The 71,813-nt window shown below is 39.8% G+C and overlaps 3 protein-coding genes across 3 annotated transcripts in view; 1 reads left to right on the top strand and 2 right to left on the bottom strand.

Moving 5' to 3' along the window:
- The window catches only part of LOC121673260 (calmodulin-1), an 11,754-nt gene extending 10,590 nt beyond the window's left edge, over positions 1-1,164 (bottom strand). Inside the window, exon 1 of the mRNA XM_042046421.1 lies at positions 953-1,164. Coding sequence (XP_041902355.1) covers positions 953-955 — 3 coding nt within the window. The 5' untranslated portion in view covers positions 956-1,164. The remainder of the gene's footprint in view (positions 1-952) is intronic.
- Positions 1,165-31,129: 29,965 nt separating this feature from the next.
- On the top strand, positions 31,130-59,938 carry LOC121673257 (nuclear exosome regulator NRDE2-like). Its single transcript, XM_042046419.1, has 14 exons — positions 31,130-31,288; positions 35,083-35,191; positions 37,265-37,477; positions 37,962-38,111; positions 40,510-40,972; positions 41,164-41,566; positions 45,167-45,300; positions 47,328-47,448; positions 49,455-49,630; positions 50,324-50,710; positions 51,870-52,798; positions 55,002-55,140; positions 58,565-58,636; positions 59,263-59,938. Exons 1-14 carry the CDS (start codon positions 31,210-31,212, stop codon positions 59,386-59,388), a joined length of 3,501 nt encoding a protein of 1,166 aa, XP_041902353.1. The 5' UTR covers positions 31,130-31,209; the 3' UTR covers positions 59,389-59,938.
- Positions 59,939-62,829: 2,891 nt separating this feature from the next.
- On the bottom strand, positions 62,830-71,535 carry LOC121673259 (26S proteasome regulatory subunit 4). Its single transcript, XM_042046420.1, has 11 exons — positions 71,464-71,535; positions 71,037-71,090; positions 70,100-70,196; positions 69,580-69,704; positions 68,911-69,096; positions 68,587-68,715; positions 67,589-67,685; positions 67,208-67,397; positions 66,012-66,163; positions 63,844-63,998; positions 62,830-63,128 (listed from the first exon to the last, which is right to left on the bottom strand). The coding sequence occupies exons 1-11, from the start codon at positions 71,464-71,466 to the stop codon at positions 62,994-62,996; spliced, it is 1,323 nt and encodes a 440-aa protein (XP_041902354.1). The 5' UTR covers positions 71,467-71,535; the 3' UTR covers positions 62,830-62,993.
- Positions 71,536-71,813: the final 278 nt, after the last annotated feature.

The raw sequence follows: 71,813 nt of genomic DNA, 5'->3' as shown, positions 1-71,813 counted from the left end.
GCCCTTCCCGGCCAGCAGCCACCCACTGCTGCAGTGCGTCCCCGTTTCCCCTCCCTCCCTCTCCAGCCGGCGGCCACACCACGTCCTCATCATTCAACAGCGAGGGCGCCCGGGCTCCGCGGCCAGCCTTTCCTCCCCATCGCCTTTCCTCCAGCGGGCGGCTGGGGCAGGAGCTTTTCCCCCACAGCCCGCGGGGAGAGGGAAGGCTGCGCCGCTCCCGCCCCGAGTCCCCCATGCAGGAGCTGGGCCGCTTCCAACCGAGCAACACGCACTGCACCCCGGTCCCCGCGGCCGGGGGGTGCGCGGGGGCCGGGAGGAAGAGGAGGAGACATGATGTAATGCAGACAGCGATGGGCTTCGCCGCCGCGGCTGCGTTTTTTTTTTGGGGGGGGGGGGGTTGGGGGGGACCGGGGGGGGCGCAGTAGCTGCAGCGCGGTGCCCTCCCCCGGCCGCCCCCCCGCTCCCTGCGCAGTGCAGCTGGTGCCGGAGCCGAGCGGGATCCTCGCCCGCAACCCCGCGCCCCGCCCCGCAGCGCGCCCTGCCCGGCGCTGGGGCCATGGCCCCGGGGAGACACGCCCGGCCCTTTCCGCAGGGGAGGGAAGGCGAGGCGGGGTGGGAGGGCGCGGGGCCGGGGCGCCCACACGGCAGGCCCAGGGAAAGGGGAAGGAAGCGGCGGAAGAGGAAGGGCCGCAGCACCGCGGCGATCCCGCGCAAGGCGGCGGGGGGTGGGGAGAGGGAGAGTCCGCAGCCACCAACCCGCTCACCCCGCGGGGACCCGGGCGGGAAGGGCCCCAGCGCGATTCCCCCTCCACCCCTGCTCCTCCCCGGAGACAGCCCGGCTCCACCAACCCGACCGTCCCCAGCTCCGCAGCGAGCGCCCTGCGCACCAGCCCCCGCGCCAGCCCAGGCACCCCGTGCCGCACCCGGCCGGTCGAGCGAGCGAGCCCCCTACCATGGCGCGGCGGCGGCGGGCCCGGCGGCGGCTGCACGAACTGCGCGACCACGAGCGGCGGCGGCGGCTGCTGCCTCCTCCCGGCGCGGCTCACAGAGTGCTCGGGCTGTGAGCCTGCGCCGCCCGCTATATACGTGGGGCTGTATCCCTCCGCCGGAGCGGGGCCCTTTTCCCTCCTCCCCGGCGCGGTATGTGCGAGGTGACTGCGAGGGGCGGCCCTGCCCCCTCGGCGGCCTGGCCCCTCCCCCGGCGGGGCCGCTCCCGCTCCCCGCAGCCCCTCGGCCGAGCGCTCCCAGAGGGGCGAGGGCAGCCCGGTCCCGGTAGTGGCTCTTCGCCGAGCACTGGTGCCGGCGCAGCCCGCGGGGAACTGCCTAACCGCCGGGTCCCCGCCGTTCTCCAGGCTGGAACCCCCGGAGCGAGGGCATCTCAGCCAAGCTGGTGCTCTTTTAATTTTCTAGACAGCATCCTCGCCAGCGGGGCGGGCCTGCGCTCCCCTGGGGAGCCCGGAGGGGCACCTGGAAGAGGACGATGGCGCGGGGACGGGGGGAAACGTTAATAAAGCACTTTTTTTCGGTGACAAGGCGTGTGCGACAGCGACTGTAAAACTACAACGTTGAAGCGAGCACAGCTGCCTTTTTATTAATCATAGGGCTTTTGTCAAGCACCAAAAATCCAGACGACGGCGAAATCCAATCCAGAATCGGATGGTCTGCAACTGAGGTGTCACTTCAGGCTCTTCAGAAGCCTGCAACTGAGAGGCAGCAAAAGCATGTCCTGATGTCAGAGGGTTTTCTTCATTTCTTCCCTGTCAGCTCTGAGGATTTTGTCCACACTGGTAATAACCCAAAAATATATTGTAGTATTCACATTGTACCTCCTTTAACAGGTATGGAAGCACAAACAAATATGGACCCACATTGGAATCTAGGATTTTGGTTCCATTCATGACAGGTTCCCTTAGATTTTTTTTTTTTTTTTTTTTTTTGTAGTTCAAGATATTTTTGGTTGAAGGTTTTAGTTTGGGCCTCTCTCTGGATTGGGAGGCTTGCAGTATTTCCAGTGTGGTCATAATTCTGATAAATCTGCTTGCAGTATAGCAGGAAATCTTTTGAAATTCATTTGTCTATTCTGTTTTTGAAAAATCATGCATACACTTTCAGTGTTTGCAATAAAGACAAAATCAGTTTGGTTCTGTTTAACAGTTTCAATAGCTCTGCTACTGAAGTTACAATTTATTTGCTTGCCTTTCTGGAACATAGTGATAGGTTGGCAAGCACAGCAGTTACCTGTTTGCAATGTAGAGGGATTTCTCAGCAAACAAAATAGCATATTTAACGTGTTATAGTTTGGTTCCCAAACCATTCTAACATTTGTTTAGCAACTACTGTATGAAATGGTGTCAGAAAACCAATTTGTAGCTGGCTAGTGTGCCAATGATAGGTTTACAGACAGCTTCCATTTTAGATGTGGAATGCCCAGCCTCCTATTTTTAATATACTTTTTTTTTCACTACCAAATAGTGATGCTGATTTTTTTTTATTATTATTTTTCTTTTTTCTTTTTTTTTTTCTGTAGAAGAACATGCAAATAATTGATCTTGCATTTTCAAACAAGACCAGCAATTTTAAGCTCTTGCTTCTCTAGCTTAATTTCTTTCTGGAAAGCATGGTGCAATGTTTGATTGGTGTGAGCTACAAGAGTATTTGCTTGGATAAGCGAATCTTGGAACTCTCTGAGACTCACAGGGATATGTAAAGAACAATTTTCATGTACAAATTGTTCAACTTATTGTGCTGGTCTTACACAGTTGAAGATCTCATTGTTAAACATTGAATTCTACATAATTATGGGGCTAATAAATGTGTACAATTATCTTGCAAAGAAAAGGTATTATTGGAAGAATAATCTTACCAACATTTAAATGTGACAGTTTAGAATGTGGGTGCTTTATTTCAGTCTCCTTAAAGTTAATTTTAAGCACACGTAATATGTTCTTCCATTGATCCAAACCTTCACTTGTTAAAAAGTGAAGGGATTAGATTTATCTGTTGATTTATCTGTTGAGGAGAGACTACAAGACAAGTAATTAAAATTTATGTATATTGTCTTACAAACTATCAGTATTACAGCATTTGGACATACGTGATGAAACTTGGAAATGTGAAGTAGAAAGCCACTCAGTCACATTCAATGAATGTTGCCTAAGATTAACAGGGCCTTTGAGTAGAAGGATTGCTGTGCATTTATTCCTATTTTTTTTTCTTTAGCCTTTTGTGTCTACTTTTCCTAACTTGAAGGTTCATGTTAATAATTCATTTATATTTAAAATGAAATTTGGAAATAAGGTTACTTTTAAAGTAGTTTGAAATATAGTTATCTTGCTTTATTTTAAAAAAATTTCAGGATGATCAAATAAGGTGCCACAGTTGGGTTCTGCAGTAGTTTCTGTTTAAATTGCATCATTCTGTATTTGAAAATATTTCACAGCTCATGTTCCGAAATACCATTCTGACTAAGGGGAATTTTTTCCCTAAATTGACATATGGCAATGATAAATGTACACAAAACAGAATACTAATCTTTTGATGCTTATTTAATGCAAATAAAAAATCGTCTAAACTGGCATCTCCCTGCTCCTTGTAAATCTGCTTTCACTCAATTGTACAGCTAGATCTTGATCAGTATTCTTTGTTCTCTTAAAATTTACATTTGGTTGTGGCCAGGCAAGAAATGCCCCTGTCATTCCAATGACATACAATGTCAAATGATTTGCCAGGATCTTCTACAGCCTCATTCAAAATCTCCTGAATCTCAGTGGGAGCTGGACTGGGCCATGGAATTACTCAGTGTTTGTGCCTGAGACCATAGAACTTGGCCATCCCATTGCTATAGAGCTTTTCTATGAACAGAGGGCTATGCAACAGCTATTAAGATGAATTTTGACTGTATAAATTTACTGTTCTAAATTACTTTACTCTCTAAGCGTGCTCTTGTTGACTTGTGTTTGAACTGTAACACTAAGAAAACACTATTTTATACATTTATTTGTAAAATAAATAAAATGGTTGCAGTGGAAGACTTGCAACCATTCTACCTAGTATACCTAGTATAACGTTCCTCAATTTCACCATGATGTGATAGTAAGATTACAGTCTTACAGTCGGTCTTTGTTTCGCCAGAGACTTAATACGTCCATTCCATGGGAACAGCCTAAGATATAAAGGAGGAATTCTGTTGAGAACCTGACAAAATAATAAACCTCACTACTTACATACAAGGTGTGCTTTTCAGCTCTGGCTTTGTTAACATAAGCACCGATGAACACGGCCTCACACGCATCACCTGTTTTCTTATATTATATATACATAAGTTAAACCCCCCCCGAAAAATAAATTAAAACATTTCACAGACATCTGTCCTGAGAGAATGGATGTGAGAACAGATGGACAGAAGTTGTCACATCATTTAATGCACAGCTGGGAGGCTGATATTATGGCAATAAGCATAGGTAACCAGTTTACAATAAGTTAGATGTACAAGAAGCCAAAATCAAGTATATATGTGCATGCAACATCTGTGCAACTGGAAAAATTAATGATTAGTTTTCATGGGTATAATATTGCCAGTGAGCTACCCAAACTAAATTTGTTGTACTGCTTTTCAAGTCAGGTGGAATTCTGTTGGTACATCAATTTTTTACACTGTCGACAAAATTACCTTCATATAAGAAATGTTTTTTGGGGAGACCATTTTCCATAACAATTAATGATTCTAAATGCCATTGGCAGCTGTGCAAACCTAAGCAAGTATCCTTATAAACTATAAGCATCACTAAGATTGCAAATAAGTGGGTGGAACTCCATTGAAATAAAAAGCTAGAACAGAATTGATTTTGACCACATTTATACAAGAGGTGAAAATAAAAGTTGCTTTCATCTGAACATTTAAAGTTCCACACCTGGAGCACTTTTTAATGGGTACATACATGTTCCTGTAAGTAACTGGGTTTTTTTCTGAAAGAAATTTTAAAAAATCCCCAAACTCCCCAATCTTTTATATGCTTGTGATTTTTTTTTTGCATTTGCCTCATTCCTACTGGTGTGCATCAATAATCACATACAATTATGGATTTTCACTGAGCATTTAGTGTTCAAAGGCCACCTATGTAATTGAATCATCAGTGATTGTTACCTACATTGAGTGTCTGTCGTCTTGTAAAGTTTTAGATGTTGATATGAAACTAATTAGTTAGAACTAAATTATTTACACATTGCAATTAAATTAGTGAATTCTTTTTCATGTACCTATGTAAAATGGCATCCTTGAGACCCAATAATTTGAAAGTTTCATGTTTTAAACTTAGCATAATTTGAGTTGGGAACCTTAAAAATCCTGTTGTAAAAAGACGTGGAAATATGGGAATTACAGACCTGCTTCCACACATAGTCTCACTCATATAGCTTGCAGGTTAAGCATCATAAAACAATTCTTTTAAACCAAAGTGCTTTTTCCTACTTTTTTTTTAACACTTGCAATGTCAAATAAATGAAAAAAGAAAAAAACTTTTCCGCATAGTCTTAAAACCCCCAACCTTTCTTCATTGTCCTATAAAGAGTTCTCTAGAGACATTGGAATATGTGAAAACAGGATTTTCCTTTTCAGTTTTTGCAATTGCCAGTTTCATAGAAAGGTAAACATTGGATGATTCATGATATAAACAAGTTACTCGCTCCATTTTTCTGTGTTTTGTTACCGTTAGTGTTTTTACAGATAAAAGGCAAATTGTATCCACTACTTTTCAAGAATCAAATGCAGAAGAGGAAAGGATATTTATGTATTATGTGTTTGCTGAGTATTTCATATTTTTCCATCACATTGTCAAGCATACCTAGGTCTTGCTTCTTCGCTGATAGACACACGTATAAGAACTATATTCCCTTACAATGAGTCCAGGTAATGCATCTGTCAAAGGAAAGTAATGTATTTTTACCATAAATATATTTTAAAATATTCTGTATAGCATGATACTTATAGGAATGGTTATTCTAATGATAGATGAAGAACTCTGTTTCTAATTTAAGTAGATGCACTCCTCAAAATTTTAAGTGCTATAATGTAACAAACCATTTTTGTCAGATTCACCTTATTAGGAATGTCTTGAGTTTGCATTTTATTTCTTAAGAATATGCTGGAAAAATGAGAGGGTCAAAAACTGGTTTACTTTATATGTTCAAATTTCTGCATTAGAACTGAAAAAAGCTGAACAGCTGTTGCCATTAGCTACAGCTTTTGAACTAATATATAGCTTATAATGGTACAATAAACAATGGTAAACAAATATCCTTCAGAATTTAAGTGCTGAAGAAAGGCTGGAAATCAGTTTGTTCATTCCCAGTAATGTTGCTCCTCATGTCAGTTTGTCCTGCTTAACATAGGAAAAAAATCTTCACAGATACTTAGAATTGCTTTTTTACATAATGGAAATTATTAAACGAGCTGTTTGCATTGTTTTTTATACCTCCCCTTTGACCATGAGTGATCAATTTTCATCTGAATACTCCTGTGGAGCAAATTGGGATATCAACTTTGCAATAAAAGTCCCAGATAAGTTTAACAAATATAGGAATATATATGATACAGGCAGACAGGTATTTAAAATCCACAGATACATCCTCTAATGGCCAAGTCTCCCTTACTTAACTCCAAATTGTAATTTTGTAGTAGGTCTACGTTAAATGAAATTTCTTTGGGTCAGGTGAATCTGTTGTAAAAGTCTGTCCATCAACTCAGGTTCAACCCACTACATCATGCCACAGCTAATGGTAAAAACTTCAACAACTCCACGTATACGGTTCAAGGGTGATCATAATTTTAAATCAGAATCATAATTTCTGCTACAGATTTTCAGCAATGTAAACATGCCCTGAAGTCAATAAATCCATGTTAATTGCATCAGTTAGGGATTTATTCTTTCCTTCCTTTCCCTCATACACTTGAATCGAGGTGTTTCAATAAGTTTGGAATAGAATCTTATCAAAGGATAAGAAGCTACAAGATCAAAACCACCTGAATTAATAATGGATGTCAAATACTGTCATCCAAGACACATCCAGCATTCTAATCTGCCATACTGCAAAGCTGGCCTGAGGTGGGAAGTATAGATGCATTCCAAATTACAGATGCTGGAAGGCAGCACCATTGCCAAATGACACTTCTTCCTTTGTCTTACATACAGGAAGAAAACTATGGAATCATTACACTTCTTTGGATAGCTATTTTATGTTGTTTGTGAATGCACCAGTAATAAAGCCACCTCATAATGAAGTAAGTTCTCCAACTTATCAACACTTCTGGGGAGGAAAAACCCCTACTTTTTCAGCAACCTTGAAGAGAAGATGCATTTCTAGTATAAAACTATAAATTCCAATCTCTGTAGCATATTGTCAGAGAGCCAATAGACTGCCTCTCCCCTGGGAACATTCCACGGCAGTACCTAGGAAGTCCTCTCCTAAGGGCTCATCTCTTTTAAAGTCTTGTGGTGAACAGGGACATCTGATGCCTCCAGAATGTAGGTTCTGATATCTCCCTTAATGTTTCTCTTTGATCCAGTTCTTTGTGTAGAACTTCAGCTTTTTAGTTTTGGGGACACTAGCACGTGTGAAGTTCAGCCTCTTAAAATGTCTAACCCTCAGAGTATGCGTCTCCATCGTAAAGCACCTCCCACCATTGTTGAAACTCCAGAAATTGTACCAAGAAAATCCATCTTTCTTTGTAAACTTAAAAAGTAGAGCTGTCCCATGGGGCTTTATATTCTTCCCCATGTTTTTGTGAGGGTACAGTTCACATCAGCTACCTAATTAAACTGTTCTGCCTGCTTTATTCTGAGGCTATCACCTTCTGTGGAATAAAAATATGCCTAAAATCCGGTCTGTCCCAGGCATGTAGCACTTTGTGCACACCTTTCCTAGCAAGCAGCATTGACCTTCCCCACAGTATGGCTATTTGTTGTTATTTCTGTGGTAGCAGAAGTATTCTAGATGCTAATGAAGTACTTATATTTAGTAAGTGCACTGTTATGTGCTGGCTGTGAAGCTGTCAGCAGCGCTGTTAAAGAGCACAAGCTTAACACAAAGGTGCACTGCACTGAGAATGGGGGGTTTTATGCTATATAGAAGGGAAGTACATTTAATGAGTTTATTTTGGTTAGCCTTTGGTTTAGTTTCAGATCTGCCAATACTGACATCATTTTTCCAGGCAGGGAGCACCATCTAAGACTTCTCTGCATCACTACCCTCAGGGTGGGCCTGTGTGTGGGCTGATGCAGTGCTCAGCACTCCAGATCATTTCACTTTGGCAACCATTCTGCTTCTGCTGTCTCTATCTCCATATTCTATTTTAGGGGCTTATGGAGCACCAATCCTCTCAACTAAAATATAACTGAAACAAGATATTCAGCATTAAATAAGCAAAAAGCAAAAGACTCAAAATAGGCTATTTTGTTATTACTATTATGGGGTTAAATCACTTAAACATAGATATCTTCCTACTCCTCCTCCCACTTCTTTCTTTAGTTTGTCTCCTCTTGTTATCTCAGGACCTACTGATGGCCCACAAGCTTGTGCAAAAAAAAGATGAACTCTGTTCTGTGATGGGTCCATGGGTGCCAAATAGTCATCTAGCTTAAATCTCAAAAAAACCCTGTTATTGCTAGAATTTTTCTGTCCTGAGATCCTTGCACCAATCCCTCAGCCTCCAGTGGGGCCAGGGAGTATCCTTTAGAGAGCGATCTCACACGGCAGAATTGTGTTGGCATGAAAACATAGCTACGCCTGAACCTGCACTTCAAAGTGAAGTGAATTTATTACTTGGTCAGCGGGTATGGGGAAGCAGGTGGATTTTTAAGCAGGTACACCTTTGGTAGGTGTTTGGAAGGATATAGTGGAACAGCTGTCCGTATGCTGGGGACTTCACCTTGCCACAGAAGATCCAAGTTATTTGGTAAGACACCAGGCTTCCCTCATGCCCTGCCCCTCGCACCTCTCCCCGGGGCCGCTCAGCACTGCGGCTGCTGCCGGCTCTCCCGAAGGCGCTGTGGCGGCATCCGCAATTAACCGAGAGCCACTGCAGGGCTCTCAGCTGTACCCCTCGCAGATGCCATTTGCCGGCTTGGCACAGGCAGCTCTGCAGCTCCTCTGGAGGCACTTTAGGATTCGCCTGAACCGAGGCTTCGGCTCAGCTCGGCGCTGGTGATTCTCCCGCTCTCCACGCAGGAACCGCCGATGGCGATTAGCGTTACACCCAACAGCGGGGGCCCGGGCGGCACAGCACAAACCGCTTCGTTTTCCCGGAGCCTCCTGTGCCCTCCCGAGGGACCCTGTTTTCCCCCTCTTTCCCGCAGGCAACGGGGCCGCAGCGGGAGGGCTCTATGCCGGACTCGGCAGCCGTTCGCTGCCCGGGGGATGGCGGCTGCACCCCGCGCGCAGCCAGGTCCTGCAGCGCCAGCGAGAGGGAGGCAGCGCTGGAGCAGCCGATCCGATCCCGGTTCCCTCCGTCCCTCGGCGAGCAGTTCCCGCCAGCGAGCCGCTGGGCGGCGGCGGGACCTACATGCTCTGGCGGAAGGTTACCGCTGCCTGGCACAGCGAAGCCCGACGGAAGCGGTGCTGAGGCATCTGAGGCAGCACTTTGTCAAGGAGCGCCTGATTGGCTAACGGGACTCTGCAATGGTTATCTGGTAAGAGTCAAGGCCTCTGATTGGTCGCGCGGTACCTGCAATGCGTCAAGTGAGGATGCTGGGGTGCGCGTGCCAGAGCGCTGCCGGGGGGCGGCCGCGGCTCCGCCGGGAGCGGCCGCCTGCAGCCGGCCCTGCCCGCAGCACCGGCCGGCTCTGGGCGCTCTCGGTCCTTCCCGGCAGCATCAGCAGTCCCAGCGCTAGATTTCCCGCCTCTTCGTACCGCTGCAGCTTGCAGCAATAGCAGTTGCTTGGCTCATGTGCCAGAGCTGGCAGGAAGGAAGAAGCTGTTCCTTAGTCGGTGACCTCTTTAGCGCAGGGTTTTTACATAAAAAAAGCAGCAGAAAGACAAAGCCTCTTTTCTCAATTCTTTTCTACAACAGAGGGTGCCAGAGGTGCAAAATGTGGCAGTACAAACCTGCTTATGCTGCCCTTGCACTGTCCGTGTGAGAAGCGTCCCTTGGACCGCCATTCCAAGTGACAGCTTGAGTGGCAGCTGGGGGAGGATATGCACGGCGAAGTGATGACTGATCGCTGAAATATCTTGCTGAAACGCTGCAAAATCTTTCAACACAAAAGAGATGCTTCTGCAAAATTAGCTCCGAACCGCGAAGCTATGCTGAGACACGTGAGGTTGGTCTGCATTCATGTGGGACTGGTAGCCCCCTTGGGCCTGGCCAAAACCCACTGGCCCAAAGCTGTGTTGCATAAGGAGCTGCAGAGATACCATAACCACTCGTGTGGGGTCTTTTGTATGTCTCTAATTGAAATAAACATAGATAAACCAGAAGCAAACAAAATCGTCTGCACTAGTAAGACGCTTACAGGAGTGCTTTAAAAACGATGGGGGTTTCAAAACAGCAAGAACTTCCTGGCACATCTGTGAAGCTTGATGCAGTAAGTGTCTAAAGGTAGAAGTAGGTTACAGACGCTCATTATCTAAATTCTTCAGTATTTCTGTTACTGGAGTGTTTTCATTGCTCTTTTTCAAAATCTCATTCTTGAAGAGTGAGTCAGCAAGAAGCCTGTGAATGTGTCAGGGAGCAGTGTTTTAAATATGGTTTTGCTGTTAAGGAATTATTAAAGAACATGTTTACATATGAAAAAATTACAAATTTGCATATGAACATAACAGCCCAATTTTTTTCACTCCAATGAAAGTTTTCTTCCAAACTACAGTTCTCAGGATAACACACTTGATGTGCTAGTATAGGGATTGTGAGTTAAATTCCTTGGTAATTTGTTTTCTTTGTTCCACTTGCTTACCTGGAAGTAGATCAGTTTTTAATTTAAAATTATCGTGATTTCCTTTTCAGAGCCCTACTGAGTACAAACTGCTTTCCTGCTGGCATGAACGCTTCTTACTGTCTTTTTTCCAAAGAACTCTTTCAAAATATTAAAAACAATCTAACCACTTTTCCTTGTAATCCTAGCCAAGTGGAACAAGTGCAATGAAACCTTTACAGGAAAATTATATGCCTGTGTAATTAATAACGTTTATGAGTCCAAGTTTGCTAAAGTGAAACATAAAAGTGAGACTGCAAACTCATTCTGTTTCTTACCTGGTCATTTTAAGTATGATAATGTTTTTGAAAAATTAACGTTTGAACACCTTAGATCTAAAGGAGGTTGACGTCTTAAAAAACAGAAAGGAAATTGGTATAAAGCATTGCTAAAGGCATCAACTCGTTCTGGAGTATTTTCCAGAACAACCTATATGATTCATAAAACAAATCTGTTGTATTAATTTGCTATAATAATACTATAATGACTGTACAAATAGTAGAACTACATTAATGTCAGAGAACCTGAAAAAAACTTTTAGAAGTGACATCATCCCATCATTCAAAATAAATATACCAATTTCAGGGTTAACAAATAAGTAATTGTTGCCCCAAACAGTCTCCTGTAAAGCAGACTATTTAAAAGATAACCTCAAGGCTTCAGTGTGTTTAGGGCAGCAATATATTCTACGAGTTAGCTTACAATGACCAAAAGTTCTAGAATGAATCAATGGGAATAAAAACCTATTATGTGTTTATTAGAAAGAATTACATTGCTCAAATCATGGTAGTTCCCAATCAATCAGCTCGAGTGATGATGCTACATTTTATTTTCTTATGAGTGCTTTATGTAGGCCATGTCCAAAGCCATCAGATTGTATGGCAAAGGCAGTATGGAGTGATAAGCAGAGTTTGTTACAGTTCTAAATATATCACATTCTAAACATTCTGACTGAAAACATGCCCCATCCATTTAAAGGAATGGAACCATTTAAAAACCAATGTATTTGCAAGCAATGTCATTACACCAACATCTGTTAAATGTATGCAGGTCTGCCATCTTATGGAGCCTGAATGGTACTGCCAAATAACAGAATGTGGAGCTACATGTTCATATTAGGTGAATAGTTTGACTTTTTCCTTTACAGGTAATGTGTGCTTTCTTCTGAAACTCACACCATTTGGATGTACTGTTTCTGTTTAATTTGTATATTTGTGGGATTTATGTGTGCATGCAGGTGTACACACGTAAACACAATCAAATAAAGGTATCACACTGCAAGTTCAAGCATACAAAAGCTGGGAAGAGTTGAAGCTAAAGTTGGTTGTTTACATTATATGACAGCCTGGAACAACATCATCATATGCAATTTTTTTGGGGAACCCTGTCTGATCTCTCTGATTCAGCATTCAGGTTAGATGGTGCTATTTGGTGAGTAGCTGTTCAGAATTTTGCTTTAGCCTCTTTCTTTGGAGTGTGACTGTGTTGTATTTGCTGCAATCTAGTCAAGGCCTGTTCTAAAGATGAAATTATTAATTCTTCTAATTAATTCTTCTAATAATAACAGCTTTTCTGCAGCTGTTATTATTAGAGTATTATTATGAGCAGTTTTGAGTTAAGTTTGTACAGGCCAAAGCAAACAATCATCATGGCAATTTTCAGCCAAAGTGATTAAATTCTGGCAAAGCTATTAAAGTTGCTAAAATGATGCTTGTTTGTTTGTTTTTATTTTCTATTTTTATAAAAGCTGATATCAGATAAACTTGATAAGTGACTTTTGGGTCAGCCAAGAACAAATGCACAAGAACACAAGAATGTTATAATTAGTACATCAAGTATTATTATACATTATTTTCTCTTTAACTGGTGCAAATTTATTTTTAGGTGAAAAGGATTCTTCAGGAAGACCTTATTACTTTGCTTTTGAAAAGTTTGGGGTGAGTTAGGAAAGTGGTTGATCTAAGTGGTTGTGATACAGTCAGATATTGTAGTGGAACACTTAAGATAGGCAAATTGTCCAGCATTCAGTGAAGTTTTGAAGAGTTTTACCAGCTGCTGGAAAATCTAGTAGTGCCTGGAATCTAAACACATAGGAGGATGCCTGATTTTTCCCAGTTGTACCTGTACTAGAAAATACTGTACATTATACTTCTTCCATTTAGTGTCATTTGCAAATAGTCACATCTACCCTGCTACTCTTGCTGGAAAAAGACACTAAGAACAAACTGCCATTTAGATTACTGTGAACTAACTTTGATGATGTGAAGTACTGCCTGCCACCACAAGGAATTCTTAGCATAATTGGTTTTCACTACTTGAATCAGTTCATTATTGTCATACATCATTTTTTATTTGTTTTTCATCTAAAGGTTTTCCAGTTTCAGATGGATGTTAGGTAAGCTTGGCATTTTGTTTGAGAAAGTTATCTTGTATCTCAAAGGTCATGCCACATGTTGCTGTGTCTTAAACAGTACAAAATAAGACATCTTTTTTTTTTTCAGTCAACAAGAAATTAACCTGTAAATCTGTAAGCCACCTATGTTATATGATAGCAGCAAATTTTTCCGTGTCCAAAATTTACATTATCTTCAAAGTGGGTCGTTTTGAAGGTGGATACAGATACACATTCAGACCCGTTGCCATATACGTCTCACTGGAGACCTGCTGCCAGATGCAGATACCAGAGGAGTATTTCATACTGCCTAATTCTTAGCTCTAGGCGTGCTCAGGCAGGTGCATCCTCAGCATGATAGCCAGTGAGCATAGGGTTTGCTAAGTGCATTGATGGCATGTATATTACAATGCAAACAATCTCCTGCTACTATAGGTATCCACATCTTTTTAGGAAAGACTAGGAATGACAGCAAATTGGCATAACAGTATGATTTTTATATGAGTGGCACTCATCTGAAAAATTCCTAAAAACTGCTATATGAACTCCTCTGTAGCTGCATTATATAACCCTCAGTATTATATTAAATAGTTTTAAGCCATCCTCCATTGAATTTACCTCTTACCAAGTTAGGGAATATAGTTTCTAAGATTTGTCTTTGACTATTTTCAATGGCTATCCAAATTTGATTAACCCGATATATGCTAGTTAGTTGAAATAGAATACAAGAATGAGCATAGCTGGCTTCTTGTGGTATGGTTTCAGAGGTTAGTAATGGGGACCACAGTGGTAGATTAGTGTGTCACTGAAGGTGTCAGGGACCTTGCCAGTCTTATATGGAAGTTTGTAAAGCTGTTGGTAGCCAGCTTGCAGTCCTTCTGAATACCACAGCTTTCAATTCTTGTAATATTGAGAATTTACTTGCTAGAATTTCTGTATAAATGAATTCATTTCCACCCAGCAAATTTGCATGGTACTTCTTTTATTTCTTTATCCTACTGGTGTGTGTTTTTTGTAGCCATCATAAAGACACTATATTCAGCACAAACTGATCATAAAGACCATTGCTTGTGTAGCTGACACACCCACCCACAGAAGAGCATTTACTGTGCTGGGAACCAGGGGCTGTTAAAGAGCAAGTTGCTTTATGGAAAGCCCTACAGTCAGTAGTTGTGTGCCATATCCTGTCAGGTTTCTTACAACTAGGCTGTTACACAGTGAGCTTTTTCTATAGTACCCTGCTGCTCCAATTGTTTGATTTAATTCTATCACAGGTTTTATGGCAGGAGGTTATGGTTCTGAGCCTTCTTTCGTTGTGGTGCTGGTTTGATCAGTCTCAGCATGTAATTGACTTTCTGGATGTAAACTTTTAACTTGTTTGCTATCCATCCTAGCATAGATTCCATGACAACAAAACAGACTAATAGAGAGCAGGGGCTCTCAGGATTAATCTGTTGGATAGGGGCAGGCATTTGGTGCAACTGGTAGCATTATACTTCTGTCCCCAGACTGATGTGCTGGATGTGCAGGAAGATACAAGCGTCCACACCGGCCCTCTTATGCTACTTCTGCACCCGTGTCCATGAATCATATACTGAGGTCCCAAATTGTAGCTTGCTTCCCTCATCTCCAGAAAAAGAAGTCGGCTTCATTTCCTCATATGCCTACACTCCATCCATGTCACATTTCTGAACTTGTCTTGGTCCCAAAGTCTTGGAAAAGGTGGCTCTTGACTAGGTTTAGACAGTGAGGGCAATGACAGTGCAGAGACAAGAGCTGCTAACCTGGACAGCAGCCAAAACACTGCCCATCAGCTGGCTGATCTTATCTGCTGGTTATACACAACTCCAGGGTGGAGGAGCTTCCAGGCTGCAGAGAACCTGCTCTGTGCCAAAGCATAGTGGAGATACACAAAAACTTCACAGTATGCATGGTTAGTGACTGCTTAGAACTACTTTTGCAGTGGAGATTGCTCCACAGCTTGTGTATATTCAATTTGTGGCCTCCTTTGCCACAAATAGTGGCAAAGAGTGTTAAAAAGGCAAAATAATGTTGTTAATTAATGGGATTATTGATCTTGTCTGAATCAGAGACCACTTTAGCCCTTAAACCCTCGCTGTGTTTCTCTGCTTAAAGTGGCCCCAAGTACAAGTGAAAGTAGAATGTGGGTCAAGTTTTTGTGCAGAGCTGCATTTAAAAAAAAAACCAACCTAACTGCAGAGATTAAAACATAGTTGATTTACTATGTTGAGAAAAAAAGATTATAAATTGGTTTCATTGTTTATGTGCCTTATTCTTAAAATGGTTGTTACTGATAAAGCAAAATGGGGAAAAAAATTACCTGAAATTGGCATCTCCTCTGCTTTCTTCAGCTCCAAAACAGCAGGGAGATCACAGGAAGCTCAGAGGTTGCTATGTAGAAAATACTGTTCTGCATCAGACTGGAGATCAGACTAGGTCAGTATCTTTCTACAGCCATGGCAAGATGAGGTCCTTGAATGAAGTACTTGTTCCTGGTAAGAGGAAACAGTCCATCCCCATGAAGGACGGTATTCTAAACCTTAACAGTAAGAGATTTTCTTAACTTTGAAGCATGACATGTAAAAAGGCTTCCAGAGTTATTGTGAGCAACCACAGCTCCAGGTAGTTTCGTATTCATGCCCGTTTTCAGAATTTACTCAGTTCTTGACCTTGGTGGATTTCTGCAGCAATATATTTCACCAAGCAATTACTTATTGACTTGGCAAACAGTAATCAAACACATTCTTTCTTCTACAAAAACGATGCAAGATTTTATGTTCCATTACAAAGGAGGAAACATTTTGGCTCTCTTCTTTTGTCTGAGAAATTGACATACAGCAAACTGCATTCAGCTGGCTGTATCTTTTAGATCTGATTATCTTAAAATGTCATATTGGGATTCTGGTGTTAATTTGCAGTGTCAACATGTCTTAGGGTGGATGCTTAGTGTTTTACTGAAACATAATGTTTTCTGGGTTTTCCAATAATTCAAACCAGCTTTATCTAGTTATTTTCAGCTGTCATAATTATGTGTATTTTCTTTACCTCCATGCTTAAATCAATGGGTATTATTTAGTCCAACATTTGGTTTACTTCTGTTTAACAATAAAAGCCTGTACAGATGGCTGCAAAACAGAACCCTCAGACACAGTTGGATTTGTACACTTGTGCTGATTTCTTGCTTAAGGGAGCTCAGTTCAACATGCTGTACTGCCAGATCCATCCCTGCAGAAATTCTCTTGGCTTCAGTGGATGGCCACATGGGATTGCCTGTGCTATCTGGCTAAGAGATTCCGTACAATTACAAAGGGATCTGTTTGACAATATGAAAAAATGAAGTCTGAAGAGCATGCTAACTGTGTTGGGTTTTGGACAGTTCAACCATTTTCTTCAAAGTAGGGGCCATAAGAGCCAGTTTCCATTCAGAGACCACAAGAAACAATTACAACTTTGATTTACATAATGGGCAGTAGAAAATACTGTGATCACACTGGATCCCGTGCAGGTGCAGACAATAGGAGGGTCAAAGAGTTCAGCTGATTTTCTGAGGATTTAGGAATAATTTCAGAACTGAGGCAGTCTTTGGGAAGCTGCACTAATTCTGTCTGTGTGGCATTAGAAATGATGGAAGTTTAGAATACAGCTGCCTACAAAAAGTCCAGGAACTACAGGTAAATGAATTGTTCCTATTCATGTGAATTTCTTTGTGCTCCATAAATCAGGTTGTAATGCCCATTATTCGTAAAAGAACAAGGATCATATCAAATTTCATCAATTTCTTTTCCTAATGGAAAAACCCTTAAAGATGTAGAAATCTGAGCAACTCTTGGGGCCAAAAGGAATTGATACTTCTAGAGAATATAATATTCCACAAGATTGCAACATAGGAACAGGCCAACAGCTTGTTTGGCTTTGTTTGGTATTGCTTATACACGGCAGGCAAAACATGCAGAACTGCAAGTCCTGAAGCTGACTTGTTTTTATGAAGTTGTGCACCTTATCTGAATAATTAGTTGTGAATTTTTGATCATCCATTAAAGGCAAACTGCGATAGTGATTCCGTTAAAGTAAAATTACTTGTGCTCACTTCTAAGTTGGCTTGCTTTTCTCCGGCAAATGATGTTCTTTTAAAATAATCCAAAATGGTAAGCACATTTATGGTGCAATACAAATAAAACAGAATAATCAGCTATCCAGCACTAAAATGTACTTCCACACTGAGAGGTGATCATAGTTTGTAGGAAACAACTGTGCTTGTAAGCAGTGTTAACACTGTAACAACCAACCAAGAAAGAGTCACTGTGTAACTTCAGCTGAATCCTGAGGGTCATGCCGCTCAGTTGGGCTGGAGCTGACCCAAAGATGGAATGCTTCTCAACACCTTACTCCTCCTAATTGTAATGTTTCTCATTTTCTTTTGCAAGTAATATTTTATAGTGTAAATGCCTCACTGGTGGTGTAACCCTATGACATTTTGGCCTTTTCATTCTGCTCCCATACTTTCCTCCAGAAACTGGCCAGGATTCTTGCTGTTGGTGTTTCAATGCTATCTCCCCAGTTCCTTGTAGGAGAGTTTGTTGGGTCAGATATCCAAACTGGATCCGTGCATGTGTATCATATTCACCTGACCTAAAAGGCCTCCCATAATCCTGCCTGCTGGGGATCATTTCCATGTGAAGGTGCCTGCAGCTGGCCTGAAGCCCAGCTAGGTTTGAGCTGTTCCTGAGGGGAAGCAATGTGGTATGGCTGCAGCATGTTGACTGTCACTCCTGAATCTGGGAGCATGGTGAGGAAAAACTTCAGCTGTTTTTTCACAGAGGTCACTTTGGTTTTACAGAATTTATGATCTCTGGCTCTGTGGGAAGGTGCATGTAGTGTTTCAAAGCCACGCACAGTCTTGCAAAAGATGTTTGTACAGTTGTGGGCTTCAGCTAATGCCTATGCTGGATTCAGGGTGGTTGGTTTTACACTTGTGGCACAGATAACCTGCAATGAAGATAATCTAATCATAGATAATTGAGAATTGGCTCAATGGGTGTTACAATCCTGCTTTCAGTTCTGATCTTGCACAGTCTGTTATTTTGCTGCTGTCCAGGCACCACTATCAGCATGAGGTATTCCCGTTTCCTTGCTCCTGTTCCTTCTTCTGCCCGTGGCATGCCAACCATTCAGTTGTGGTAGCAAGTGAATGTGCTAGTGATTATCACAATCAATAATTCTTTTTTAACTCTACTCAGTTCCTTGACTTAGTGCTGACAACTTTTTAATGAACCTCAGTTAAGAAGCCCTGCGGGCAATTTTGTTGGCACAGCTGAGGGGCACAGGGGTATTAAGAAGTTTTTAAGCTACTAGTGCCATTTTTTATCATGAAACAGTAGCCACAGTTTAACTGTATTTCTGTAATTCCACTGATTTTAGTAACTATTCCATTATAAATTAGGAGTAATCTCAAAACAATGCTTTCATGATCACCAAACATGTTTTGAGAAGGTGAAATATTAAAAAAAAAAAGAAAAATGATGGTTGGTAGTTGGAGATTTGAGAGAAGGCTTTTTCTGCCTTGCAAATAAAATAATTTAGGAGTGGCATCAATAATAGAATTATTTGATTTCAGCAGATGAAAAAAGTATTATCTTCATTTTAATACTGAACCACCACTTAGAAAACTGCAGGGTTACAAAATCACAAATCACACACAGTACTCTCTGAAAATCCGGATTGCTTCACTGAGCCGTGTACCACAGTGCACTTCATGGCTTGTTGGGAATGAGAAACAATAGAGCCTCGGGTTTGCCAGTCATCTTTGTCATCCACTTCAGTGAAGAAAAGGCTACAAATAAAGTTGCCGCGGGGGCCCTCTGCCTCACAGCCGGGTGTGGCGGGGCCAGACATTGCAGAGAAATAAATGCCTTCTTGTCCTTGGAGCTGCCTCTCTCACACCACCCTGCTTGTGGCGAGGGGGGAGGGAATGGACAGGGTGGAAGGATACTGATGATCATCAGGCTTCAGAAATCCCATCTAGGAGTGCCATGTGATATGTCTAACTGTGGTTTTCCTTGAGAGGGTAAGAATCTTTGTGTGCAGAAAACATAATGGAAAAGGAAAAGAAATCCAAACAAAGGGAATAAATGCAGAGCAGGCACTTTGACAAGGAGCAAACAGATTCCCTTTTGACAAGCGATGGAACTGATGAATGTCAAGCTCTTTTCTTGACAGGGAAAAAAGATGTCAGAATCTGCCGCTGGAGAAATCTTCCACCCAATCTGACTATCAAAACACAGCTGGCAACCCCAAGGAAGAAGATCCCTGAACAACAGGGAAAAACAACACATGAAAATACTCTATTTCTTTTGACCTGAGAAGAACAAATTCTATTACCAGGAATTCTGTTTGGCTACAGCTATTAATTGACACTATTGGCATTTTCTAACTCTGGCGTTTCTTACTGCTCTCCTCCCTCCCTCCCTTTCCTCCTTAGTCTCTCCAAGCACCTCTCCCCATCTTATGTTGTTCCTGACAACTCACTAACTCACTAACTCACTGTGCTAATTATTTGAATGTCCTTCTCCCTGAGCTTGTCTGTGACTGCTAGTCCTAGTAATTTACCTTCTTCAAATAGTTATTTACTGAATAGCAATAAAAAGTAATAGCTTCTAACAGCCAAAGAAAAGCCCTGATGTTAGCATTTTACAATAGGATCCTTTACAGACAAGGTCTTAAAGTCTTCAGGGTTCATATTTTTGTAGTGGTACTCTAGTACAGGGCCTCTGTTAACTATTATGGCTGTTCAAGCACTTCTATAATGTCAACATTGGAGTCTTTTTCCTTTCTAGTATAGTGTTACTGATTTTTTTCTAACAATTATGGGATACCAACTCACAAGCTGAAGGTACAGTGTTCTATAAATGAACTTGGATGAACCTAGCAGAGCCTGCTTTATGTAGCTCTTCCTAAATGAAGGCTGCTTTGACAGTGTTTAGAGATTCCGCAGTTCATATGAGGCTACTGTGTGCTTCTGCCAAGGGCCGTAACGTAGTTTGGGGTGGAGTGCAGCTTCCCCTTTCAGTGTGAAGGTGCCGGAAGTTTTTTATTTAAGCATATGGTGTACTTTCTTCATTAAATCAGCAATGTGCTTAGCTCAGGAGAATACTTAATTCTAAAATTCACAGATACCCTTTTGATAGCATTGCTGGAATACCATTTCAGTGTTACTTGGATTTTAGGACTTTGAGCAGCCCTAAATATCAGGAATCAATGGTTGTGATTCCTGGGAAATACAGCTGCAGCGTTTCATTGCTTTCAGCACAAGATTGTCTACCATGATTAGCTATACTCAATGAAGTTGTTCTGGATATACTGATGAACACTAACAATAATTTCTTAGTCATTAATTAATTGTGTAAATTATCTGCCTTCCTATTTACTTCTATATGGATTTTCTATATTGTTTTATATATATAATATGATTTCTAGTTCAGAATGGTAACCTGATGTAATCACTAGGCTAAATTATAGAAAGAAGAGCTCATATCTAATGTGGATAATAATGGAAACACTAGACAGGAATTGTTTATCAAAGCAAAGTGTATGGAATAAGAAACTGTCACTGAAGCATCTTAGAAGTTTTCCATATTTACATGACACTTCGTGTAAGTAAAGTGAATTCATGAAAATAAGTGAGAAGTCCTCTGTCAAAAAAAACCCTTATAGCCAGAGGGGTAGAAAGTATTTCAGATAATGGTTGTAGTTGAGAAAATGAACTCAGGGTTCATGAAAGCCCAACAGTCTTGAACAAAATTTATGATCTAAGAGAAAGTAATGAAGAATCTGTGGGGAATTAAAAAAGAAAGTAATGTTTATTAAGGGAAGAAAGAGTATTTGGGATAGACAGTGAGATAAATGATTGGTGTACAATACTGAGTGTCTGGAAAAAGAAAGGAACAATATATGCCTGGCCATTTGTGAGCATCTAGATGGTCATGTGTGGTCATGATCATCCTGAATTTGATTACCAAAAAGGGAATAGTATATATGGGAGACAGATCTGTGCTACAAGCTTTTTGACAAAGGGTTGTCATCTGGTTTTGTGCATGTCTGGGTGTGGAATAGTGGTTGTGAAGAGAGAGAATTCTAGAGAGAGAATTCATACAGCATCATAGTACAGGTCAGCTTGGAAGAGCCTTCAGAATATCTTCTAGTCCAGCCTCCTGCTCACATGGGAATGGTTGCAAGCATTTTGATAAAGTTGTGCGTGTTCATATTAGTGGTACAGACTAACAGATTTTTGAATCTCAATTTTCTTGGGAATTTGTAAATTTCAAACTGCTCCACTCCTGTATGTGTGTATAAAATAAGATACAGAATATTAAAATTGTATATACATTTTCGCTCTTACCCTGATGCAAGTATATGGGCATTCAAATTATTTTGGCTTAGGCTATTCTTATTCTTGCACTATGAACTAGGTTTGAATTGCCATCATCCTTACTTTTCCTCCTAATCCATTTCATATATGTACAACTGGTTCCACCTTCTGAGCCAAAAGAACCGCTTTTATGCAATTTAATGGGTGTAGCAAAACACTGAGGGACAGGTAAGGTGAAAAAGAAGTGCATGAAAGAAGCACAGACATACCTTTGAGGAAGAACCATAAAAATAAAATTAATGTTCCTTCTTCTCTACATGAAAATTAATTGCCAATTGCTGTTATAGAGCTTACCCTCTGTACTTACCTATGCATTCTCCTCTTTTCAAGGTTGTGCAGCATACTGATGCTTTTTGGGTTGCAAAGAACAGCTCATCAGCAGAATAACTGCAATCTGTATGATGGGACTTTCACTGGTAGTAAGATAGAGGATTAAATTTTAATAAATATATAATTGATTAGTCCCAGTTCATACAGTATTATGACTTAGTGATGCCATCCATAATTTAGGTATATTAGGTTGGGTTTTTTATAGGTTTAATAATCTTCAGTGTGCTGAAAGAACAGTGTAATAGTTGAGGACAGCAGGATTTCAGGCCACTATGTTGTAGATTTTTTTAACTGTGTATTTATCAACTAGCTTCAATGCCTGTCACATCAGTTGTCTAGTGACAGCAATCAGCATTCTGGCAGAGAGGTGACATTGCATACAACTCAAGCATTATACAAATTGTCTGGTAATAAGCTTTTCAATACCAATAATAGATATCTATGTGATATTATTTACAAATTGAAATTTTCTAGAAAACTGGGGAAAATTTATGGTCTTGTTGGCAGTTGAATTAATGTTACTTTGCAGCACAAAAGGAGAGCGGAGAAAGGAAACTCTGTAGGCATCTGAGCTGAATTGTTGGTGAAACATAGGGATGAGGAAGATTTCTGACAAGGTTGAAGAGAGATTAAAAAATGCAGCTGTACAGTGGAAGACATGGGCTGCTAATTCCACTACAGCTCAGATACTTGTGCAAGTGTCAACAAAAGCTTTTTATTTTTCTGGGTACAAACTGATGCTATTTTAGACTAATTTATGTAGGTAGTAATGATGGGGAGGAAACTGGTTGTGTTTAAAGTCAAAACAGAACAGTCCTCTCTCCATCCCCACCTGGTTGAAAATTTCAAATGAAATGAAAGAATAAACAAAACTTTTTGGACAAAGTTTTAGAGGGCTTTTTAAATACTATAAGAACAAATATTGATAAATTAGACATAGTAGTTGAGGTAATAAATCAGAGGCTCAAACATGACAGAGATCTGGAATTTATCTAACTCAGATACAAAAAAATGTCTGGAATTTACATTCCAGGTATGAAAGAGAGATGAGTAACTACCTTCACAGTCAGAGAAAAAACAAGGAAAAGCTCTGTATAGAATGGAGAAGAGAAATGAATGAATCAAGAAAGCTATGATTTGGAGTCTTGGAGGTGCAGACTCAAGGAAGATTTGCCAAACCTAACTCAGAGTTAGATCTTGCAGAATACTGAATCAAAATGCAAAAGACTATTTAGCATTATAGGCAGCACATTGCAACTAGCACATAAAGAAGGGGGATCCCTAAAGGTTTTGTATACTCTAGTTGCATTCCCCAGCCTAATGAGTAATTTTTGCAGCTTTCAGAACAGACAAAGATGTAGAAAGGAAAGTCAAAGCCAGAAGAGGATATACGTGAAGTGAAAAGAACTGTGGGATGGAAGCTAAACTAGGAGAGCTCAACTTGTTCAAAGGGGTGGGGAGCATTACTGACCAGCGAAAAAACTAGGGAATGAAGTTTTATGGCGTATGGTAGACATTTTAATCCACCTGTGGTATTGTGGTGGTGCTATATGGCAAGCATCACTTTTATTTTATAAACATTTGCTATATTAGCAATTATTCTGTTAGTCTACAACAACACACAAAGCTTTAAAATAAAGTTTGAAATTAATGAAAGTATGGAAATAAATGGAAGATAGGATAAAATGCAGTTCAAGTTTACCAAAGATAGACTGTGAGTTTATTTTAATGGCAGCAGAATTTTTATGATGGAAACCTGTTAGATACAATTAATTTTTATTTGACAGTTTACTACTTGTGAGATTATTAGGTGAAATGGGAAATAGCACAAGAAATGTAAGTTAGATAAAGAAGTGGCTAAAAAGAGGGATGAGAATAGGCCTGTGCTGGAAATGGGACTATGAGACCAAAGAGGGAATTCAACAGGGGCTCCTTATACCAACATTTGGCCAATATTATTTAACAAAGGCAATGACACAAAAATAAGAGTGTGCTAATTAAACTTGCTGATGGCAAAAACAGAGGCATTGCTCACAACGAGCCGTATCAAAAATTTCAGTCCTATAAAACAGGTGATCTAGCAGCTTGCAGTAATGGAAGTAAAGCTGAATTTAATACAGAATAGAAGGGCATGTCCTTAGGGATTAATAACAAGATTTTCTGGTATAATAGGGGGAATTCATAGAAGGGAAGCAACTGTTTTGAAATGCCCAATTATAGTTAGTAATTATGGTCCTTATGAGCCACTAGTATGATTCAGCCAACTAAATGTTAAATGCAGGGCTGTAGAATATTTCCAGTAGAGACTGAGTACCACCGTGTCTTGAATACTGTGTACAATTCTAGTTCAGAATATGACCTGAGAGAAGTGCAAAAAATTCAGTGGACTGAGCAACGAAAAATTTTAAATTGCTCATTTAATGGCAGAAAGGCTGAGTGGCATATGATTACTGTCTGTGCATAGATTACATCCAGGTTAGCACCCTCATGAAGCAGAGAGCTATTTTAAGCCATAGGAAATTGCTGGCCTAGAAACAGATGGATATAAACATGAATGTAATTAAGGAGGAAGCCAGGATGTTTCTAAGCATTGGAACATCGTGGTTCTGGACCTGTCTCTCTACATCAGTTGTGGGTAGAAAAACCCAACAAATTTCAAAACTGAATATATGAAAAGACTTATGTGGTGAGGTTTTCTACAGAGAAGGCTGAACTCGGTGACTTGGACCATCCCTTCCAGACATACGGTCACAAAAGGTTAGAGACTAGGGATAAATGCCAAGAAAAACTTTACTTGGGGGAAAAGTCTAATGATAAATTAGCATGGATTTTACATAAGAAATAAATAATGAAATCCAGGGAAAATGCAGAATTGCTAAATGCAATAGAAAATGGAAAATTCTGTTTGTGTAGCTTTTTTATTTTTTAAATACTATTTAAGCATGTAGGCTGCATTTTGAAAGGTTCATTAGGAATATGACTCCTCCTCCAAATTAACATCTGATCCTATGATCCCAAGACACTAAAAAACCAAAAAACTCACTTCATTACAGTAACTGGAAGCTTCACCTGTGGCTGCATGATGAAGCCATAAAGTCACCTCAAAATTATGCAGTAAGTTGAATGTTTTCTGACAAAATGGCATGTAACACTTGTTTTGATTTGAGAATAAAGAAGTATGTCAAAAGCATTTTTCTTACAGGACGATCTATTACTGTGGTATTTTTAAAAGAAAGATGGCAGAACTACAGGGTACAAAAGATACAATTAGGCCAAAAATAAGGGTGGATGTGGGGTGGTTGATTGTTTGTTTGGTTGATTTGGTTTGCATTTTTTTTGAGGATTAAAATTTGTCGCCTCTTTTCTCTGCAAAAAAGAAACTGGATAAAATTGCATGGGTCTGGATATATACAGGAAGTTCTGATCATTCTGAATTTCTTAAAATTCTCTAGTCTTCATCATGAGAAGGCCTGTATAAAATGCTAGTGGGCCTTTCTAGCAAACAAAATGCTCTGCTTATGTCTGCAAAATACCTCCTTTCTCTTCTACTGTGTTTTGTTCACAGTAAATGTACTGGGAACAATATCAAGACCCTCATGTTTCTGGAATCTATATAGAAATAACAGATTTATATTCACATATGCATACATGCATGCATAGCAGAACTTAAAATACTTTACAAGTCTGAGGTTTATGTCTAAACACCTCATAGACCTCTCTTGAGTATGGCTTTGATACAGATTTTTCATATTAATTTTGTTGCTGTTTCTGTTTTGTATAATGGAACAGTGTATACATATTTCGAACTTGCCTACAAGATCAGTCTGACCATGGCTTTAATTTGAAGTTCAAGGCCAGCACTGCCATGCAGCTTGAAGAATCAAGTAAAAAAACTCCTTTAGGTTTTTGAAGTGTAGCATCAGAATGTGTATCTGAACTGAACCAGTTATCTTTATTACGTGTCCATCACAAATATACCTGTAATAACTGATCTACCCAGCAAGCACTTGATAGCCCAGCAAGCTTTTTGTAAGTGAAGATCTTACAGATAGGACTTGGATCAGTAAATAAACCACCAGATTTATTAAAGCATTAGAAAGATGGCCTGACAGCCTTTGTGAAAATATTAGCAATAATGCATTGATCAACTTGTGTATGTTTATTTTCTGTTTAATTTTATCTGTTGAAGGAAAAACATTTCACCTTTTCCATGTAATTTTATATCCCTATTTTATTAATAATTTGAACCACTAAGATTTTATTCAGGTATTGTTTATTACATTGTAAGAAGAAGGCGGTAGAATTGCATTTTTATAACGTAATCTTCAAAATATTTGTATAAAATACTTTAGGAAGAATATACATACTGACCTGCAAAGTAGGTCCTTTGAGGATAAAATATGATACATCAAATATAATAGCAGTATTATATAGTATCATCAACTGGAATACTTACTGTACATGTAATATAGTAGATAATTAAAAACTGAAGAGGACATTAGTAATTGGAATTTTTTGCTAAATATGAGTTATTTCCCTTTAAAAATACAAGAGAAGCCCTTTTGAAAGACAGATGTAAAATTACTATACCTTCATATCCAGCTGTGTTTAGTTTTGATCTGTCAGTTTTGAGGATTGGAAGAATAACATTAGACATTTAAGAAGAACTTTTTCTTAGAAGACATCTTCTTGAGTTGCCTCTCTCAAACAACAGCAAAGCATGAGACGATGGAGAGCTCTACATCTTTTCCTCTGTGAGATGCCCCAGCCATGCCATGCCTGATGCAAGCAGCATGAATCTGGTTAGTTGGGAGAGAAAGCAGGCAGGGAGGAGAGCTGGTGGAGGTACATCAGACATGGGAAGGGTGAAGGGCTGGGAAGTGTAACAGCAGCTTTGCTGGGAAAGAGAGCACAGCCAGTCTCCAGCTCCCCACAGCCCTGCCCTCCCCAGCCATGGGCCCCTCCAGGCTGGGCATACTTGTGGGTCTCTGTCCCAGCCTGTCCTTGTCCCCAGGGTGGTGCCTGGTTCCAGACTAGGGCTGTCTCTGGTGCTGCCAGTGCTCCCTGCTCTTGACTGGGAAGCTCCTGTCCTGGCCCACACAGCTCCTGGGCCCCCAGGAGCTGCCAGCCCACACAGCACCCTGACAACAGGGTAGAAAGAGGAAATTAAATAACTATAGGGACTTCAATAGCACCATTGAAGTCCTAAACATGTGATGGTCCTGCAGGAGATAATTTTTCCGTGCTGTTCTCCTGGCAAGGCCAGCCATGGGATGGTGCTGAGGTTACAGCCCAGCAGCTACACGACGCACCTGGCAGAGCTGAAACCAGAGTTCTTGTGTTTCTGCCTGCTTGAGTAGGTGTCAATAAAAAATTAGCCCTTGGTAAAATTACTGAGTAGATCTCAATACATCTGAGTAGTGCTGGCATAGACAAAAGGATTTCTTAGTGAAAGAAACATGAGGAAGGGCTGGAAAAATGTAGAGTAAGGCTGGAAACTCCTGTTGTGCTCCACGAGTCCCACTGCAGGGAGATAACAGCTATAGCCCCTTCCTTTTACATTCACCCAGTTCCTCTCACTCTTGGAATATGCTAAATGCAGGGTATCAAAGCCATGTCGGAGTAAGCTGCACAAGCATTCTAATCATGATATGAGTGCATCATCACATGATGCTGGCAGCACTCAGTTCATCAGTGAGGTTTGAAAAGGCTGGAGCAAAAGCCTGCTAGTCCATCGCATTAGGGTTGTTCAGGGGAGCCAAAGATGGCTCCCAACTGTTCCTCTAGCTCTGTGACCAGAATGGAGATCTGAATTACTGCTTCACATGGCACCCATTTCACAAATGTCAGATTCACAAATATCCACTACAATTTCATTGTAATAAGGAAAATGGGTCTCATGAGAGGGCTTTTTTTTGCCCCTAAATATAATGCCATGATTTTAATCGAATCATACAAAAGAACTCAAATTCTAAATCTACTGTAATCAATCACTCTCACATCTGTTTAGGCAGTTCAGTACATTACTCATTGTAAAGTTTTTCAAAGAAGAAAATCCTTATCAAAGAACAAAAATCCTTAAAATTGATTAATTAAAAAAAATTAACTCTACCAGACTTTATCATGTTAAATAGGTAGAAACAAAAAAAGCAGACCAGAGTGTTCTTAAGGGACTTGTTAGTTCCTCTAGTTGGTTAGTTCGTTCCTTCTTATTAACAAGGAACTCATGTTGTATGCACCTATTGTGGTTTTGCCTGCAATGTAAAAGGCTTGATGGTTTGCTTTTATTAGGATAGAACTGAAAAAAACTATGCTGAGTATTTTTTTACTCTAGACATCAAGAGGTCCTTTGGTTAGGTTTTTTAGTAAATCCTAAGGAAAACTGTGGCTAAACTCTGTTGAGGCAACTTATTTATTTAATACATTCAATACATTGCAGAAAACTACATTTCATCAAAATGGGCCCTGCTCGCTCAGTAATACAAGGAAATGTCAAAGTAGATTTTACTAGAGAGCCAACTTCTACTAACATTAAATAGCAACTATTTGTGCAATAATCTAAGAGCAACATTCACACAAGTTTAACTTCACTTGTGATAATGGAAGAAATTGCTTTCAATTTTGTGGTAGTGTTAAATATGTTTGGTTGGGGTTTTTTTGTCACAGTAAGAGATGTATGGCAACAATAATAACACTTCGTTAATGCATCCTTCTCTTTAGCCATAATTTGGTATGACTTTCAGGGACACAGGGCATAAATCTGTGTTTAGGATTCTTATAAACTCTATCTTTGGTCTTTTGCTTTACTCTCGAAAAGCACATTTTCTGTATTCTCTTTGTTGAGAAGCCATTAGCTACCATCACTGTGAGCAGCTGAGAGACAGTGTGAAAAATGACATTCAGCAAATAAACTGAATGCTTTTTAATTAAATCTATTTAGTTTCTCTTGCACTAGAGCATCAAAAGCTTGAAAGCGCTTAGAGTCTCACTCCTAAGAGAATAGGGAAATAATTATTCTTCTGTAGATTGGTGGTAGTTTTCCCATTGCTGAGGTATGCAGAATAAACACATTTACAGATTTCAGAAACTATCCAAATAAGATGATAACAAATATTTCCATGAACAGGAGAGTTCTGACTCAACTTTCTCAGTAGGACAGTCTCCCAATGTGAACTGCATGCACACTGGAGTTTTGCTCCCACTCAAAATCCTGCTCTGACTTCCTACCTGTTTTCATCTGATTTGCAGCAATGTAATAACCTGTAACCTTCTTTTAAATTTGGTTGATACTGATCATGAGTTCTAAAACTACCTGGAGAAATTATGCCAGGCAGACAGAAACACAAAATTACATGTTTTCTCAGAATAAAGGCTAAAAGGTGCACGTGGAAAGGTAATTACTTCTTAATTGTCTCTTCAAAATTGGTAATGTGCCTCTTTTAGGTGTCTTCCCTATCTTCTGTATCAGTTCTAGGTAGATACATATTTCTGTATGTTACATACTACATTTTCTACTTTCTAATGTTTTACTACAAAACCTCATAGATGTTAACATACCTGAACAAAAACTTGGCTTCATATCAGTAGGTGAGAATAAACTTAAAGCCAAACTTTCAAAGCTGGAAATCAGGCCCCACTCCTTTGATGACTTCCAGACTATCAGTGTCCATGACCACTATTTTGTTCTGAATCCTCTTCTCTCTGTACTTTCATACTTATCTGCTGTTGATGAATAGCATTTTATGGACTAACAATAAACTAAAGGTAGTAAACAAGGATTAAGAAATAGTTTTAGAGTTTTCTAAAGAATGAACTCATCAACATCTAAAAAAAGGCTGCAAATGGCAGCGACTGTAGAGTTGACAAAGTCTGCAGATGGTGCACAGGTATTCATGGCAATCAACTGGAAATCTGACTGGGAAAGGCTGCTGAAGTATTTAAAAAATAAATTATAAAATGACAAAAATATCAGCTCGGTAGATGTGAAGTAGTGTGTATAGGGAAGGTACTCCTATCATCTACACACAGTAGTTACCTATTACCTTTTGCCAATCATAAATGGTCTCTTGACAGATACTGTAGCTCAGGAGAAGACAAAAGCCGAACAGAATGATCCGAAGGTATTGAAAAAGGAGCACAAAACAAGCCAGTTGTCATAATTCCATACAATCCCTAAACTCACTAGCTTAATCATGACATGAAATTCTGGTCATGCATTAGTATTAATGTAAGAATTAGAAAAACTAAAGAAATTCAACAAGGAGACTATTATGGAGTGGCTTTAGCATACAAAGAAAAAAGGCAAAATTTTCAGTCTAGGAAGGAGAATACTGAACTACATTAATAAGATATAAAATTTTGCAGAAAAAGGGACTAGGGTGGTTATTTTTCCCCTCACAATGCAAGAATCAGGCATTGGCTAGAGGAAAAAAAAGGAAATACTGGTTCAGACAATACATAATTAAGAAGCAGAACATCCTGTCCCAGAAGGCACAAAGAAATAATTTTTCCAGTTCCTTTGTGGAGAGCAGGCTCATGGATGCTATCAGACATGATGGGTGACTCCCCGGTCAGGAGGCTGAGAGAGGCCCGACTGCAGCAGGTTATTTGTTCCCCGTGCCCTCCCTGACGCTGTTGAGACAGGCTACGAGGGTGCTCGGGCCTCCAGGCATACACTCACTAGTTCCCAACAGAAAGGCCACCTGGCCTTTTACAGCATCATCTTTTACACAGCTGAGCATTCCAGTCTCCTGGAGACATCGCTTGGGAGTTCTGTCCCGGAGAACCTCATGAAGGATGAGGGTGGTGGGAAGGAAGGGCTGGCTCTGGAAGCTCCATCCCGCCTTTTCCCGCAGCAGTCCCCTCCGCCAGTCCCGCAGTGCGGTGGCGGAGGGCGCACGATACACGAGAACCCGCAGAAAACCGGCCGCCCGCAGCGGCCAAAAGGCCAAGCTTTCCGGCCCTCAGCCGCCATCTTGGGTCCGGCCGGCAGAACTACCAGTCCCAGCGCGCTTGGCGCCGCGCCGCCATCTTGGCGCCGGGCAGATCGGGCGGGGGGCGGCGGTGGCCGCCGAGACATGGCGCTGTTCCCGGCCTTCGCCGGGGCCGCCCAGCCCGGGGAGCCCATCGCCGGCAGCTCCAAGGGCTCCACGAGAGGTAAAGTCCTGGGAGAACCGTCTTTCCCTTAACAGCTCTCCAGCGGCCCTCCCCACACACCGCTGGCCCCGCTCTGGTTGCCGTGCTTGTCCGTGCTTCCCCCGCCGTGGAGCGGCGGCGGCGGGGGCGGTGCTGCCGCTGGGCCCGGGCCCATCGGCCCGTAACCATCGCCCCCGGAGGCTGCGGAGCGCGGCGCGGGGGCTTGTGGTTTGTTGTTGTTACTTTCTTTTTTTTTTTTTTTTTCCTTCCCCACTATCTTTGGATATCTTGAAAAATGTTTTTTAATTCCTTGCTTATTAAGCCAAATCACAGTTGTGAAGGACGTGTTTTGGATTATGATTCATTCTATCACATTTACCTGCAGTTGCGAGTAATACTTCTAATAAGTAAATAATAATATTAAAGGAAATAACACTTTCTGGTGTAGTGCCAAGCAGTGAAGTAGGTACTACGTTTATTAATTCTACTGGACAGGATTTGAACTAACCGTTCCTTTTGCTTGCCAGGTTCTACCACCCTTAAATCTTCCCATTCTCTAGACACCACAGCAAAGGGAAACAAGAGAAGCATTTACCTAGGCTGAATTTCTTGTGTATTTGGTCCGGTCGGTATGGTGCGTTAGCTTCTTGTTCTAACCAGTTCTGCCTTACCCCGATGGCATAACAGTGGTTGATACTTGCTCTGCCAGTACAGAAATGTTCTAGCTGCATTTAGGACCCTTTCTGGTAATGACTCTTGGTGTAGGGAGTAGTGGACATAATAAGATACCAAATTACAGCTTCTAGGAATAGAGGAGCTGTTCTGCCAGGGAGAGATACAGTAAAACTCTCTGGTAATAAGACCTTGGTTGTATTTTAAAACTTTGGGAATTTAGCCTTTAAGGTTGTTACGGTAGTCTGTGTCGCTTCAGGCCACCTGTCTGGAAGATCAGATTATACAGAAAAAGATGTGAGATTGACTTGTGGATCCAGATTTCAGTTGTTAGCACTGTTTATGACTTACATTTTGGTATACTGAAAGATTTTTGTGTGAGAATTATTGACAAAACTGGAACATAATTTGTTTGGTTTATGTTTTAGTAAATATTGTACTTTGGTTTTGACAGCAACGTTTTAATGTAAGTTGTAAAAATTAAATATTAACTCAGAACCACATTTATGGTGGTGTATATCAAATTTCACACATTCAGCTTGTGAGAACTTGAGAACTTGACAGGCAACTTTAGTATCTCTCTGATAGATGGTTCTCTGCTCAGAGCTGCTGTGAAGCCAAAGTGCATCGTAATACAGAGATCCCAGAGTATTTTGATTTTAGTGTTATGTAAAACTGAGGTGCTTTTTGCAGACATTTAGGACTGCTTCATGGCTTTATTGTAAAAGTTGAAGTAATAATGTATATATGTTGGTCATGTTTCATTCAGACAACCACTTTGCATCATACTTTTAAAAACCTTCCTACACCACTTTTAAAGCGAAGGTGCTGTCTGAAACAGAAGTGGTGCTTATGCTTCCTGTGTTGCCCAGTTGCTGAGTTGCAGCAGCCTCTAGAGTGCTGCAATTTTGTATATGCTTTGTTACAATTATGTTGTCAAGCTTAATTAGTCTTTGGTGGAAGATAAATTGCAAATTTATCTGTAGCCATGAGGAGAGCAGTAGTAATTAGTAACCCTGATGACATTAGTAAGCGCCACATGCAGCATTATTTGCAGTCTGAACTATGCTATAGGTCAGATGGTGCAGTAAATTTTGCTGAAAGCAGATTTTCAGGATCCTGAGAGGCAACAAAAGGCTTCGTTTAGCTCTTAAAAGTTGTTGGTGTAGACATGCACTGTAATTTTGTAATTTTTCTTTTTGCTTGAGAAGGTATAAAGAGAATGCCATTGGATTACTGCTGCGGTTGTGCTCATAAACATGTAACAAGTACATGCATATTATCGCAAAATAGGTCTTTTATATCTGGTCTGTGAAAATGATAAACTTCTTAGACATTCCGCAAGAAAAAAGCCTAACAACTGAAGAGATAGCTGGATACAAGCATTTCGAACATCACAATGCATTCCAAACTTTAAAACACTAACTGATTCACTTGAGATTATTTACAAGCGGTTTGAACTTGCATGTTGCAAAATGGCAAAAATGGCTCATTTTTTTCTGAGTATTAGGTCAGTTTGATTAAATTCTTCAGAAAATACTGTACTTGGAGAATTCTGAGCTTCCCTGCTGTAGTCACAGATGTATATTGACTGTGCTACAGGGCTTGGTTCTCACAAAGTGATTCTTCAATGCATTAAAGATGCAACTTGATCTTAGCTGCTCAGGTAGAACCAAGCTACAGAAACAGGCTGGGAAATGGTGCATGGTGCTGTTCTGCAGCATGTTGGTTAGGCTCGTCGTGGGGGAGTGTGATTTGGTCTTGACAGTGCCATGAATTGTGGATTCTCCCATGCACAGAGATGGAGGTTCAAGACGAGCCAGGGAGGTGATCCCTCCTTATGGGGCCTTTCATAATGGGAGTGGACTCTTGGGAAACACAAACTGGAGCTTTGCTTTATCGTATGTACTTCTTGATGTGTTTAGCTTAGGTTAACAAGCTGTTTTGCAGTCTGCTCTGCTTTAAAATCCTTTTGTGGACAACAATTCAGGGACATGAGACAGAAGAAAGCTTTTCATACCAAAATTCTGTTTATGAAAAAAATACTTTAGAAGTAGGAGAGGTATCTGGCTTGACAGACAATAAGTTCATTCTGTTGAGGGGTAGAGGTCAGTGTAGTCAAGAACACAAAGACAGGAGTGTGACAGGAAGAGCACTGAGGCAGAAGTGATTGTAAAGAGCATGGAGGAGAGGCAGGGAGACCAAATTTGTTCCTTTTGTTATTATCTCTATCAGTGTGACACTGGAGGGGCTGCTGTTAAGTTCTGTATTTACACAAAATAACTTTTGTTGTTTAATAGCTAAGAAATTTCACATGCTTAAAGAATTCTAGAAATGAAATCTCTATGAAAATTGTTATAAAACTTTTAATATCAGTAAAATTGTGACAGAAAGTTTCCCTTCCACATCCTGTCAGTGTCTGATCTTATATGGTGACTGAAATGCAGAGGTCTAGGTGCAGGATGCTTAATGCTGACTAATATATACAAATTAGCATCCAGTGGCTTTCTTTCACACTATTGATAAGTCTAATGATATTTCAGTGACATGTTTTGGCCATGTATAAAACACTTGAGTGTTACTTATCAGTAATGGGTGTGCCTATCAATAAAATTGTGTGAAGAGTATTTTCTGCACAGTAATGTATACTTTTGTTAGTTTGTATAAATTGTATTGCATTCATTAACTACACCTTTTGTTTAATTATGCCTTTCTGTAATTTTTTCAATTTCACTTTTTAAATATGTAAATATTTCTATTCTATATTGTATATAGACATTAATGTATAATTAATATATAGTGGTAAATATATTATGATACAGTAGATCTTATATATATGTAACAAATTTATACATATATAAATATATAAAGTTAGAATTTTAAATGATAAAAATGAATGTTGGATAGGTTCTTTTTTTGTGTGTAGAGCTGTGTATTTTTGTGTATAGAGTTATGTATTAAACATAGCTTTCAGTATGAGCTAAATGGAAATTTCATGGACTGCTTTCGAATATGCTCAGTTATTGCACATGACTTAGTGACATTTACTGTGAATTTAGCTGTCTGCTGACTAGATTAACCCCTAACTTAAAAAAGCACAGCAAGCTAATTTGTGTTGATCTCACACTTTTTTTGACCTGCAGATTTAGACTGGCTGAGTAACCCAAGCTTCTCTGCAGAAGATGCACTATTACTGCACCAACGAACTACAGAAGATGCCGATCTCATTCCTGAAAAGTCACCATTAGTAAGGTAGAGTGTACTCCAATGTCTTTTGAAATAGCCTCTTTCTTTTGTCTTGCTTTTGTTATGTGAGACCAAATTCAGAATCTAAAAGCTTTTCGTTCTACTGTTCAGTATTTTAAAATGCTTGAACTGAGTCATGTGTAAAAGTATGAATAATGCTTCCAATGTCTTTTAACTTAAAATAATGAGAAATTGTACGTATGCAATTACATTCCCATTTTCTTTTTTTCAGAGCTGCATTTAAATGATTGTTATTTTGGAATGGAGAGGGAACTGAGCAATCATGATTCTTCATTAGCTTTTGAATGTCTTAAGTGACCCTTGAAATAATCTAAAGATTAAGCATTAGCTTTGTGATTTCTCTGTGGAAACCAGAGAAATCACCCATTTCACAGTTGAGTTTTTTATTTTTTAAAAAGCAGTTGACAATGTGAAATAATGAAGTATTACATGTATCAGGTTGTGTCTGGCTGTAGAATATGCTGGTCAACTGAAGTGGGTGATGATATCCTTTTACAGAAATGAGCTTTAAGCAGCCGTGTTTGCTGAAAAACTGTTTTTAATATGTTCACTAGACTCATTGCTATACTTGGCCTATCTACACTGTAACTAGCACTCAATAGTGAATGCAGTCAAGTTGTAGTTGTCGAGTTCAAAACTTCAGTCACTTTTAATTTGATGCAAGCTTCCATTTTTATGATGATTGGTGGTGGTCATGATATGGAAAATCTTTATAATACCAAGCACACCTGAATACATCTTTTTCTGTACTTATTCTTGCATTTACATGCATTGTGTGTTTGAAATGCAATCAGTGTTTTGTTTATCAGTCATGTATTCTAATTCTGTTTCTTCAAATCTTTGTAGGACTTTAATGTCATAAAACTAAGGATTTTGCAAGTTGCCATCAGGCAGAATCACATAACAAACCCACCATAATAATTTTATCTTTGAAAAAGACTGTGTCAAAAATTAGTGTGCAGAAAAATGTTTGGGTGTTTGTTGTTTGGGGGTTTTTTTTGCCTATTACTCAGGTACTTGGTTTAACAAAAACTAATTTGTTTTATCTCAGTTCAATAGAAACTAATTGCTCCAATGTAGTTGGTGGTTTTGAGAGGGTTTGCTTTGTTTGTTTGGTTTGCAGAAGTGTGTGTGTTTGTTTTAAAGGTCTGCTTAAGGTTCTTCCTTCGTTTCTTTTTTCTTTCTGTGTCAGGGCTGTTACTTGAGATACCTTGTTTCTGAAACAGAGTATTTTCTTTTATTGAAATATTCAGAATACTGAGAGTTGTAAGAATTGAAATTAAATCACTGAAATCTTTCATTGAAAGATTGCAGAAAAAATAAGTTTAAAAAGAAGTTGTGCTTTAATTAAGGGTTAGAGAAGACCTCCCTTATTCATTTGATTATTAAGTGTGGGAGTTTATGTGGTATGTACAGTAATATACATGTGTTTTGCCAAAACTATGTGTCCTTTATGTGATCTCTCAATAACTCAGTTGTCTGTTGCACGTAGTGTTATTGTATTACATTATACTGTATTATATGATAACAGTTCCGTAGTCATAAAAAATTGTTTCTTGATTGGTGAGATTTGATTTTCTAATCTGGAAGTGATTTTAAAAGTGTGGTTTTGATACTTCCTGTGTAAGTCATAAAAAATCCCAGGGAAAACAAATCAGACTTTTTTCTTTTGCAGGTCACAGTGGAAGATTTCTCAGTCGTTTAGCTTGAGCTAAGTTGTTTAGAAAAGTTAGGAAATTTTATCATCTTGGTCATCTTCTTTAGTTTGGCAATGTTAACAGATGGATATTTGTGCAGATCACACATCAAAATGCCTTGACAATTAAAACGTTAAGGCTGGTTGTCAGTAATTCCAGCAGCTGAAAAATATAGTTGTTATTTAATGCAGATTTATATCACTTTTGCTGTATGTGTTACTCTACCTTCTCAAATAAAATACAGGGAGAAAAAATGTAAAGAGTAAAATGTTCTGAACTTTCTTTTTGTGGTATTCCTTAACAGTTTTACTGCTTAGCTGTATAGGTGTGTATATAGATGTATGTATTTTTTTCCGAGCAGGATTACTTCAAGATCTGAGTTGTCCGAGGAGAGTGATACAGATGAGAGTCTGAAACAGACAAGTAAGAAAAGGAAAAAGAAAAAGCATCACCACAGTAAGAAGACAAAAAAGAAAACCAAAGGAGATTCCAGTAGCAGTGAATCGGATGTGGACACTAAGCACATCAAGGACAAAGGAAGTGGCAAAAAGAGTGAAAGGGAAGCAGCAGCAAAGTATGTATATATTAATAGCATGCAAGATGTAAACTCATTGTGTTCTTGTGCTTGTCTCTTCAACTGAAATTTTTACCACTGGTTGATGATCTTTTTCTAAGCTTTATATGACTAAACGTGCATTCAAAGCAAGGGAAACAGATTTAGAACCACTTGTTTAATCGTATAAAAAAACTGTGACTAAAATATTCAGTGAAGTACTGTTGTGCAGAGCAAAAGCATGGTATGGTGATTATGAAATAAATTTTTAAAGTCATGTAGAGGCTTATGTTCAGTTTTTGTAAGCATCTTGTTTCCTGTCACAGATCTCTTGTGAGGGTTTGGAGAGGGGTTGCATTAAACATTCTTAATTAGTGCAAGAATCTTAATATGTGGCTGGGTTTGCCTTGTAGTGTAACTTCCTCCTCACAGAGTTAACATTTCCTTGTTTTTCATTTTAAGAGAAAATTTGTTGTATGATTTAATGTTTCTTTTATTTCTGCAGTCTAGGTAAGAAAGCATCAAATGTTACGAGCAGTCGCTCTATTTGGCTTGATGATATCCAGGCTCCCACAGCAGACACCTTTCGGATAGACAAGAAACCAGACCCTGCAAACTGGGCCTACAAATCCTTGTATCGTGGGGACATAGCAAGGTATGGAACATTGTTCTCTATTGGTATCCAAACTATCACAGAGTTGCTTGAGTCTGGCTGTGACGTTTTTATATAGAAGATGAGAAAAGATAACTGAGTAGCCTATTTCAAAATTTGACTTGGCTTTGGGCCAGTGTCAGTGGCAAGTGGTATCCCCTGGGGGTCTGTACTGGGACCTGTGCTATCTCATGTGTTCTTCATCAGTGACAAAGACAGCAGGATCAAGTGTACACCCAGTAAGTTTGACAACACCAAGCTGAGTAGTGCAGTTAACGCTTCTGAAGGATGGGATGCCATCCAGAGGGACCTGGGCAAGCTCAAGAAGAGGGCCCTCATGAGATTTAACAAGTGGAAGTGCTGCACCTGGATCAGGGCAACCCTCAGTGTCAACGCAGGCTGGGGGATGAACAGATCCAGAGGAAGGGCTCGGGGGTGCTGGTGGGTGAGAGCAATGATGAGAGCAAGTGGATGACGAGCTGGAAATACGCGCTGGCAGCCCAGAAAGCCAGTTGTATCCTGGGCTGCATCCCAAGCAATGTGGCAGTAGGGCAAGGGAGGGGATTCTGCCCCTCCACTCTGCTCTGGTGAGATCCCACCAGAGCAGAGTGCTCTGAAGTGCTGCATCCAGCTCTGGAGTCCCCAGCACAAGAAGGACATTGACCTTTTGGAGTGAGTCCAGAGAAGGGCCACCAGAGAGCTGGAGCACCTCTCCTATGAGTAAAGGCTGAGAGAATTGGAGTTGTTCAGCCTGAAAAAGAGAAGGCTCCATCCAGTACCTGAAGGGAGCCTACAAGAAAGATGGAGAGGGACTTTTTATGAGGGCATGTAGTGACAGGACATGGGGAAATGGTTTTAAACTGAAGAGTAGGTTTTGATTGAATATTAGGAAGAAATTCTTTACTGTGAGGGTGGTGAGACATTGGAATAGGCTGCCTAGAGGAGTTGAGGATGTCCCATCCCTGGAAGTGTTCGAGGCCAGATTGGATGGAGCTTTGAGCAGCCTGATCTAGTGTAAGTTGTCTCTGCCCGGGGGGTTGGAATGAGATGATCTGTAAGGCCCCTTCTAACCCGAACCATTCTATGATTCTTGGATAAATGTTTTAAAAGGCAAAAGATGGCATGAAATAATGGGCATAAAGTGCATGATTTTAGTTGTTTTTAAAAACGTTCTGTGTAGCAAACTACAGGGCCATCTGGAGATGGCAGCATGGGACGGATTCAAAGATAAGTTTTTGAGGTCAGAAATCCCAGGTTGCGTTATGAATCATCTTTGGGCAAGTGCTCTCTTTGGTCTCTGTTGTTCTGTTTCTATGTTTGAAAGGGAGGTGAAGGTATTGATTATTTTATACTAGATTTATCATGAGATTTATTTGAGTAGTTAGATACCCTTGTAAAAAAGCCCAAAAGCTACAGGTATATTCTTAGCAAACAGATTTCAGCCAGGCCTTGTACTAAAATGTGTCTGTCCTATGCAATGCTGCATTTCAAGTTAGTAGAGATGAAATTGCAAGTTCAACATCCGTAGTGGGTTACTGGTCCTATGATGACCCTTCAGAACATTTCCTTGCATTAATACAGAAGCCCATCCAAAGGAGCCTACACTTGGCTCGTGCATTATGTATGTACACTTACGTCTTTATTTTCTCAGGAAAATTGTTTACTGTATATACAATAATACTGTGTATAATTCTTTGTGGAGGAGGGAGGATTTATAGGTTATATTTTTGTAGCGTTATATACCTTTGCAATAAAATTGGCTGGTTACAATTCATTTCAATTTTCTATCACCTTTGGACTGTCAGCTATTTTCTGAGATGAAGAGTGTTATTTTAGCATTGCACGCCACTGTATCTGCCACTGAAATTACATTCTTGGTAATATTTGAAGATGGTATTTTCCTATCTTAATCCATAGGGTTATTGTGGCCTTTATAAACATGGCCTCTCTTTTTCTCTTCATGCTTCTCTCCACTTTTTGATGTATAAAATGGACAGAGGCTTAGGGATGCAGAAGAAAATTACTGGACTGAACAACTGGTATCTTATTTTCAGTTTAAAATAATCTAATCTAAGTAACCCTAAATAATGTCTGTTGTTCTTTCTCCAGGTTTGTCTACATGGCTTAAAATGATAGAAAGGAAAAAGGGTTTTCTTCTGCTTGAGTATGACATACATTGTTGAACTCAGAGGAAGCTTAGTATGATATTAAAAGTGTGATGACACTGAAAGAATTTAGAAGTTGAAGTCTTAAATAAGGAGAAAGTTACCAGGTTCTTAAACTTTTGAAGCTCTACACATACATTATTTGGGTCAATTTGAATGAAAGTATTTCTTTCAAAAGGAGGTGTCTTTTCTAGTGTGTATTTTGGAAGATGTTTAATTCTGTTTTCTCTTTCAAGATATAAAAGGAAAGGAGAGTCCTGTCTTGGCATAGATGCAAAGAAACACTGTATAACTTGGGACAGTTCTGCATCAAAAAGGAAGCAAGTACAGAGTCGACCTGAGCGCTACTTCACAAAGAACAACGTGAAGATGCTGAACACAGATGGGATTCTTGTTTGTAATAAAAATTCTCCATCTGACTCGCCTGCTTTTATACCAGTTTCCCAAGTGGAAACTGATGATTCTTCTGACACAACAGAAGTTAATCCTCTTGGGATTTATGATCAATCAACCACAGTGTGGCTACAAGGAAAAGGGTGCAAGAGTGCAGACAATGGGTCTGTAAATACACAGCAAACAACTCAAGAGCCTGGGATAAACATGAACTCCATTCTAATGACAAAAGTGGAAGAACATAACAAGAAAGTCAGAGAAAACCCAAGAGATATTAATGCTTGGATGGAATTTATTTCCTTTCAGGTATGTATTCTAATGGACCTTGTTGCTTATTATAAGTAATGAACATCATATTGTAGTTTCATTTGTTTAGAGCTGTATATCTTCTGTTGGTTAAGAATGAGCTGTTAACTCATCTTCACAAATGGCAGCATTCTTGTGATTCTAGTGATCGTTCTTCCTAAGGTTGTAGTGATGTTTCTTTTTGTTTTAAGGATGAATTAATGAGAGGACCTAGCCTGTATGCCAGTAGCGGAGAGCAGGAATTAAGAAGAAAATCGCTCAAGTTAATCCTGGAAAAGAAACTGGCTATTTTGGAGAGGGCAATTGAAAGCAATCCAAGTAATATTGATCTAAAACTTGCCAGGCTGAAGCTTTGCACAGAATTCTGGGAACCACCAGCTTTGATCAAAGAATGGCAGAAGCTAATTTTTTTACATCCCAATAATCCAGAGATGTGGAAGAAATACCTTCTGTTCTGTCAAAGTCAGTTCACTACCTTTTCTGTTTCAAAGATCAACAGTCTCTATGGAAAGTGTTTGACAACACTGGCAGCTGTACAGGATGGCAGCATGGTATCCCATCCTCTCCTGCCTGGCACAGAGGAAGCTATGCTGGGTAAGGTTCTTTCTGTTTCATATTATGGTCAGATTGGTCTTCACAGGAGCTAACTGCATTAAGAAAAGATTTTCCTATGTATTGCACGAAGCTTTTCTCCTCTTCAAAATGCCTGGCATCCTGATTTCTTAGCTGAGAATTAAAGCAGATACTCCAACCAAATATGGATGTAGCAGATCCTTCTCTTCCCCAGGAGAGCTTATGATACAACATCCAGTAAAGTCTAACGTGTTGAGTGGTTTATAGTACAATGTCAAGACTGGAGAATTGCAGCCAACAGCTGGAGATGTACTTTTATAAAAAGGAGACTTGTGAAAAAAACAATTATCTTTTGTTCAGAAGTTTTACAGCTGATTACTTTAATCCAGAAAAGAGAAGGAACATTACAAGTCTGGTGTGAAATATTCTTGAGAATCCCAGTTTGTAGATGGAGAATTCTAAGCTGTAATACCATGTGATCATGCCTTTTGTATGTATTCTATGCATACATCTACTACTTCATAATTTATTATATAATTTTCCCTGGAAGGAAAATAAGTCGGATAGTTAGGATGCTGGAGTGGATTCAGGGAAGAAATGAGTTCATGCTCAGTTCTGGCATGGTCTTTAAATTTATTTGGAGCTAAATGACTTAGCCTATCCATTTCAGTATTGCTTCTCTATCTTGGTGTGTCATTGTGATTATTAATCTGTGAATAGACTGAGGAGGGGAAAATATTAGTGTTACCATAAATATCACCATGTCTTGGTTTTTTTTCTTTTAAAATTAGTTTTCAATCTAAAAGAGACTATTATGGAGGAGTCCACTTTTTTCATGTACATCATAGTCCAAGAAACCTCTTGTTTTTATCCAGTCCTGTAATTCCTGTTGGAGTAACGATGTTATGCAATATCCAGTCTGGACTTACAGATTGAGATGCTGGGTTACCAGATTAGTTTTAGGTGTTCAGATCTCATACGATCTTTGGCTGATTGATCTTGGATCAAGCACTGGAAAAAGTGCTGCAAAGGGAAAATGCTCTACTGACCAGTGGATATTGTACAGCCTCGTAGCTTCTAATTACTTCTGCTATCTCTAATTTCCAATATTTCAGTCACTTTTGTACACTAACCACAATGAATGATTCTCAGGACAAGTGTTTTATTCAGAATCTATTTTTGGAAATGGGAAGTTTTTTCTTTCGTTTTGTTTTCCTGTACATATTTGAACATGTGACTCATGAAATACAAACTCATGAAGCAGTTTGCCAACTGCTATGAGAATTTTTTTTTTTTAATAGAGTTTCTTTAGCAAGTTAACTAATATTAGATTGAAGTTTTTCTAAGTACTTTTTTGCTGGCAATATCCACAGATAGGTTAAAATGAAAATGCACTCAACTTCATGAGTGGAACAGCAACACAAATAACTTCTTGTTGTTCTCTTTTAAGCCTATAGTGATTTGTTTATGAATGCTCTCAAGTATTCTATTTTTCCCCTTCAGAATTCAAATGATAGGATTAGAGAAATTTCCATTGGGAGACTTCTTGTTTTGAGATTTCTTTATTAGTGACTCAACTATGTAATTCTTGGGCTGAGTTTTAATTGACAGTGTACTTATGAGGAAGGTTACCAAGTTGTTTGTTAAGCTGAAATAGAATATTTCACAAATTAATTATGAGGTGAGTAGCAGTGTAGGTGTACATTAGGCTTGTATCTTCAACCTTTGACCTTTGCTAAGGACAAAGTGTTAAGAGCTCTAATTTTAAATAGTGCAGAACTGTGCCATCTAGTGTTCAGTTCAGTATGCAGTATTATCTACTTGGAAATAGGTAGGTGCTTTTTAAAAGTATTTCTAAATCTAAAAAAGGTAAAACTGAATTTAATTAAAATGGTAGATCAGTCTTAATGTAAATTTTGAGATAAGAATTTATAATACTTTAAATTTACTAGGAACTGTTAATATAAAGCAGATGATAAAGTATTCTTAATTTTTGATGTGTAAAGGGAGTCCTGTTTTTCAAATTATACCTAGTGGTTGGGGAGAAACATCCTTATCTTTTAAGTCAGTTCAGCTGCAGAAGTGTCTTAGCATCGTGGACTGAATTAAGTATGTATTCATGCTTTTTTCAGTTTTTGCCACAAAGAAAATGCTGATCTTTGCATTTCTTCAAATACCTTTTTGTTTTTTCTAATGCAGAAAATTTTACACTCTAATTTATTTTTGGCACCAGTTTGGCAGCAAATCCTGATGAGACATTCTCTACATTCAGAGTATTTTAATCAAAGTTCATCTCTGAAGCTGAGAGACTAGGAAAGGACAATTTTTTCAGTGTAGTTGGACACAGTGCCTAAATCGATTAAAATACTTGGGAAGATTGTATTATAAACTTAATCATTGTTTTTGTTGTTAAATACCTTCAGAAGTCTCAAAGTTTTTGTTAACAGCAGTAATCATTGACTTTACAGAAAAAATTGGATTAAATGCCTACTTTATATCTTCTAGCTGAAGTCAGTTTTTTATGTGCATGCATCTTATATACATCTAAATTCCGATAAAAGGAGTGAATAACTTCTCACGTATTAAATATAAGATGATGATTAAGAGCAGTTGATGCTAACCTATGTTGGTACATGTGTATCTAGACACCTAAATATTTGGATTGTTTAAAACCCTCCAAAGCTAATGTGTTTAGTGAAGGAATAGTAGTATTTGAAGAACTGTTTTACTGTTTTCCAAGCTGTGGGTGATTTATTTAAGTCTTTATGGGCTTGGGGTTTTTTTGCAAGTTGATTATGATTTAAAGCAATTTGAACAGCTTCTATTTTGTTAGGACTGTAATGGAATTTGGAGTGACTGAGTGTCACTGAAATGTCCTTGAGCTGCCTCATAATCGAGGTGTTTGGAACACCTGTTATTTCTCCAACTCTTCCGTTTAAGACTCTTGTTGCAAAATACGAAGAGAAACACTGGGACTTTGCTTCCCTTTTTAAGCTGAGACTGAGGCTCAGTGTGTACTAGGGATATGGCAGTCTAGGGATATAGACAAATAATTTGTTGAAGAGCAAGGGATAGGGCTCTTCCCTAATTATAAGCAGTAATATTTTGACCAAAAGACTGGTCTTCTCTTAACTCAGGTCTTACATAAAGGAAAAGGGAATGACAATTGGAATGAAAATGATATATTGCAAACATATTATCAATGTAAATATGTCACGCAAAACTGAGACAAAAAGGATTTTTGTTGTTATCTCCAGTTGCGTGCATTGTGATAATGCCCAGCATCTTCAAAGAGGGCTATGACCCACAGGCAGATGTTGGATACAGTGACGTTCAGGCCATTGTATTTAACTTTCCATCAGTAAGGACAGTGCGTGTATGGCATGAATAAAAAGTGACCTCTTTGGCACATTTAAAGTGGGCAGTCCTAAAGTTAATTAAACAGTGACGATTTTGACATGCAGTTATGCTAGTTACTCCCTGTGTTTTGGATTTTGATACTGTTCCAAAACAATTATGTTCTACAGCATGTTGTGTATGTATTTTTATATTTGTGGGCTGTAATAAAATACTTTGCAACAAAATTTGAAATACTAAAATTTTATCTTCTTTACCTTACAGCTATATTTATTCAGCAATGCCACTTTCTGAGACAGGCTGGCCATTCTGAGAAAGCAGTGTCTTTGTTTCAGGCTCTGATTGACTTCACCTTCTTTAAACCTGACAGTGTAAAAGATCTGCCAACAAGAGGACAGGTAGCAATTTCCATTTAAATGGGTGTGTGTCTTTATGTATTTCAGAGAATCCTGTACCAGAAAAATGTTGATGAATTTTTAAGGACATAGGGAAATATTTTGGATAACAGTTTACTTAGAGGTTCTTCAAGGTGATGCTTGCATTGAAAAAATGCTTGTGAGTCCTCTGGAACTACAGGCCAAATGGCTTCTTCTACTGTATATTATATAAGTGTGATAACCAGTCGTTTTCTATCTTTTTTAATAATTAAAGATGGAAAAAATTGAACTAGCTGACCAATGTCTGTGTCTAGTTAGCACTTGCCCTGCTTCTTTTCCCCCAAAATGCTGTTGTTCTGTTACTGTTGATGGAGAGAGCAGATAGGCCATAAAATCTTTCCGTTCCATACAGTTTTTGCAAAAGTCTCTTAGGTTCTCTGTTACCTATTTCCATTAATTTGGTGGCTATATTAGGAAGACTTTCGTGCTTTCAAGTGCCTTTTATTCAACCCATGAGATACTGTTCAGTTTATAATGGTAAATGTTGAAGTACTAAATCACTTTTTCTCTTAATTTGTTCAGGAGAATATTGCACGTGCACCCCACTAATAGTAAGGAAATATTTGGATGATATTTGGATAGTATTTGGATGCCAGTAGCATCCTCCCACTGAACTGTTAGGAACTGTTTCCTTTTTAATGAGTGGTAGAGAGGCCACCATTTAGGCAGCTGGGCTACTGTAGAGGATAAAAATTGAATTTGCTTCTGTTACCTCACTGTCTTCCCCAGAAACCCAGACTCCAGTTCTTGCTCTCTCGATTAATACTGTTACCCACAAATGGAGCAATCTTACAGGTTAAAAAATAGTGGTGTCTCCTTAAAGAGCTAAAATTTAGAGTTCAGTCATAGCTGTCATGGAGGATTTGGTGTAATTGCACAGATACACATAGTTACGGTTCCAATCATTTGAAAAACTGCATTATCTGTAGTATTTAAAAAATCTTAGAGCAGGATGAAAAGGAACCTCAATTCAAAAGGACCATTTTTAGGTTGGAAAGTGCAGTTCTTGAAAATAGGAAAATGCCGGATTTACAGCTGATCACACATTCTGCTGTCTTACAGAAGTGTTATGACTCAGTCTGGAATTACTTGTTTCTGTACTTTTTTCACAGTTCACTTTCTCACTTGCAGCAAAGAATAAATCCATGAGGAGCAGAATTATATTTTGCAGTTGCTGTAAGCCCTGAATTTTCTGATGTGTTGATGCTTGATTTTTCTTGGAGTAAATTTTATTGTTAATATTTGTACTAACAGTCACATCTCAATGTCCAAGCCAGGGGTTGGTACACAGCAGAAGCATGTAATAGGAGAGGGATGGTCATTAGAGCTACGGATACACAATGCAGAGGAGGGCTTGATGAACATAGAGATGACTGATTGCATACTGGCAGTGACAAATTCACTAGGACTAGAACCCTGGACTTCTGATTCCATGGAAAAGCACCCTGACCTTGTTGACCACCTTTAAACCTGAAAGATGAAAGTCCTTACTGATCTTTTTCTCTTGTCCTTAGTCCAGTCATATTTATGTGCAACTGTAACATTTCGATTTGACCATAGGTGTGTGACTGAGTTATCATTCCATTAGCCAAACTCTTCATGGTCCCGTGGAAGTTAGGGAGGAGGGGAGTTTTGGGTTCTGAAAGCTGCATCCTGGGGACTTTGGATCTTTATCTTCGAAGGATCTATAAAGGACTGAGGCACAAAAGTATTTTGCTTTCTTTAAAGCCTGTTACCTTTTAAAACAATCTTTATTTTCACGAGAAGAGCTGATGACAGTCCTTATGTGCCACAGGCATAACTGAAGTACTCAGTTGTTCCTGATGAATCTTAAGCAGCATCTAACAAAGTCTTCAGATACAGAAATTATATCCAGATAGGTGTTTTTAGGGTCTGGAAAATTTAAGTTGACACAGCTGATGTCTGTACAACAGCAAAAATTATTTTTCAATATGTTTTGTTTTGGTCAATCCTGTCAAAAACAATAGGTGGAATTCTTTGAGCCCTTTTGGGATAGCGGAGAACCACGAATTGGAGAAAAAGGAGCAAGAGGCTGGAAAGCATGGATGCACCAACAAGAAAAGGGTGGCTGGGTTGTTCTTAAGCCTGGTATGTGTGTGTCAGTATGTGTAGTTGTATGTCCATATGTTCTTCTAAACATTTTGATTAGAATTATATAATCTGATTTTTGTCATGTTTTTGCATACAAATTTAAAAAAATATTTACTGAGATCAGGATGATGTATATCACACTTCACAGGGAATAGCATGTTTTGAATGTTCCGTGCACGTTATTGTTTATGGAACATTTTTGTCCTTTATACAGTGAGAATTAAGGAAGAGGGTGACATATCCTCCACTTTACGTTGAAAAACTCAAGCTAAAGGTGTGAGTACTTGGTGGAGATTCATGACCATCAAAAGTGAAAGGAAGCTACTTCCCTTAAGACCCTTTCACCATATTAATAGATGAGGTGGTATTATATTATTAGATGACAGTTGCCTCAAGGATACCTAGATTTATGATTCCATTTCTAGAATCAGATTTCAGTTTCTTAAGCAAAGGTGTAGTTAAAATAGGAGGAAAACCTTTCCTTTCTCTTTGTGATGCAGAAAATGAAGGAATTGTGTCTTCACTTGGCTGGATTGCTTCTGGATGAGCAGGGATGCAGAAAACACTCCCCGCTGCTTAGCCTCACTTTGTCATGTGGTCTACAGCACTTCCTTTCAAGTCAAGGACTGTTTCTCAAACAGCTAAAGCTTTCAGGGAAGCAGGAGGCTGGAATGTGTCTGACCAAAGATGAGCAGTCTTTGCTTTTACTAATCCTACTGCTGTAGCAACTCTGATGAAGCAAGTTTGGGTCTGCTTTCAGTAAAAAAGGAAGTGAAAGTGCTCCCCTTGTCCCTGGTTTAAGATGGAATTTCCTTAGCCTGTTACTGAGGTCAGCAGTTTTATTTTTGATGGCTCTAGACATTTTGTTCACAAATTGAGAAGACTCAGTACAGAGAAGAGGACCACTGTCAGTCTTGGGCAGATCCAATATGTACCAGTGCTTTCCCCATACGTGTCAACCCCTAAAGTTCAGGTGCAATCTACAATTGAGTGTTCATCAAAAACCATCAGGTTTCTTCAGACTTTGATTAGATTGTGGAAATGCTGTCTTCTTTCATAGAGTTGCTGACTAAAGGAGATACTGTTGATCACAAAAATACATAGAGAGTAAAAATCTTGCAACAACCTGGTTGTTTTACCTCAAATTTAAGAAGAGGTGGGATTGGGAGTGTTTCACCTAGTTAATGGCAAATGTCAGGATCAAGAATTTGGACGTGGTGTAGAAATGGCTTCATTTTTGTAACCATTAAGTTTTGAGGGCTATTTCTTTTCCTCATCAATAAAAAACATCTCTACAAGCTTTCCCTTCGCCTATAGGTGCTCCTCAGTTTCTGCATGGAATTAATATATTGCTGTCAGAGGAAAAATATGGTAATTTTGTCCAGTAGTCCAGAAAGATTATAATAGTGGCATGTGGTTAAGCATGTCCATTTTTGTGTATGTGTCAGTACATGGGTTGTTTCAACTGCACATTAATTAAAATGCTGAAAATACCACATACTATAAAGTAACATGGCCAAACTTGTTTTGCAATGTTTAATGTTAAAGTACCATTTTTAATACACAGTGGTTTTCTTAAAATGTTTTATGCACACTAGTATTCATAGAGCATACTTGAAATTTTATGCCCAGGTATGAAGAATCTAAATTGCACAAAAGGATGACTGACTCTTGGCTGTTGCTTGCAAATTGGTGTTGATAAAAGTGGTCCACAGCCTGTCAGTGTTTCCTTTTCTCCTCTGTGAAAAAGTTTGAGTGCTGACACTAATTCACAGCTTTTAAAAGTTTGGAAGCTTCCTACCTTCCTATTTTTACAGACTTGGTGTCAAAACCCAGAACCGTGATGTGGAAGTTCTCAGCTATGTCTTGTATGTTGTTTTATTAACACTGTATTTACTTCCATTGTTAAAGTAGTTAAAGTGTATGTCATGTCTGGCCTTTGGACTTGGTGGATTAATTTTTCTTTAATAATTTTGTGTGTTTATATATTGATTTGATTTTAGATGATGAGGATGATGAAGAGATAGATGAGGATCAAGAAATAAAAGATAAAACTCTTCCCAAGTGGCATATTTGGTTGGATGTTGAATATTCCCGTGAAGCAAGGCACTGGTTACCTTGGAGGCCAGACAAAACCAAAAAGGAAACTGAAGAAGATTGTGAAGATCCAGAAAGACAGGTCACTGCGCTATAATAGAACAAGGGGAGATGATAAGACTAGTTATCCTTTATTTTGAATTCATTGCCATGTTTTTGGGTATTTTAGAAGAGTAATACTTTCCTTTGTTTGGAAAAAAGATCTTTTCTTTGAAATTCAAAATTTGCCTGAGGTTTTGTGCTGAGACTTCTGAAAACCATGGGAAGCTCATGGTAAACTTTGGAAAGTCTGGAGGCAAATAGCCTGTCTTTGCTGTTCAGTGATTCCTTTCATCTGTGTGGAGAAGTCTCACAGAAATATGTGCTTAAGAAGAGATGTGCATTAAATGAAGTTTTCATTGCCTTCAAGTCAGATAGTTGGATAATTTTTATTCCTTGGGAAATAGGTCAAGTCAGACACTGATTTTCAAATCGGAATGTGTTAAATGGCCTATGCATTAAAGTCTTCAGACCTTCATTTTCTAAGTTTTCTGTGGAGGTCTTTGTTGCTCACAGGCAAAGAAATCTCTTGACAGCAAATTTACAGTCTGACTGGAGAAACAGATTGCTTGTTTAACTTGTCCGTTTTTAATTTAAATGACATTCTGATACCATTTAATAGTAATTCTAAATCATATTGATTTGAAAAAGTTCTTTAATTATATAAATTATGGATTTTCTGCTTTTATTTGATTGCATAAATTAATGGAATTTGTTTTAATTTCGTTTTTTTTAGGTGTTATTTGATGACCTTGGACCATCTTTAATCCGTCTTTCTAATCCAAGGCTTCAGCATCAACTATTGTACTCTTTTTTGCAATTCCTGGGAGTTCCATGTACAAGTAAACCTTTTCCTTCCAGTCTCTATGTTGCCATGGATGAAAATAACATCTTTGACAGTGTGCTTTATGATGATAAACCACTGACTTCTGTTGATTTTCCACTTTCTGGATTCAACAGTATTGGTCATATGGATACTATGTTACGAGGCAGGCATCAGATAGGCCACTGTAAAGAAGGAGAGGAGTTCATACAGAATGTCTTCCAAGTTCTGTCCCAGATATTTACAGGAAAGGAAAAATCTAACCTGGCCATTTGTTGGCTACAGTATGAAATATCTAAGGTAATGAAGAGTCTGCATATAATCAATTTTGTGATGTGTGGCTTTCTTCTGTTTTAATGTTTATATTGAATTTAAATAAATTTTCATGCAAGTTGTCTTGCAGGACTAAGTATTCAAATCGGGAAATGCCAGTTAAGATTGCACAAGGGGAAAAAAAAGCAAAAACCCCTTTTCTTCAGTGCATGTTACAGGGTGGCATGCTTGTAGCAAACTATTTTGAAGTTTCGGATAAATGTTATTATATGATACATTGTATGCTGGGCAGGAATCGCTGCAAGGGGTTTTTTACAGTGCAAAATGAGTCAGCCAAGCACTGCTAAGTGAATAATCCCTGATACCATAACAAAAACACCTAATCAAGAAACTTTCTGCCTCCTATACAAGTTACTTTTGTAGTGTTCTTGAAGGATATAACACCATATCACTTTCCCCAACTTTGGCAATGTCCAAGGCCAGGTTAGATAAGGCCTTGAACAGTCTGGTGTAGTGTGAGGTGTCCCTGCCTGCAGCAGGAGGGGTTAGGACTAGATAATCTTCAAGGTCCCTTCCAACCCTCAAAATTCTGAGATTCTGTGCATATGGGTTTATTCAAGTAAAACTTCTCTAATAAATGCCCACAGAAGGGCAGAGGTTCCAGGTTGCCTTTCTAGTTCTTAAGAAAGTTTGATACTGTGTTTCCTTATGGGTAAGCTCACCCTCTCTTACCTCAACACTACCTGACAAGAAGATCTCATGTCCTGTAGTCTTCCCATCCAATCTCCACATTTGTCTGTTAGCATGTTCCTGATGTGAAAAGCTACTTGGGTTTATTTGTGGTAGTCATAAGCTACATCATTTTTTTTCCTTTTCTCAACCATCACAAGTTAGCAGCTCTGTGTTTGAGCAGCTGACCTTTTAAAAGAGTGAAGTTTGATATTATTACTTAATGTCAGCAGCAGGAGTAAGAATGATAAACCTTTGTAATTTACTGTGTTGGAGGGAGCTGACAACAGGCAGTTGTGACAACAGTATTCAGTAGCAACAGATCTGGCTGGTGGTAAAATATGAAACAATATGAAAACAAAACACAGTAATGAAATAAAAAAATTGCTGTGAAGGTTTTTTTTTCCTTTCTTCTTCCATCCCTCTCAAAATATGCTCTGTTTATTTTCTCCTGCAGGTAATTCAGTGTCTCCAAGCAAAAAAGAAAAAGAAGCTAAAAGCACAAGGGAGGAAGAGTAAAAAGTTGGCCAAGAATTTCCTTAAAGCACCTGACAACCGAAACAACCTTTGTCTCTGGAAACTTTATGCATACCTAGAGTGGCTGCTTGGTAACACAGATGATGCCAGGAAGGTGTTTGACACAGCTCTTTGCACAGCAGGCACAGCAGGATTGAAGAGTGCCCAGCTCTGCAGCCTCAGCCTGCTTTATGCTCAGCTGGAAGTGGAACTGCTAGAAAGTATTGAAGGAGCTGTTATGTCACGTGCTGTTCACATATTGACCAAATTGACTGAAAACGGACCATATGTGCCCTATAGTGGACAAGTGTTATCTGTGAATGTCTTGAAAGCTCGTAAAACATATGAGCATGCACTGCAAGATTATTTAAGTAAAACACCAGTTTCTGATCAGGATCAGGTCAATGATACTGATCAGCTGGTTAACCTGGTTGGTTGTTATGCACTGTTCCAGTATTTGACTGTTGGGATTGATGCTGCAGTATTAATTTATACCCAGGCTTCAGAAAAACTTGAAGCTTCTGGTTCACAGAAATGTGAAAATACTGGAGAGAATTTTGGCATTCTAAATTTTCCCACTGCTCTTGAAGCTGTCACACTGCTGCATACAAATTTACTGAGATTCCACATGAAAATTAGTGTTTATCCTTTGAATCCCCTTCGAGAGGCACTAATGGAGGCTCTGAAACGGTATCCTAGCAACCAATCTCTTTGGAGGTCATACATCCACATCCAGAGGAAGTCTCACAGTGCGAGCAAAGCACGAAGATTTTTTGATAATGTCACAAGGTCTTCTAACTCTTTAGAGCCATGGCTGTTCGCAATCCAAGCAGAGCAGATGAGAAAAAAACTCACAGAGAAGGTCCAGAGGTAATACCTTGCAGCTCCTTACAATTACGCTTTTTTGAATCTGTCTAATCACCTAACAGAGGAGAGAAAATGCTATCACAGTTCTCATTTTTCAGATGAAGAAGCTGTAGCCTAGAGGTTTTTTGTTCAAGGCCGAACAGGGAGTCAGTGGCAGAATCTTGAACAGAATTGGAGCCCTGGGTGATAGCCTTATGTCCTTTCTACTGAGCCAGATTGTATTTGAATTTGTTTGATTACTTGCTACTGGCATCAGGATGATACACTTTTCTTTAAGGAATTATTAAATAACTAAGCCTTCTTAGATGGTCAAGATAGACACTGTGAGCTTAGAAACTGCTGTATTTTAGTACTACAGCAATAAAGAGCATAATACAGAGAGCTACGCTGCAGTTTCTGTCTGAGCTGGCTGCCCTACTTAACTCCTGAATCACAGAACACAGTTGTGGCAGATCTGTTTCCATAGTGAGTCCTTGAGAGTTCAGTTTTCATATGGGGCTGTTACTAGGTAGAAGAGGCTGAAAATTCTATGAATTCACAGTGGTCTTGGCTCAAATTTTTTGCTCCTGAGAAAGGTGAAAAGGGTAGGAGATATGGGGAACAAGGTACATGTTCATTCCTAGAGCTCAGTCTCCTAACTGTTGTCTTCTCGTTGTTTGGAGCTACGTATCCACTGCTACCTACGTATCTCCAGTGACATCGACAGCTTGGTTGGTTGTGTCTGCACATAGCAACAGATTTCTAGGGAAGAGTTACCTGGAAGTTTTACATAGCTGTAAGCTCACAATATTCACACTTGGTGAAATGACGTAATTATCAGTATATTTGCAATTATGGGGCATCCACTTCTTTGACTGCTGCAGACTGGCAGCAGGCATTCAGACATGCTAGTAACATTCCTGAGCTGTTACTACAATTTAGGATGACACAGACTAAGGGTTCTACAGCCACCAAATGTAAATGAAGATTGTACTTCGATTTTCTGTTAATTACAGATTAACACTATGATAGGTTTTCATTATTGTTACTTGGAACTGAAAATTTCAGAATTATTTTCTCAGTGACGTTGAGTTCCTTTCCAGATTGTTCACTGCTAGTAAAGCCTTTCCTATACATTATATTTATAAGGAATAAGTTGGGTGTTGCAAGAGCAGAGCTGAACTACTGCAGCAGGGAGACAAGTGGCCTGTCAGTCATGCATAAAACTAATGTTTTGTGATGTTGTGACAAAATAAGAAAATGTCTGTGCTATGTCTGACTATTTCATATTCTGGTTTGTATTTCTGCTTAAGTGCATGGAATTCAGATGAAAAAATGAACATGAAGGGTAAAACAGGAACGTTCGTAAGTCAATGTTAGGTACAAGGCTTCAAATGTTTGACTACATGCAGAGTAGGTTACATAATATTCCCTTATGGCAAAGGTTAAGATGAGAGGGAAAATTACTTGAAAGGCACATGAGAAAAAGAGACAGCTTAGGAGCCAAATGTTAATGGGGAGTGGAACAAGCTAACAGGCTAAGAGAACATACACAGGCAAGTGATGTTGCCATCAGTGCTCCAGTCTTTTTCTTCAAGCTCAAGCATCAAAAGTAAGCCAGTCCGTATCAACTGTAGAAGGAAATCAGTGCTTTGGTGAAAACTACATACCTTCTTTTGTGTTCTGCCTGGAACTTAGGGGATTTGAATCTCTGGGTGAAAATTACTGTTGTAATGGTGGTTGAAATCCAGAGTTGTAATTTTGACCTTGATCGAAGACCAATGTATGGCCTTATAGAAGTGAGGGGTAAATTTGAACAAACTTGCCTGGGCACCAGAAGAAGATGTGCTGATCCAGACTTGAATTTCTTTTGAGCTGCTGTGCCAAGCTTAGAATGATCTTGGAGGTAGACTAAGACGTTTTAAGATCATATGATAGTGGATTATCATGTTCAAAGATAAATGATTTTTGAACATGCTACATGAATTTTCAAAAAATATTAATTTATATTTTTTCCCTAATTTTCCTATTTAGAAATGTGTTGATTTCATTAGCAAGTTCTAAAAATTTGGTTTATAACATTGAGTTCATAGCATGAATTACCAAAGCCTGGCTATATACGGTGCTGTGAACAGACAGTACATTGTTCTTTACCCCTTCTTACCTGGATGTGGTCCCTTGGCTTAGGTTTAAAGGACTGTTGTTTCTTCTCTCCTCTGTGTTTCAGGGCAGATGTTGGTGAAATACACTGTACTATTCCTGAAACTGGATTAACAAATCGGATTGTAGCTCTATTTGAACATGCAGTTCAGAGTGAAAATGGTACCCATTGTCCACTGCTGTGGAGAATGTATTTGAACTTTATGGTAAGAAGAGTATCAGTTTTGTTTTGTTTTGGAATTCTCACAAGCACAGCTGGAATACTGCTTAGGAAAATGAATACTGCTTAGGAAAATGAAATAAATGCTGCCATGCTTCTGTGATTTGCAAGGTGATATTTTTGAACTGTACTGCTCCTAATTGTTGGGAACATTAAGGAAAAGGTAATTCACGTGGATTAGGAGTAATAGCTTCTGACACTGTAGTCTTAATACAGATGCAGACATTGTGTCTGTCATCTTACACAGATAAAAAGTATGTCATATCAATAGATGTCAAGCTGCTTGCCAGTGGAGTAGACCCTAGCATATATTGGTGAAGGAATTTGCACTTCCTGTTGAACTTCGAAGTTCCTGTCAGCTGATTTCTTCATTCCATTGTGATCCCTTCTGGATGGCAACGTGACCCTTGGGTGTATCAGCCACTCCTCTCAGTTTTGTGTCATCTGCAGGATTGCTGAGAGTGTACTCTGCACCATTAGCCAGATCATTAATGAAGCTGTTAAATGAGATTGGTCCCAATTAGTGTCCCCCAGGGTACTGCTAGTCACTGACCTGCAACTAGACTTGATCCATGGATCACCACCCTCTGGGCCCAGACTTTGTGACAGTTTTCTCACTGTCTGTGCATCCAGTTCTTTTGTCAACTGCTTATTTAGGGGGCTCTTACAGGAGACAGTATCAAAGGCCTTACTGAAGTCCAGACAGACAATGTCCACTGCTCTCCCCTTATCCACCAGGCCAGTCATTTAATCATGGCAGTTTATTGAGTTGGTCTGTCATGAGCTTGAGTGAATTCACAGTCTGCTGCTGAGTTTCTTTTCACTCACGTGCCTGGAAATAGTTTCCAGGGTTAGCTGCTCTGCTACCTTCCCAGGGCACAAGGTGAGGCTGACCAGCCTGTAGTTCACTGCATACTCCTTTTTCCTCTCCTTGAAAGCAGGAGTGATGTTTTACTTTCTTCAGTCTTTGGGTGCTTCTCCCAGTTGCTGTGATCAGTCAAAGATTGTCAAGAGTGACCTCTCAGTGACATCTGCCAGCTCCCTCAACACTTGAGGTTCAGTCCACATGCAAAATAAATGCATGGTAGGCAGAACATAGCTATAGCTTCTATAACTTGCCTTCAATTTTGACAGTCTTTTGAAACTTAAAAGCTGCATGTAAAAGTTCTGTTAACTGGTGTTGCAGTTCAATGCTAAAAAGCAATAATATTTGTTTCTTCCATAATTCCCCATGGAAGTACATAAATAAAATCATATAGTCGGCTTTGCTATCTTGGTTTTCTGGCTTCTCCAAAGTACAATATGGAAGATGAAAACACTACGGTAATGACTTTCATTTCCCAGTGTTACTCCTCTGTTCACATCCCCTGGTGTAATGAGTTGTCAGAGGGGGATCCAGAAGGCTGTGAAATACAGAGGAGGCAGGGGAAGGAGAGATCTTGTTTTGTGTTTGAGAAGATCTCTTGCATGAGACTGTTAATTGTAACCATTTCTACACAAATACTTGCTTGTAAATATTTTATACAACTTCCTTTGTAGGAATGTACAACTGAATTACTGCTATTCTTTACAAACTAATAATGACACCCCAGTATGCATAAATGCTAAAGATCGCCCATTATGTATTTTATCACTAGTGCTTCATTTGTGGAAGATACCTTTCCACAAGAACAACAAGGAGTATTTACTAGATGCTAATAAGATGGAGGAAAATACTGTTACAGTAATAGCTTGGAATAACATTGTTTAGAGAAGCAAAATCAATTAGAAATATTAAAATTTTCAGATATAGTCATAGAAGAACTTGTGATTGTTCAGTATTACACTAAGTTCTGTAGATCTCTCTGTTTTCTCTTTGCTGATGAAACATAGGTTGTGGACAGTGATATGGGCTGGACTCTGGCTGAACTGCCAGGCTCAAAGGCTTGTAGTCAGCAGTATGAACTCTGCTGCAGGCCACCCACTGGTGCTGTACCCCAGGGATTGATACTGGGACCAGTGCCCTTTAACATCGTCAGTAATGATCTGCATGATGAGAGTCTGTACCATCAGCAAGTTTGCAGCTGATAAAAATCAAGAGGAGTGGCCAAAGCACCATGTTCTGCTCTTGGTCTGTCCAGGCTCCTTTTGAATAGCCGAGAACCATGCAAATGAATGAGGGGTTGGAGCATGTGTCATACAGGGAGAGGCTGGGGATTTTCGGTCATTCATCTTGGAGAAGTGAAGGCTCCTGGAAGATACTGTCAAAGTATGGAAATACCTCATAAGAGGGTGTGAAGACAGCCAGAATCTTCTCAGTGCTGCCTCGTGACAAGACAAGAGGCAATAGCCACAAGATTAAATATGTAAAATTCCATTCAGACATGAGAAAAAGCTTTTTACTGGGAGGGTGATGAAACACTGGAATAGATTGTCCAGAGGTTATGTAGTCTCCAACCATGAAGATACTCAAAACCCAATGGGATGTGGTTCTGAGCAGCCTGCTTTTGCTGATCCTGCTTTGAGCAGAGGGCTTGGAGCAGATGGTCTCCAGAGCTTCCTTCCAACCTCTGCAATTCTGTGAAAAAGGCAGAGGCAGGACACTACTGAAAGCTCTTTGCAGAGCTGCAAAAGAGTTCCTAAATTTCAAGAACTGACAAGGGAACCTTTTGATTTTTAGCAGCAGTACTGATGTAGTCAGAATAGAAGAAAACATAAACTCATTATGAAAGACTTCTCCAAATATCACAAAATATTTAGTGTATTTTCAGTATTCTGAAATTAGTGGGGTTTTTTTGTTTTGCTGTAAAAACCCATTTGTTAAGTGTTCTTTAAAGTATCTCAATTCAAAATATTTCTTCACAGGAGATTGTAATTATTTCTACCTGTAACTGGGATGACTGAAGCTAAGGGACTGTTCAGTACTCTGACCTCTGCTGCCTTTCTCTTTCTAAACTTCATGATAGCTGTGTGCTCTGTACTTGTATCACATAGTTAAATGGGTGCTTTGAGGAAGAAGTTTTAACTCCTTCCAGACAGTTGCTAATTTTTCATATCCATTTTTGTATGGAAGGAAGTTCAGCTGTACCAAACTGCTGCTGAGTAAGAACACGTATGTACACGATTTGCACTGCTGAGTATTACTGTCAAATCTAGGCAAAGGCACTGACTTGAACTGAAATACTCAGCAGAGGCTCTTTCTGTGAGTCCTTGTTCTCCTACTTGTCTTTAAAGTAAAGCCCTGAAACTCCTTTAAGATGTCAGAGGAGTGTAACCTGACAAATTGCATAGCTACCACAGTGCATAGTAAAAAGGAGTTCACAACAGAAGAACACTGAGCTTTTCAGCAATCATTTCTTTCTCTCAAAAGTAATTGTTTCAATATTTCACCTATTACTGCACTAAAGTATGAACATTTTTTTATCACACAGGCTTCACTAGGAAAAAAAGAAAAAAGTAAAGGGTTGTTTTATAAAGCCCTTCAAAACTGTCCTTGGGCAAAGGTAAGCACAGAAAACAGGTAAACTTGTCATCATACTTTAATTTTTGAAGTTCTATATTTGAAAAAAAAAGTTAATCTTTAGTAGTTGTTGTAAGGACTTAGATGCAAATGAGAGGTTTCTGAGGAAGTAATGTTAGGATTTTCTGCAAGTAAGAGATGCATCTTAAATGGAAACAGGGTCAGTAGTCAGGCAGGTGTTGCATTGAGGCACAGCAGTAGTAAATCCTGTGTGATCTAGAAATGACTGAGCCTTTCAGACTTTTGTCATGAGCATGGTAGTATCAGAAATACACAGCCAAATAAAAAATTATTTATGTAATAATATATAAAATTATTTAGGAGAACCTGCAACTCCTCAGGTAATGTCTATATGTGCTGCAAATGCTCCAGTGCCTCTTGACCTCCATTTTATCTTTTTGAATGAAGTTATTTAGTAAGAGTTGGAAAAGACTTGCTTAAACATCTACTTGGCTGTCACTTTAGAGTACTAATCCTGTTTGTATTACTTTAAAGAATACTTATATAAGAATATTTATGTTCTTGCTACAGAGTTGTTGCTGTTCACATATTTATACTGTGTTTCTTGCTAGAAAGGTTGCACAGAAAATGTTCTTGTTGTCTTTCCAGGTACTTTATATGGATGCTGTAGAGTATTTCCCTGATGATCTGCAAGAGACGCTCGATCTAATGACTGAAAAAGAATTGAGAGTGCGGGTACCTATGGAAGAGCTGGATCTGCTACTAGAGATTTAAAAGAAGATTGTAGCAGAGCAGAAAAAGTACAGAGGCTACTTCCAGAGCTAACAATTAGATCCATCTTTTTTCATCCAGGAACTCTGTTGGGACTTGGGTACTATGTACTTGATATTTTTTTGTTGTTGTTAAATCTTTTATATAAATTCCTATCAAAATGGAGTTCTACCTGCAAGTATTCTGGAATCAAGAACTGCAATTTGCCTACAGTAATGGATCCATTTCTCTGAAGTATTGCTGACTCCCACAGAAGGATACCCTCTAAATAGCCTCCTGTTGAAAGTTGCCTGCATTTCTTATTCTGTTGTTTGAAATTACATTCCCTAGGGTTCAGAAGAGGTTCAGTACATGCCAGCTATGACTTGGTGAGCAGCACAGGAAATAAACATCTGCCAAATGGATGCTCCATTGTCCTCCAGTTGGCAGACTTCAGTAATTTCCTTCAGCTTGGTATGCCTGGTAACTACCCAGTCAAACAGCCATTACATCTGTACATTACAATCTGTATATACACTGTGAGTAAAAAGTAAATTTTTTGTTTGAGCAGGCACCTGTTTTGCTGTGCTTTGACAGATTACTATTTTAATATAAATATTTATGAAAAGTATACCTGAATATTTGAAAATTCAAAAGTAACTTGTTTTTCATTTTTTAATTTAATAGAACTCTGAGTGTATTAAAAATGAAAATGTGTCCATAATGCATCTCTGAGCAGCTCACTTCTAAACAAATTTTTGTAATTGATTACTTGCCTTTGACCCAAATCCAGGCAATTGTCGTAAGAGAAGTGGAGGTTTGATCTGTACTTGATTCTCATCAAAGAAGGCCCAGTCTTCTATGATTGTTTAAAAAGCAGTTTATATTCCAGGAGACTTTAAGCAAGCTCCTAGAGAAGTAATACGAAATGTGGTAACAATTTAAAGATACAATTATGTTATACATTTATTTTGTAAGACAGAATATGCTGAAATATGGAAAGGACTGTTTAGCTAAGAAACTGGATTTTCATCTGAAACAAGCATACCTGCAGCCACTGAATACCCAAAACTGCTTCAGAGGCTTTTCATGAGAAAACTAATTGTCACTAGCAGCACTAAAGCAATTGGGATCATCCAGCAGGTGAGATCTGGTTACACATGAAACTATGTCTGGACAAAGACGTACAACTTCTGGCTTCGGTTTGCCACCATGATACAAGATACAATACATTTTAGTTCAGGCTGCATTTCATTTATTCCTTTCTAAAATTTTTTTAAATATTGCAGGGAGTGTATATAATTTTAAATGATATTACAGCACTTCTGAAGAGCCTTATAATACTGATGTAGTTACAAGTGATGCTGGTTTTGCTGTGAAAGTAATTGATTAGACTTTGTGAAAAATATATAGTATATTTTTAAAATCTATACTTCCTACAAAAATGACAGAACTCCTGAATTGGAGGTAGAAGTTACTCTGTACCCTGAACAGTAACATGACAAATTATGCCTGTGTTTGTTTATGCTTTCCCATCACAGCAGAATGCCATTTCCTCTAAAGCCCTGAAAGGGCCATGGAGAAGGGAGAGGCTTGATTGTGCTGCTGCCCAGGTTGGGAGGGAAAGATCATCTGGTCCAACCTTTTGTGGGACAAGTAGCCTAGATGAGATTAACTAGCTCTCTTTCCAATCACATTGGAAAACTTCCAGTGATGACTTCTGTATCCATCACTTTTTTCTTCCATGCATCCTGTCCCAAGTCCTTTCCTTTGCACAGTTTCTCCCAAAGCAGCAGCTGGGCTGTTTCCTTCATTTGAATGGTCAGAGGCTTCCTGGAGCAAGTCCTGCTTTTTAATTCAGACTCCAGTAGCTTTCCTGTCCTTGTGGGGAATGTACTTGCTGTTCACTTTCTCCTGATATTTATTACTTTTGTCTTGATGTTCAAGTTCAGAAACTTTGGTCCAAGTGGTAGAAGTAATTCTGCTGCAAAAGCTTAAGAACTGAATTTTCAAACGTGTATGTTTTTCAGTTCCTGTGGTGGCAGACAGGGTACTAGAACAGAGTCCTTGGGTTCATTTAATGCAGTGCAGCTGCTCTTCAGGGACCTGAACCCACCTCTTTGTGGCTGTTGCTTTGAGCCAGCAGTAACAGCCCTGTCCCAAATAAGAAGTGCCTTGCTTGCCACACATGTCATAAAGCTCTTCACCCTCGAGCAATGATGAGATCAACTGCCATGATTAGAAAGTGCAACAAAATCCCTAGCTTTTTGTGACCTTTCCAAGAACACAGATCTCCTAAGGTTTGTAAGAATGGGTAATAAAACTTGTTTTTCTAGCTCCAGATGAAAAACAATTCTATTTCAGGGTTTCTGTCATCCAGATTAAATAAAGGGCTCCATTCATCTGTAGGGTTCATTTTTAACAATGGGCTACATAATTTTTACACAGAAAAATAGAATCCCTTGGCCCTGCTGCTACCACTGTTGTTGGAGCACTGGCAGTAAGCAAAGGCATTGCTCTGGGTATAACTCTCCACTGTCTGTTACTGGTCTGTGTTTGCTCCCACAGAAATTTCCCAGAACAAAGACTGCATGTTGCATAACTGGTTTGCATGTGGAACTTTTGTATAAACATTAAAGATCACATGTACAACATTTGGAAATTAATTAGAACTTGACAAACCCTTTACAGAAGTGTACTACCCAGGATACTTCATAAGGAGTATATGCATGACTACAGCTGCTGAGCCAACAAACATCCAGCCCCCATGGGAATGGAGCTGCACAGATTTGTGTAGAGGGGAAGAATTCAAGGTTATGCTGTAGAACACCAAGCATGGGATGTGTAGTTAAGAGTTTCTCTGTGCACATCTGCTGCATGACAGACCTGGCACCTCTAGCACTGGGGCTGGTGCCTTATGAGCACACATGTCCTGCCTTGGGCAGCATGGTGCTCCTATGTTGGTTCCTTTCAGAGACATTCTCTAGCTTGGATACTTACATAATGAACTGTAACCTTTTTGGGAAAAACAAATTTATAATCTTACAAGTACCCTATCCAAACGTTTTGATGTTTAAGATTACTAATGAGCATCCATCTTTCTCTCTTAAAAGCTGCAAGTGCTAGAGATGGGTACCTTTAAATTGTACTCAGTGTTACTCAGGGTTGCACACTTGTTGATTTTTGTGTATAAATGACTGATGACAATGAGGTTACTTAAAAGTCACTTGTCCTAGTTAGCCCCTAAAAAAAGATAAAAGAAGGTAATCAAGAACAACAGCAATTCTAGAGTAGTTGTAACAGACTGCCATGCCTCAGGAGAGTTGGGGCACCTGCACTGCTCCCTGCCCCATGTGGTGTGGGTCGCTGATACAAGCACTCTTGGGGCACCAGCATTTGTTCTTGAACGTAAGTCAGAGAATACAACAGTTCCATGTAAACAGCAGGACTTTGCCACCAAAACAGTTCAATTCAAATAAATGTTTTATTGGGAGGTGAAGAGTTACACTGACTGAAAACTCACAGCCCACCAGCTTTCAACCTGTTCATGAATGCAAACTAGCTGTGTGGTTTTACAAGACTCTCATCAACACAGAGAGTTCTGTGTAGTTCCCAAAGAGACAGATGACTTAAAGATACAGTCCCTCAGGGGTTCCCTCTTGCTTTTTATAGAGAACGTTCTCTTTAGACTTTTTGAAATCTTCATTTGTTACTTTCATTCTCCGTTCCCTCAAAGCCATCAATCCAGCTTCTGTACAAATTGCCTGCAACACAGAAAGCAAGAATAGTTACAGGTTCTTTGCACCCCCTTCAAGCCACACCCTCAAAGGCAGCTGCATCTTCCTACTGCTCTGGTAACTGTAGAAGTGAGGAGTGTTAACAAGATCTACGTTCTTAAGTTTTGATACTGTTCTGTAGAACTGAAGCAGGCTGGATAAAAGCAGATGAGTGTGTCCAAAAGGACAGAAGTAGTCAAGAGTTACACATCCCTGACAGAAAGGCAGCTTTGTAACAACAGTAATTTCCCCTGTGCAAGGAAAGACATGCCCAGCTGTGTGATCCTTCTACAGGGATGTGAGGGTTGTGTCATCTTGGTTTGAGGTCAAGAGTGTGGTAACTGTAGCAAGGCCTCTATCGGCTTTAAAAAGAGCAGACTGGGTATGGCTGAAGCTTCCTAATAAACAGTTACATTTTTATCTGCTTGCAGCCTAGTCCCTAAAAATGCTACTTACCCTGCACTATCTTAAGTAACGTTTAAGATACCTCACACAAGAGTCCACATTCTCCTTAGAGTTTCTACTTTGCTACTTTAAAATTTCATATTCAGATAACACAGGTACATACTCTTACCACCACAAGCTACCTCACAATTAGGATTTTGATGATTTCCCATTTGTAAAGCAGAGCAAATAAAAAGATGCAGCAAAAATGAGATTTGATTTTTGCATTGAAGTATAAACAATGGTGATGTGCACTGACCTTAATATCTGCACCACTGAGATCATCTTTTGCCATAATCAGCTCATCCAAAGTCACATCATCTGCCAACGTCATCCTACTTGTGTGAATCTGAAAGATTCGTTTCTTCGTCTTCTCATCAGGTAGAGGGAACTCTATTTTCCTATCAATACGTCCTGTGCAAAAGAAAAATTCAGTCTTGGATTTTTTGCATGCAGCCATTGGAAAGAGCAGGAAGAACACCTGACGGGTTTGACTGACAGTAACTGCTAAGCTGCAGCGTGTCCAGAGAAGGGCAATGGAGCTGGTGAAGGGTCTGGAGCACAAGTCACATGAGGAACATCGGAAGGAATATCTGGGGATGTTTAGTCTGGAGAAAAGGGAGCTCAGGGATGACCTTATCACCCTCTACAACTACCTGGAAGGAGGTTGTAGCCAGGTGGGGGTTGGTCTTTTCACCGAGGAAACAGGTCAAGAGAAAATGGCCTTAAGTTCACATGAGGAGTTTTAGGTTGGATATTAGGAAAAATTTCTTCATGGAAAGGTTTGTCAAGTATTTGAACAGGCCACCCAGGGAAGTGGTGAAATCACCATCCCTGAAAGTGCTCAAAAGAGGTGTAGAAGTGGCACCTGGGGACATGGCTTAGTGGTGGACTTGGCCATGTTAGCTTAATGGGTGGACTCAATGATCTGAAAGGTTCTTTCCAACTTAAAACAGTTCTATGATTCTTCCTGCCACAATGAATCATGACTTGGAGTAGAAAGTGAGGTCAGACTATTTGCAATGAACAGGAAGTTACTGAAGCTGAAAGATACCATGCTGCTGAAACAGCCTGTCATTGCAGGGAAGAGACCCCTCACCTGGGAAACATGAGAAACCTTCCTTGAGTCGTATATAAATACAAAAAATTGCACTGTCTCAGTACAGGGAAGTGTTAAAGAAATACTTAGGTTCTTGTAATATATTTTATTCTACACTTAGCTTACATTTAGCTCTGAACTTTAATTTTCTGCTGCATACGCACACAGAGAAGATAAATCACTGTGCCAACTTTAATAACTCGCCCTATTAAAAAAAACCTAAAAAACAAACAAAACCAAAACCAAACTGAGGAAGAAAGGTTTTGCAAAAATAGTTGGAAGTTGCTACTTGCTGTTTCCTCTATGTCAGTAGGGACTCTGCATGTTCTGATACCTGTTGTTTCAACTGAGCAATCTTTTAAAATGTGTTTTCCATCTTCAGATCCCTCCTTTTTTTCTTTACAATGCCTTTTCTGAAGAGGGTGATGGTACCTCATAACACAATCCAGATTATCATAAATCCAGACAATGGTAAATCAGTCCATCGAGCTGCTCTAAGTGCCCTGGTTGCTTCAGCAGTAGTTGTAATTTAAATACCTGATACACAGGTGTAGGAAGCTTCCTTCCAACAACTTCCAGATCATCTTAGCTCTCTTTCAATACTGGCATAGTATTATCTCCTCTGTATTCTAACAGCACTAGGTCTGACCTGAAGGGTCTAAAGCTAAATGATGACAAAACCAGACCAAACACACACCTCAGCAACTTCATACCATGGAAGTATTTCAGCTTATTCCATTGATCTCTGTGTTGTTTTCTACCTTCCAATTTAACAGACACCACAGACATACTGTGCCTTGGTACATTTTTAGTGGTCATTTGGAAATACTACCTGGGGGCCTGCTCAATATGTAACACACGCATCTCCCTCACTCATCCCCCAAATGGCAGGAGTGTGCCAGGTCAGTAAGGAGCAGCCTGCATTCCTTGCACCAGAATCCAGGCTGTCTCTGGTGAGGCTTAGGCTCTCACTCCCAAAACACAGGTGGTACTGCCCTGCCTTCCCCAGCTGCTGCAGGTGTGCTGCTGCTGCACACAGCCTCCCTTAATAATTACTTAAAATGGCTGTGCCATCTTAATAGAAAAGAGGAATATTCAAATTGCTTATGTATATGTAAAGAAATTAACAAGTTTCTTCTCTCCCAAAGATTTTTCTCCTATTTAGAATCTTGTGAATGGGTTCTGATTTTAACAGATGCAGCAGCATACATGAGAAGGTGAATAAGGACAAACTTGCAGTCTTTTTACCAGCCTGTGTTTGTCAAGTTAAGACAAGTCCTTTCACACAAAAAGTGGCTTAAGCATACACAGCAGGGAAAGTCCCTTACCTGGTCTAATTAAAGCTGGGTCCAGTGTTTCTATTCTGTTTGTAGCCATGATAACTTTAACATCCCCCCGAGAGTCAAACCCATCCAGCTGGTTCAGCAGCTCCAACATCGTGCGCTGGATCTCTCTCTCACCCCCTGAATTTGAGTCATACCTTGAAGAAAAAAAAGCGTAGTCAGAAAAAGCACTATGTAACTGCCAAAAAGGTATAAACAAAAGGGGGAGAAAAGTATTTTGTCTGTAAACATCCGTAAGAGATTTTAAAAAAAAAATTAATGTTTATCCATATAAACAAAATGCAGGTTTTCAGAATCATGTTGTGACAGCTAGGGAAGTAAAGAGACACTGAACTATTTTTGTAGTTGGGGAATGTAACAGCCATCATGTGAAGGAAATCTGTTCTTTTTCTATGTTTGTTATTTATTTGGAAATCTCTTTTCCCCACCTAATAAAGTTAACATAAAAAAGGGAAAAACTTAATTCTTAAAAGCACAGACATCCATACATAAGGCAGCAGCTGGTTCTTTGGGCTAGTGGCACTTTGGGCTTATACTGGCACTTCAAGCTAGTTGCCATGTAGTAAACATGTATGAACACCTTTTTATTTATTTAAAGAACACTGACTACTTTAAAGACTATTTGCATTAGACAGTTCCAACAAGCCTAAAGAATTTTTGAAGTAACACAGTTTGGATATGGGCTGAACAAGAGTTTAGTGTGGCACAAGCAATGCTTCTCCATGACCTACACTGTAACTTTCTGTAAAATCCTCTCAGAGCATAAGTATTTAGTCACCTACTCGAGAGGGAAACAACAAATGGATATATTCTATATTAAATATTCTGCTTTACTGTTGGATTACTAAAGCCAATTACTGTATATGGACTTGCAGCTAGAGGACCCCATATACACAGTGTCTCTGGTTTTGACACTCTCTCTTAGAGATTCTGCCATGTAGCAAGACAACAGAGGTTGTCTCTGGTCATGTCTATTTAGTATGAAAAGGCTGTGATATATTGTGTTTCCATGGAAATTATTTGAAGTGTTACTTGTTACAAATGCTTACATCAAAACAGTATATGCAAATGGTAGCAGAGCAAAGAAACTGAGTCTCAGTACAGTTACAAAAGAAGTGTTTCTAGTAAAGCTTTGGTTGTGCTGGCAATCCCTATGTGTGAAGTGGAGCTCACAACTGCACCTCTTTGTACCGATGGCATCAATTTCATCAATGAAGACGATGGATGGGGCGTGCTCCTCAGCCACACGGAACAGCTCGCGCACGAGCTTGGGGCCGTCACCCAGGTACTTCTGGATGAGCTCCGAACCAACCACTCTCAGGAAGGTTGCTGAAGTTTGGTTTGCCACTGCTTTGGCGAGTAAAGTTTTGCCTGTTTTCAGTTGGAAAGAAATATTGTAATTAGTTTGCAGAGAAAGGAAAGAAAAAGAGAAGGAAAAAAGTGCCTTAACAAAACAGTTGTATGAAATTTGTGACAGACTTGGCAATGCTTTAAATACTAACAAAGTGTAAATTATTTTACTTGCGTTATCTCAGCACAAGTGTTAAATAACTGTAAAATACCTGTCCCAGGTGGGCCATACAGAATGACTCCTTTGGGTGGCTTTATACCCATCTCTTCATAATATTCAGGGTGGGTGAGAGGAAGCTCCACAGACTCCTGCAGCGTAAGAAACACGAACGTGTTTTTATAAGAGTGAGTGGTCTCCAACAAAGATCTACAGGGATCTTCAGAACAGCAATAATGAAAGCAGTAAAGGCAAAAAGAACCTAACTGATTTCAAGCCAGACCTTAAAAAGCACGGCTTTCTGGTGCATCCATTTCAAAGGCAGACAATTACTCTATCTGCACAGGTCTTCCTATTGTTTCCACTTGATGTGTGGTAGAGCGGCAGTGAATGTTCCCCCTCCTCCATCCTCAGTGCATCATCCCAAATTTAGAACCCTGAACCCCAAACACTCATGGATGACCTTGGGGCCAGGGAACCCTTTATGAAAAGATGCTTTCTATAAAGAGTTACCAGATACTACAGATCAGTATTTTAAGAGCATTTGTGTTTTTAGACCCCTACCCAGAAAAATAGGGTCAAGTTTTAGCAAGGTTCCGATAGAGTTCTGCTGGTAGGGAAGAAACCAACCAACCCAACCCACCCCAACCAAACAACAAACAAATGCAAAAAAACCCCAATCAATCTCCGTCAGAGACTAAATCTTTAGACTGCACAGCATCAGACACTCAAAATAACCTCTTCAGTTTTTACAATTTAACTTTCATCTTACAACAATTGAAACTCTACATGTTGCAAAGTAATAAGCTATTAGAGAGATTTTATGAGCGCTGGGCTCTATGGGTTCCTGAGCGACTGTGAAAGGTTCTTGTGCACACAGCCCCTGGTGACCCACTTAAAAGACTGAGGTCCACAGGTCTGCCAAGTGAACTCTAATGAAGAAATGCCCCACAGAAAGACAAAGGACACCACTACAGGAACAGCAGCCAGTCCTGCTGTTTCCCTTAGCTCTTAGCACAACAGCTACATTTGTAAATGAGTACAACTGAGTACCTTGATTTCTTGAATTTGGTTGTCAAGGCCACCAATGTCAGCATACGTTTCTTGAGGAGCTTTCTCTACTTTCATCACAGTCACTAAAGGGTCTGTGTCATCCATCAGAACTCCTATCACAGCATGAACCTAATTCAAGAATTAAGAGTTGTCAAAGAAGGCAAGCAGGATTATTAATACAAGCTGAAGTCTCATCCCTATGACCGCCTATTTAGGTGTGTGAAATAAACAGCATTCTCTCTCCTGTGGTCTTCAGAAAAAAAAAGACCAGTTAAAAACAGTACAAGAACTTGCAAGAAACTTCATTTTATAAAAACAACTCACCTTATGATTTAGCAAAACAGAGCAGCCTGGCTCTAGCAGGTCCTTGTCCACAAAAGACAGAATACTGACATAGTGTTCTGATCCCACTGATGTGGACACAATTGCGTGGTTGTCATCAATGATCTCCTCCAAGGTACCCACCGACATCGGTGTTCCTCTCAGATCATCCACCTTGGATCGTTCTTCCTGTTGTCAAGAAGAATCCAAGAAACAACTGAACAACACAGCCAAAACATTCTTGTACAACACTGGCTCAACAACTCAGACACAACATAGCAGAACCAGTCTTTCTTATTGTTGTTTCACTGCCCCAAAAGGCATAACAGCAGAGGTCAGTAACAAAATCCACTATTATTTTAGTCCTACCCTATAGACACTATTTATATGGATGTAAATAACTAGAATCTTCTTTCACTGTTGATGGGTATCTGGGAGCTGCACTTTGATAGAGCATTAAGAAAATGAAAACTCATGTGGCTTTATCTGTAGTGATCTGTGCTTGGTCTAAAAGAATTTAGCCAAATAATGAGGAATTGCGATAAACCTCATATGTTTGCATCAACTTGCACACTGATGGCACTTTATTTCCACTGCTTTGGTATGAAGTAGTTCACATTAATTAAGAGCATTTCCTGTAACATTAGAAGTAACAGTTCATTCAAACCTCACCTCTTGTTTTTCTTCCAAAGGTTTCATCTGTTCTTGATTTCTGATAAATTCTTCCTCCATTAAGAGGTAATCTTTAATTCTCTCCAATTTCAACAACTTGAGTCTGCACTGTGTGTGAGGAGTCACTGTAACCAAAGCAGAATCACAGTATTTTAGAGCAAGTTTGACATGGTACCAACTAATCACTAATTCATTACTAGAAATCCTGCTTTATTTTCCTCACAGTAACTTCTACCTTACTTGTACCACTGTAATTCCAGGTGAAAAACAGATTTAATGTTTCCCTTGCATTCTTCCTCAGTTTAATTTCTCTCTCTCTCTTACCTGGGAATTCAGGGGCTGCATCTTGCAAAACAATAATCTTTATTCTATGGAGGGCTTTTCTATGTTAATTAAAAATAAAACTATATTTGACTTTGTGTCAGTGACCTCCACAGAGCCAGATCTTGAGGAGAGAAGAGCTCTGCACTTCCCAAAAAGCGGATAGTCCGCAGCTCTGCAGGGGAGGAAGAATGCTTACCCAGGGGGAGTTTGCTGGCAGCATCTGGTCCCTTAGTCTTCTTCTTCTTTTTCCCCACTCTGGTAGGAACTGGAGGTTCATATTTCTTCTTCTTATCCTTATTCATAAAAAGAATTCCATAAGAAGACAAAGAAATCAGGATAATAACAAAGAAACAACACACACAGGTGTTAAGTGCACAGACTAAAAGAGAGCTCAAGGTGAAAGACTTCATAACAAAACTTTCTCCTTATGATCTGCAGCGAGAAGCCCAAAAGAAATATGACTCTTGTTTCTCAGGAAAGTTGAAGAATTTCTTCTCCTGCTTATTTTACACCCCTCTTTCTAATTTAGACTTCTGCCAGTTTTCAGGGAGTATAGACCATGGAAGGCTCAAGACTGAAGTAAATCACAAACAAAACGAATAGATGAGACAATAAGGAAAATACTGAATCTCCACCCTTCTGCTGCACTCTAATCAGTAAGTAACACACATTCAGTTTCCCAGCCTAGACACTGCTTGCTGTGTACACTGTACTTCCAGCTCCAAATAAGACCAGAGAGGCCTCTGATGTCCCACAATGTGAAGTACAGACCTATTGCAGATCATTGTGTGGTATCACTTTCAAGCCAATAACAGTTCCTTTAGTGACAGCTTGAAGGCAACTAGTCTTTCCTAACCCTGACACATTTATACTTCTATTTTTTTTAAAAAAACATGTCACCGTCAAGAAATTTCAGATTTTCTTAAGCTCCCTTTTCTATTTATGAACAACAACTGTTTTCCCCAATGTGCACCCAGTAAAGACATTCATCAGAACCAGCAAGAGTGTAATTTTATGCAGTTCCAAATACAAGAATAACAAAAAAAAGTAAATTAAAAAAGCTTATTGCAGCCAGGCTCCAAAGCAACACACTTGTAGTTCATTCTGTAAGTATTTATTTGGGTTTCAGTTACCTTGTCATCCTTCTTGCTACCACCAGGACCATGTCCACCACTCTGACTTTGACCCTAGACAAAAGGTAAAAAACAAACGAAAAACCCTAAATATGTGTACAGTTCTATAAATCGAGAAGCCTATGGGCAATTTCACGTACAGAAATCCCATAACTGGATTTCTCCTATCTAAACAAAGCGATAACATATTCCAACTTATTGTCCAAAAATAAAAAGAAGTGTCCCGCCCGGCCCGGCCCCACCGCCCGCGCTCCCCCCCTCGCCGGGCCGCGGCCTGGAGGCGCCGGCGGTGACTCCGCAAAACGCCGGGCGCTGGCGGCGAAGCCTGAAGGGGCTCCCGTTGGGCGCCGCAAGCAGAGCCGCGCTGTGCCCCCCCGAGGCCGCGCTCGGTGCCGTCCCGGGCCGGGGCTGCCGGGGCCGCTCTCACCATCGCCGCGACCGCCCGGAAGCGCCCCGCACCGCACCGCTACGGGCCACGGCGGCCGCGTCACTACGGGCAGCGGCGAGGGACAAGCGAGCGGGCGGGGCCGAGCGCGGGTCCCCGGCAGCCGCGCGCCTGTGGTGCCGGCAGCGGCCGACAGAGGGCGCCATGTGCCCGCGGTGTGTGTGTGAGGGGCGCCGTGACCCCGCGGTGTCGGTGAGAGGGTGTAAGGGTGGGGTTGTGGGGGGTGTGTGTGTGTGAGGGTGTAAGGGTGGGGGTGTGTGTGTGAGGGTGTAAGGGTGTGGGGGTGTGTGTGTGTGAGGGTGTAAAGGGGGTGTGGGTGTGTGTGTGAGGGT

The sequence above is a fragment of the Corvus kubaryi genome, unplaced genomic scaffold (assembly GCF_017639235.1).
Source record: "Corvus kubaryi isolate FWS band 111438036 unplaced genomic scaffold, C.kubaryi_AGA036_p1.0 65298, whole genome shotgun sequence".
NCBI lineage: Eukaryota > Metazoa > Chordata > Aves > Passeriformes > Corvidae > Corvus > Corvus kubaryi.
This window is presented reverse-complemented; position numbering and strand designations above follow the sequence as displayed.

Bases quoted from the DNA above. Each gene is read 5' to 3' on its own strand.
- LOC121673259 (XM_042046420.1), bottom strand. The intron at 67,398-67,588 runs GTATTTTACAGT...AACTGAAAACAG, and splicing joins GTATGGCCCACCTGGGACAG to GCAAAACTTTACTCGCCAAA. The intron at 66,164-67,207 runs GTGCAGTTGTGA...TTTTTCTTCAAG, and splicing joins GATGCCATCGGTACAAAGAG to GTATGACTCAAATTCAGGGG.
- LOC121673257 (XM_042046419.1), top strand. From the start codon at position 31,210: ATGGCGCTGTTCCCGGCCTTCGCCGGGGCCGCCCAGCCCGGGGAGCCC. The intron at 50,711-51,869 runs GTAATGAAGAGT...TTTCTCCTGCAG, and splicing joins TACAGTATGAAATATCTAAG to GTAATTCAGTGTCTCCAAGC. The intron at 52,799-55,001 runs GTAATACCTTGC...TCTGTGTTTCAG, and splicing joins CTCACAGAGAAGGTCCAGAG to GGCAGATGTTGGTGAAATAC.